The following is a 71,171-nucleotide window of genomic DNA, read 5'->3' as shown; positions in this document are numbered from 1 at the left end:
ACAAATGTTTTGTTACAGTGGTAATGATAATCCCCCTGTCCTAGAGTTGCCAATCTCCAGGTGGGAGCAGGGGATCTCCCGGTTTGGAGTCACTCCCCCCGCTTCAGGGTCATCAGAGAGCAGGGTGGGAGGAGGGAAATGTCTGCTGGGCACTCCATTATTCCCTATGGAGACCAATTCCCACAGTATAATGGAGAATTGACCCACAGGTATCTGGGGCTCTGTGGCTGCTGGTTTTTTTTTTTTTTCAGTAGAGGCACCACATTTTAAGCATAGCATCCAGTGCGTGTCCCCAAAACACCCCCCAGGTTTCAAAAGGATTGGACCAGGGGGTCCAATTCTATGAGCCCCAAAAGAAGGTGTCCCTATCCTTCTGGCCTTTAAATGTGATGGCCAGAACTCCCTTTGGAGTTCAATTATGCATGTCACAGTCTTGCTCCTGGCTCCGCCCCCAGTGTCTCCTGGCTTCACCCTCAAAGTTCCCAGATATTTTCTTGAGTTAGACTTGGCAGCTCTACCCTATCCTGTCAGGATGAATTTTAGCTGAACTGGAAGGGGACCATATTCTTAGGAATTTCTCCTGTGAAGCCTACAGTGGCAGTTGGATTTGGTGGTGGTTGAGCGGGAAACAAAAAGTATAGAAATGCTTGCCAAGTTGTTCTTTTCAACCATGTGTATACTCTTGCAATGTTCTTCTCAGCCATGTGTATACTCTTGCAATGTTCTTCTCAGCCGTGTGTATACTCTTGCAATGTTCTTCTCAGCCATGTGTATACTCTTGCAATGTTCTTCTCAGCCATGTGTATACTCTTGCAATGTTCTTCTCAGCCATGTGTATACTCTTGCAATGTTCTTCTCAACCATGTGTATGCTCTTGCAATGTTCTTCTCAACCGTGTGTATACTCTTGCAATGTTCTTCTCAACCATGTGTATGCTCTTGCAATGTTCTTCTCAGCCGTGTGTATACTCTTGCAATGTTCTTCTCAACCGTGTGTATACTCTTGCAATGTTCTTCTCAGCCATGTGTATACTCTTGCAATGTTCTTCTCAGCCATGTGTATACTCTTGCAATGTTCTTCTCAGCCGTGTGTATACTCTTGCAATGTTCTTCTCAGCCGTGTGTATACTCTTGCAATGTTCTTCTCAGCCGTGTGTATACTCTTGCAATGTTCTTCTCAGCCGTGTGTATACTCTTGCAATGTTCTTCTCAACCGTGTGTATACTCTTGCAATGTTCTTCTCAACCGTGTGTATACTCTTGCAATGTTCTTCTCAGCCGTGTGTATACTCTTGCAATGTTCTTCTCAGCCGTGTGTATACTCTTGCAATGTTCTTCTCAACCGTGTGTATACTCTTGCAATGTTCTTCTCAACCGTGTGTATACTCTTGCAATGTTCTTCTCAACCGTGTGTATACTCTTGCAATGTTCTTCTCAGCCGTGTGTATACTCTTGCAATGTTCTTCTCAGCCATGTGTATACTCTTGCAATGTTCTTCTCAGCCATGTGTATACCCTTGTGATGTCAATTGACAGCCATCTATTTCGCCATCTGCATTTTCCACCAGCAACTTCCATGCAGACAGGGTAATGAATCAGTCTTTTCAAATAATTTAATTGTAGGGTGAAAGGGCAGAAAGGAAAAGGAATGAGATAGGAAGGAATGAGAGGTGCTATGGTAACGGAGGATTTAACAGTCACTGCTGAGTTTACTGTACAACATACTTTACATCTATATTACTCACCTTTGGTTTTGTAAAAATGATGATGTTACTGTTCCACTTATGTTAGTAGTTGTGAATCACTATGTATGGGAGGAACCAAGTGTCTGAGATAAAATTAAGGGAACAACAAACTAAGAACAGGCTAGCATCTAGAGCTGTGAACCAAAAATAAACCATTTACAGTACCATCCTGCGCAGAGTTATTCTGATCTAAACCCATGGATTTAGACAGGAGTAACTCTACCTAGGATTACACTGCTAGTGATGTTAATGAATAGGTTTATTTACTTATTTGTTGTTGTGTTTGGGGGAGTTGTCCTAACGCTACAGCTCAAGCCCAGTAATTATTATTCGGTATCAACTGTATTATTATTCTATATAGTCTGTATAATCTGCATAGTCTCCGTGAGAAAGTCAGACTATAAATAACAAAAATAAAGAATCCCAAACCTAACTCCTGATCAAAACACTCACCCATCCGAAAATGATGCAAGCAAGTGTGTCCGCACCCTGCTCGCATTACTTCCAGGTAGAATGGATGTGCCATGAGCAGGGCCCAAAGCCACCGGAAGTGGCATAAGCACATCAGGGAGCTGACACGCTTGCATTACTTTCAGATGACATGGGCAGTGGGCACACCAGGAGTTCAGTTTGGGTGAGTGTTTTGATTGGGGGTTAGGTCCAGGGTTCAGTCCAAGGCCGCCCAGGTTGTGAGCCCCAGACTGAACTGGGCTTTCCCGGCCCATGCCCTTCCCTATACATTTACAAGCAAGCACTATTGTTTGCCATTTCACATGGCATATAACTTGGGTTGTCAGCTCTGGGTTGGGAAATACCTGGATATTTGGGGGGTGGAGCCTGGGGAGAGTGGGGTGTGGGGAAGGCGGGGACCTCAGCAGGGTATAATGCCATAGAGTCCACCAGGGCTATTTTTGTAGGGAAAGCCCAGCAGGAACTCATTTGCATATTAGGCCACACCTGCTGATGCCACCATTGTTTCACATAGAGCTTTTTTGTAGAAAAAGCCCCAACAGGAACTCATTTGCATATTGGGCCACACCCCCTGATGCCAAGCAGGCTGGAACTGTGTTCCTGTGCATTCCTGCTCAAAAAAAGCCTTGGTGTCCACCCTCCAAAGCAGCCATTTTCTGCAGGGGAACTGATCATCTGGAAATCAAGTGTAACAGTGGGAGTTCTTCAAGTGCCATCTGGGGGTTGGCAATCCTAAATGAGATAAGAGAGATATTGGATTTATATCCCGCCCTCCACTCTGAAGAGTCTCAGAGCAGCTCACAATCTCCTTTCCCTTCCTCCCCCACAACAGACACCCTGTGAGGTAGATGAAGATATTGGATTTATATCCCGCCCTCCACTCCGAAGAGTCTCAGAGCGGCTCACAATCTCCTTTCCCTTCCTCCCCCACAACAGACACCCTGTGAGGTAGATGAAGATACTGGATTTATATCCCGCCCTCCACTCCGAAGAGTCTCAGAGCGGCTCACAATCTCCTTTCCCTTCCTCCCCCACAACAGACGCCCTGTGAGGTAGATGAAGATACTGGATTTCTATCCCGCCCTCCACTCCGAAGAGTCTCAGAGCGGCTCACAATCTCCTTTCCCTTCCTCCCCTACAACAGACACCCTGTGAGGTAGATGAAGATACTGGATTTATATCCCGCCCTCCACTCCAAAGAGTCTCAGAGCGGCTCACAATCTCCTTTCCCTTCCTCCCCCACAACAGACGCCCTGTGAGGTGGGTGGGGCTGAGAGGGCTCTCACAGCAGCTGCCCTTTCAAGGACAACCTCTGCCAGAGCTATGGCTGACCCAAGGTCATTCCAGCAGGTGCAGGTAGAGGAGTGGGGAATCAAACCCGGTTCTCACAGATAAGAGTCCGCACACTTAACCACTACACCAAACTGGCTCTGTTATATTATAAATGAGATAACAAAGTTTTCCAGATTATATATATTTGGGGAACTTGTTGGTCTTTAAGGTGCTACTGGACTCAAACTTTGTTCTATTTCTATAGACAAACATGGCTCCACATCCTGAAATATTTTTACAGTGTGTTTCTCAATATTATACACAACGTGGGCTTGGATCCTGACTGGTATTTTTACTTGTGCAAGGACTTCCATTCAGAGTGTGATTTTCCCATCTCTCCCCCCCCCCCACACACACAGAAAAGTCCCTCAAAAATTCGTGTTTTAGGATCCAATGGGGGAGGAAGGAATCAAGCTCCATGAGCAGAAGCTTGTGTACTCTCAAAATGCTACTATCTGGGATCCAGCCCCTTTTTTAAAAAGTTTCTACACTTCCTTTAAAGTAGGGTTCCAAGTCCAATTCAAGAAATATCTGGGGACTTTGGGGGTGGAGCCAGGAGACTTTGGGGTGGAGCTAGGAGACATTAGGGGTAGAGCCAAGATCAAGGCTGTGACAAGCATCATTGAACTCCAAAGGGAGTTCTGGCCATCACATTTAAAGGGACGGCACACCTTTTCAATGCCTTCCTTCCATAGGAAATAATGAAGGATTGGGGCACCTTCTTTTGGGGCTCATAGAATTGGACCCCCTGGTCCAATCGTTTGGAAACTTGGGGGGTATTTTGGGGAGAGGCACTAGATGCTATACTGAAAATCTGGTGCCTCTACCCCAAAAAACAGCCCCCCCCCAGAGTCCCAGATACCCGTGGATCAATTCTTCATGATTTTCTATGGGAATAAATCTCCATAGGGAATAACAAGGTTCCCAGCAGACATTTCCCTCCCCCCCCCACCGCTTTCTGAGGACTCTGAAGCGGGGAGAGGGTCTCCATACCGGGGGAATCCCCTGCCCCCACCTGGGGATTGGCAACCCTACTTTAAAGTGGCTGTGAGTCTAGTGAAACAATATTTGGGAAACGAAGCCCCTACCAGAGATTCAGCTGGACAGCCAAACTAAATGCAAGCTTGGAGATATTTTATCTCCTTCAGTTTTTTAAACAGCAGCTGGGAGTGGGATTTAGACAGGGCTTTTTTTGTAGCAGGAACTCCTTTGCATATTAAGCCACACACCCCTGATGTAGCCAATCCTCCTGGGACTTACAGTAGGCCCTGAACTAAGAGCCCTGTAAGCTCTTGGAGGATTGGCTACATCAGGGTGTGTGTCCTGATATGCGAAGGAGTTTCTGCTACAAAAAAAAGCCCTGGATTTAGATGTGAGAGATTCAACCTTGCACCACCCCCAATCCAGTCACATGTATATATATACATTCATGAATGTTCCTGTACATTGTCCACTACAGGGCAGCTTGACAGGGTGTTCAACTGAAATCAGGGAAAGAATGCTGCGGGAGAAGTTAAATCTCTCTCTCTCAGTGGTACAGCCCTAACATGAATACAACAGCCTCCACTGGTTTCTAACTTCTTAAAGAACTCCAAGAAAACACAATCATGCATCATCTAAGTGCGGTCTGCTATGTCCCTGATATAGGGTTGCCAATCCCCAGGTGGGGGCAGGGGATCCCCCGGTTTGGAGACCCTCCCCCCACTTCAGGGTCGTCAGAAAGCGGGGGCAGGGGAGGGAAATGTCTGCTGGGAACTCTATTATTCCCTATGGATATTTATTTCCATAGAAAATCATGGAGAATTGATCTGCGGGTATCTGGGGCTCTGGGGGGGCTGTTTTTTGGGGTAGAGGCACCAAATTGTCAGTATAGCATCTAGTGCCTCTCCCCAAAATACCCCCCAAGTTTCAAAAAGATTGGACCACGGGGTCCAATTCTATGAGCCCCAAAAGAAGGTGCCCCTATCCTTCATTATTTCCTATGGAAGGAAGGAATTGAAAAAATGTGCCGTCCCTTTAAATGTGATGGCCAGAACTCCCTTTGGAGTTCAATTATGCTTGTCACAGCCTTGATCTTGGCTCCACCCCTAATGTCTCCTGGCTCCACCCCCAAGTCCCCAGATATTTCTTGAATTGGACTTGGCAACCCTACCCTGATATGAACCGCAGGTGGTTCCCATTATGTCTTGGAACACATTTTAGGGAAACAGCTTGCAAAAGGCATGCCCAAAAATGTGCAAGATTTAACAGATAAGCAGACTGTTGTTTTAATTTAATTTATTGGGGGGAAAAATAAAGGCAACAATAATTTTTCTAAAAAATATTTGGACTCTTTGTACGTGGTCTTTTTTTTTTTTTTTAAATGCTTATTGATCCGAATCTTTTGGGTTACCCTATTTGTCATTGCAGAATTATTTTCTTTGGAGCAAGTGATTTTTTTAAAATCAATCTGAAAAAATAATCAGGCATCAATGAAGATGTTGTGTCTCCTGTCAACTTGCATAATGTGGATTAATGGTTCAAGTATACATACAAAAGAAAAATCTGTTTTTCAGACGCTCGTTCATTTTTACAAACTTACCATAAATGGTGTGACTTTTCTGGTTAGAAATCTTCAAGGACAGGACACTAAATAATCACAAACAGAAGGCTGGTTTTCATTTAGTCTCACTTGGCTATGATGGAACTGCTAAGTAATTGTCACAGATGTAAGAGAAATAATAAACCATGTTGCTAACCAGTTATAATTATTTGATTGCAGTAAAAGAGAGCAAGAGAATTAATGCTGTGTGACCCCAGGTTTTTTTTTACTTCTTTGTATATTGTCTTACCTCTCATTTCTGCTGTGAGTGTCTGACATGCTATAAGAAGCTTAAATGGGAAACTAACCAGCTATCATTTGAAGTGTGTGTGTGTGTGGGGGGGGAGAGCTACACAACTTTTTAACAATTGGCAACTCAGCAAACCCAAAACTAAGAATGTTATAATGGCATAACAGTGCTTCCCAGCAGCATTAACGATGGGCCAAATAGCCCATGTGACAATGTTCTTTGATCCACACTGGATGGGTGACCTTCCCTATAAGAAGCTTAAATGGGAAACTAACCAGCTATCATTTGAAGTGTGTGTGTGTGTGGGGGGGAGCTACTCAACTTTTTAACAATTGGCAACTCAGCAAACCCAATACTAAGAATGTTAGAATGGTATAACAGTGCTTCCCAGCAGCATTAACCATGGACCAAATAGCCCATGTGGCAATGTTCTTTGATCCACACTGGATGGGTGACCTTCCCTATAAGAAGCTTAAATGGGAAACTAACCAGCTACCATTTGAGGTGTGTGTGTGGGGGGGGGGGAGCTACTCAACTTTTTAACAATTGGCAACTCAGCAAACCCAATACTAAGTATGTTAGAATGGCATAACAGTGCTTCCCAGCAGCATTAACCATGGACCAAATAGCCCATGTGGCAATGGTCTTTGATCCACACTGGATGGGTGACCTTCCAGTGGGGAAGCAAAATCAGAACAGCAAGAATGAAGCAAAAACTCATCAATTTTATGCTATTATTTAGAATCCTCACAAATGTTTCTCTTTTGACTATTCAGTTTTTAAAACCCCTAACATCAGGGCTGCATATTTCAAAATTCTCCTGTCAAGTTTGTTTTCGAAAGAATTAAGGAGACATTTTATTTTTTACTGGTAAAAAGTGTCATAATGCTCCACAAGTGAAAACCCTTTGATGTCAAGTTATAGAACCTGACCACTTATGAAGGGCTCCATTTTGTGCAGCAAAATAAACATTTTGCTCTCTAGACTACTGATGAGGGAACAAAGTTGTTCCCAAGAATATGAGAGCTGGCCATTCCAACCTGATATGAATGAAAAATTAAAGGCAGGTACCTTGATTCAAAGCTCTGTGTATACAACAATGCACACTCAGCTTCTTCACATGCAGACTATCCCATCTACTTCACTGGATCTCATTGTTCCAAAGCTAAGTGTTAAGTACTGGGTTCGATAGGAGGACGGACACCAGCCATAATGATCAGCTTTGCTTATTAGTGTTTGCAGCTAACATGCATGCCACACACAGGCCTCAGATGCAATGTTGGGCTGTATCAACAGAAGAATAGTGTCCAGATTATGTGAAGTTATGGTATCGCTTTATTCTGCTCTGGTAAAACCTCACCTGGAGTATTGTGTTCAGTTTGGGGCACCACATTTCAAGAAGGATATATACAAGCTGGAACATGTCCAGAGGAGGGCGACAAAGATGGTGAGGGGTCTGGAGACCAAGTCCTATCAAGAAAGATTGAAAGAGCTGGGCATGTTTAGCCTGGAGAGGAGGAGTCTGAGAGGTGATGTGATCACCATCTTCAAGTACCTGAAGGGCTTTCATATAGAGGATGGTGTGGAATTGACTGATTCTCCACTCTCACTCTCTTCCGCGGGACTTCTGTCGGATTTCACACTATCTGCCCCGGGGCTGCAACTCGCTCCACCACTTTCATGCAGCAAACAAGATCCTCTATAAACCAGTTTCTGTTTGCTGCGGGGGAAAAGGCAAAGTGAGATGCAGCCCTGGGGCAGATAGTGTGAAATCTGACGGAAGCCCCGTGGAGAAGAGCAGCACAAGGCTAGTGGGGAATTGGTTTTCTGTGGCCTAATGAGTTCTTGCTGGGATTTTTCTACAAAAAAGCTCTGGTTTTACAGATACCGTTGATCATCCAAAAGACAAATAAATGGATTCTAGATCAAAACAAGCCTGAACTCTCCCTAGAAGCTAAAATGACTAAACTCTGACTTTCATACTTTGGTCATATTATTAGAAGATAAAAAATAAAGCCAAGGCCAATGGTGCTAAATCAGGTAAAATAATAAAAATATATTTTATTACTTGGATAAATTTCCAAAAATTCCCTACAAGTTTCGCCAATGGGCTTCAACAGTAGTTCTTGCAGTAGTTCTTCAAAAAGAGCCTTGGCCTTATTTTTTAATCTCCTATGACTGGTGTGGCTCTTTATCTTCTTGTTCATATCATTAGAAGGCAAGACTCTGGAACAGACAAAAATAGTAGGAATAGCTGAAGGGAGAAGGAAAAGAGGAAGATCCACATGAGATGTATTGACTCTGTAAAGTAAGCCGTGGCCCCTGGTTTGTGAGAACTGAGCAAGGCTGTTAGCGATCGGGTGCTGTGGAGGTCATTAATTCATAGGCTTGCCATACACCACAACTGACTTGACAGCACTTAACACAGAGACAAAACTGACCACAATGAGAAGTTGTGGCCGGAAACAGAAGCAGGCTGAGCCTCATTTCTTGTAGTCTCAGATCAAAAAAAGAAGTCTGAGTTGGAAAATATTACAGCTGAGAGATCTTGTCACAAGACTTATTTCTAGCCAAAAAGGTTCAGGAGGCTCTTGTAAGTCTGGCTGGTTGCCTTGTACCTTTATCTGAAGGCACAGGCAATGACTGGCATCCTCCATCAGTGAATAGTGAAAACCAATGGGGCCCAATCAATAGTACTAGAAGGTATGACCAGAGCTACTGACAGCAAGCAAGGGCATTTAGAAAAGGATTTCTCCTGTCTGTTTTCCCTCACACCACACTGAGCCAATTCAAACATCATCTAAAAAAAAGCTAACCATATGACTTGCTCAGGTCCATGGGTCCCCAGGGAGACTAGGGCTTTGGGAATTTTGTCCCCAAGTTCCTCTCTATGAGTCTTGCACGTGGTTGGCTGTCAAAATTTTCCCCAATATTCCTTATATTTCGTCTTTAGATTCTTTTCTGTAAATTAGAACTTGTGATGACTTGCCTGAGAGGATACTGAAGAGTGAAGATGGTAAAGCACTGTATACAATAATGGTAACCGCTGTTACCTAATCTATCTTTTAGGTCTTTTAAACAAACTTCTAGTTCTCTAACAGTGTGATCGTAAACTGAGTTCCTCCCTCCTAAACCCACTGACTTCACTGGATTTAGAACGGTATAATTCTGCTTGGGACTGAACCGTAAGTGTCCTCATTCCAGTTTACTTCACAAGCAACAGAAACAGCTGGGCTGCGTAAAATTCCAGAACAGCAAGACTTTCATAGTCGCAGGTAATGTAGTATGTTTTATCGTAGTTCCATTGGGAGCATTTTATCTTATTGCCTCTGCGTGTGGTTTGGGAGCTGCACGGAAGCAGAGAGAAGGGTGCTCCAAAGAGTGACGAGAAGAGCACAAAAGATTTGTGGATGTTCTCTCCCCTCATTGGTGGATCTGTATAATATGGGATGTAAAAGGAAGATACAAATGATCCTAAGGGACCTTTCACATCTGGGCCATTTGCTATTTGAGATCTTACCGTCAGGTAGACGATATAGAGTGTTGAAGGCTAGGGCAAACAGATTTAAGGACAGTTTCTATCCAAGTGCTGTGGTTAGGTTAAATGCAGGGTTATGAATGACTATTTGTTTTAGATGTATTTAAATGGTTTAAATGGTTTTATGAATGATTATCTGTTTTAGATGGATTTAAATGGTTTAAATGGTTTTAGATGTATTTAAATAGTTTATGAATATGTGTGTTTGATGTGTTGGTATGTTTGTGGAAGAGCACCTCATTTCGTTGCTCTCTTTTGTTGAGAACAATGACAATAAATTTATCTATCTATCTATCTATCTATCTATCTATCTATCTATCTATCTATCTATCTATCTATCTATCTATCTATCTATCTATCTATCTATCTATCTATCTATCTATCTATCTATCTATCTATGTTTGCTGGCCAAACAAATGATTCCCAATAACCCGTGTGACATTGGGAATCAGGCTCCTTAAGAATGAAATAAATTATTCTCCCCTTTCCTGGAACTGCAGAAAGATCCTGTATGCATTAACTTGTTGGCAAGCAGCTTTAATTTTTTTTGGGGGGGGGGGCATCATGTCACAGTTGACTTATGGTGAAAACTCTACAGAGGTTTTCAAGGCAAGAAATGTTCAGAGTTGGTTTGACATTGCCTTCCTCTGCATACCAACCTTGGACTTCTTCAGTGGCCTCCCATCCAAGTGGTAAACAGGACTGACCTGTTTAACAGGCAAGTTTTAATGACATTGAGCTAACCAGGTCAAGGCAACTTTAAGTTAGTGACCATAAATATCCAGTAAATTTTCTAAGGAATTGTAGGGTAAAAATAGTCATTATGGGGATGGAAACACACACAACGGGGGCACTGGGCTATCTCTACCTATTCAGGGGGATCCTCAAGCATTTAGGGAAAAAAAAATAGATTTTTGTAAATTAACAGAAAGGGGGAAAAAAACCCCAGAAACCTTTTTAAACTGCCCTGAGGAGAACTGAAAATGCTCTGCAGGGGATGGAATGTTGAGAACAGCTGAGTGTTAGTGAAAAAGGAAAATGGAACAGGGAAAATCAGCCACAGTCTGCTCATGGCCCTAACAGCTTAAAGAATCCTGATGGAAGAAGTTTTTGTGGATGAGGATTTCCATATTGTCCCCTTCACAATTTATCCTGAGCCCTATTGTATCTAAGGCAGGCCCTAGATACAAACTAGGCACCCTAGGCAAGGCTAAATTCTGGGGGCCGCCCACTGATAATGTTACTGAGTCACATGGGCGGTCACATTAAGCACCCTCGGAAGGCTGGTATCCTAGGTAATTGCCTAGTTTGCTTAGTGGTAGGGTCGGCCCTGATTGTATATCTACTATTAGTAAAAAGACTGGCCCTGCTGCCAATCATGGAAAGCACAGATAAGGTAGGGGTTTCTATATATTAGGGACCTCCAATATGTAAATGTATGGTTTTGTAAATTAACAAATGAAAAAGATCTGTCTTGGTGAGGAGAGATCTGGCTTGGTGAGGACAAAATATACTCCATGAGTACAGAACACCGAGAGCAGTTGAGAGATAAGGGTGGATTCACACACTACAAATGCCTCATGTGTTCCCAGTGGTTCCCTTGAGGATTTTTCATCAGATGCGAACTGCTCGAAACTGGGCTCAGTTAGAATCAAGACCACGGCATGCATGGCGAAAGCTCTTAAAGCCATTTGCTTGCACTAGTTTCCTAGGTTTCTCATCTTCCTGGAGAGTCAAAAAATGTCCTGTCCCCTTGAGAAAAGTTAAATTTGGATGTTATTTACCAAGTGATGTTATTCTTTCACACCACGGAAATCTGCAGTTGCTAGGGTTGCCAGATTCAGGCTAGAAAACTCTTGGAGATTTGGAAATGGAACCTGGGGAGGATGGAGACCTTAGTGGGGTACAATGCCATACAGTCCACCCTTCGAAGCATCTATTTTCTCCAGGGGAATTGATCTCTTGTAATCTGGAGATTAGCTATAATTCCGGGGGATCCCCAGGTCCCATCTGGAGATTGGCTTCCCTAGCAGTTGCCCATTTCTACATATTAAGCCCCTAGGGAAAGTAGGGCATTTTTCACCATGCCTACTTATTTTCCTCAGCTGAAATGGCCCCAGGAGTCACTATTTGCCTCACTGGGGGAAAGTATGTATAACCCTCAGTTATGTGAGTTTCCCCAGTGAGGCAAGCAGTGGCTCCCCCAAGACAAGAAATACTGCAGAAAGCGGAGGGAGGGGAGGGAAATGTCTGCTGGGAACTCTGTTATTCCCTATGGAGATTTATTCCCATAGAAAATCATGGAGAATTGATACACGGGTATCTGGGGCGCTGGGGGGGGGCTGTTTTTTGAGGTAGAGGCACCAAATTTTCAGTATTGCATCTAGTGCCTCTCCCCAAAATACCCTCCAAGTTTCAAAAAGATTGGACCAGGGGGTCCAATTCGATGAGCCCCAAAAGAAGGTGCCCCTATCCTTCATTATTTCCTATGGAAGGAAGGCATTGAAAATGTGATGGCCAGAACTCCCTTTGGAGTTCAATTACGCTTGTCATAGCCTTGATCTTGGCTCCACCCCTAATGTCTCCTGGCTCCACCCCCAAAGTCCCCAGATATTTCTTCAATTGGCCTTGGCAACCCTATGGCCTTCTCATTCACTGACTGCATCATACGGAACCAGGGTTGACATCCCTTCCTCCTAGATACTGGCAGAGGGCGGGGATAGAGTTGCTAACTCCAGGTTGGGAAACTGGGAGATTTGGGGGTAGAGCCTGAGGAGGGCAGGGACCCCTGTGGGGTACATTACCACAGAGTCCCCCCTCCAAAGCACACATTTTCTCCAGGGGAAATTGTTTTTGTAGTCTAGAGCTGAACTGTAAATCTGGGAGATCCCCTGGTGTCCCTACATGGAATCTGAGACATGTGGCAGCTGGATCTTAGTAATCTTGACTGCAGTCTCCAACATATATTGGAAGAGTGGCGGTTTTTTTTAGTGTCTGTATGACTTTGCATAGGCACCTATAGAATCAAGACTTTAAGACAGATCTAGCCACACATCAAAAGAACAATCCACAGTACTGAGTCTCATAGGGCGTTTTCGCACTCACCTTCAAGTGGCGCGACCACCCTCTTCACGCCGGAGGATCTGCAGGGATTTCGCATAAGAAGCGCCGGAGCAGCCAAAAGAGCCGGAAAGTTCCGTCGCGAAACCCGCTCAAATGGAAACCGCCAAGAAGCAGGAAAACATTTGAGCGGCTTTTGCGACGGAAGTCGCCGGCTCTTTTGGCTGCTCCGGCGCTTCTTATGCGAAATCCCTGCAGATCCTCCGGCGTGAAGAGGGTGGTCGCGCCACTTGAAGGTGAGTGCGAAAACGCCCATAGTCTGAAACATCATGTATCATGATCATGACCTTGATTATTTTCCTCCTTTTACTTCCCATTACTCCGCCATTGCCTTCCCATTCACAAATTCTTGATACAGAAATTAAGTTTATGTTCCTAAATCCCATTGCCCTCCCCCCAAATTGAATTTCACATCTGCAAATGAGCGGACTGCATAATAATTTCTTAGCTAAAATTTTTTTCCCTGTGAAGCTTGGTTGAAATAGTCGTCTTGGAGCTGTTGTTTGCAATTACATTTTTAACATTATTAATGATGGAAAATTAGCAGTTTATGAGGAAGGCAGCCTGACCACATACATATGTGCTCAGAAGTGAGACCAAGAAACTATTCAAAGGACTTCTTAATTAATCATTTTATTGAAGATTTAATTTTTTTTAAGAACAGCAACAAACCCCAGCAAAACACACAGCAAAACACATAATTCCCAGATGGCCTTCAGGTCATAAAAACCACGAGGGAAGAAGGCTTAACCCCCTCTCCCATACTCTATAACAGGGGTAGCCAAACATGGCTCTTTCACACATATACTGTGGCTCCTCAAGGTCATGGAGGAACAGCAACAAACCCCAGCAAAACACACAGCAAAACACATAATTCCCAGATGGCCTTTTCAGGTCATAAAAACCACGAGGGAAGAAGGCTTAACCCCCTCTCCCATACTCTATAACAGGGGTAGCCAAACATGGCTCTTTCACACATATACTGTGGCTCCTCAAGGTCATGGAGGAACTTAATGCAGGCTTATTCTCAAGTAAGTGTGCATAGCATCGAGCCTTCACTTAGCCTCTGAGTAGGGTTGCCAAGTCCAATTAAAGAAAAATCTGGGGACTTTGGGGGCGGAGCCAGGAGACTTTGGGGGTGGAGCCAGGAACAAGGGTGTGACAAGCATAATTGAACTCCAAGGGAGTTCTGGCCATCACATTTAAAGGGGCAGCACACCTTTTCAAATGCCTTTCTTCCATAGGAAATAATTAAGGATAGGGGCACCATCTTTTGGGGCTCATAGAATTGGACCCTCTGGTCCAAACGTTTTGAAACTTGGGGGGTATTTTGGGGAGAGGCACTAGATGCTATACTAAAAATCTGGTGCCTCTACCTCAAAAAATAGCCCCCCCAGGGCCCCCAATACCCACGGATCAATTCCCTATTATTCCCTATGGGAATCATTCTCCATAGGGAATAATAGAGTGCCCAGTAGACATTTCCCTCCCCCCCCCCACTTTCTAAAGGGAGGGAGGGCCTCCATACCAAGGAATCTCCCTCCCTCTCACACACACACACACACAAATACTTACTTGGTCTTCTTCCGGAGAACTGTGCCTGCTGAGAAAACGAAAGCAAAGAAGGGAGGGGCCGTTCTCCGAAGCCCTTCCTGTTTCCTCCTTCCTGCCCAGCCTTAAAGGGACAGGGATTTTACAAACTGCTCAGGAGCTCTACAATAGGAGCTCTATAGGTATGTTCTCCCCCCCTCCACCCCCCCCCCCGCTTCTCAATTTTTGAAGACCGGGAGATTAAGCTGGGAACCCAGAAGTCTCCCGCTAAAGCGGGGGGATTGGGACCCCTACCTCTGAGCGCTGACTCCATAGGTAGGTGACTATTTCTGCCATGTGTGAAGCAGGGAAGAAGGGGGAAATAGGCAGGCTTGCAAGCTCTTCTCCTCTACCAGAGAGGTTGCCTGGAGACCCAGAGTGGGAAAGAGAGAGCTAGAGCCAAGGGAGAAAAGCAAGCACATAGGGGAGGGAAGCTGCCGGCCCTACCACCAAGTTCTGCTGGACACGCACTCAGGATTCCCACCCTTCCCTGCTGGAGGGACAGAGTGACCCAAACACAGCCACTGCCAAGAAGGGCAACGAGACAGAGAGCAGTGAGTAGGGTTGCCAAGTCCAATTAAAGAAAAATCTGGGGAATTTGGGGGCGGAGCCAGGAGACATTGGGGGTGGAGCCAGGAGCAAGGCTGTGACAAGCATAATTGAACTCCAAGGGAGTTCTGGCCATCACATTTAAAGGGACAGCACACTTTTTAGAATGCTTTTCTTCCATAGGAAATAATTAAGGATAGGAGCACCATCTTTTGGGGCTCATAGAATTGGACCCTCTGGTCCAATCGTTTTGAAACGTGGGGGGTATTTTGGGGAGAGGCGCTAGATGCTATACTAAAATTTTGGCGCCTCTACCTCAAAAAATACCCCCCCCCAGAGCCCCCAATACCCACGGATCAATTCCCTATTATTCCCTATGGGAATCGTCCTCAATAGGGAATAATAGAGTGCCCAGTAGACATTTCCCTCCCCCCCACGCTTTCTAAGGGGGGGAGGGCCTCCAAACCAGGGAATTCCCTGCCTTCTCCCTCTCTCTCACACACACAAATACTTACTAGATCTTCTTCCTGCAGAACTCTACTTGCTGTGAAAACGAAAGCAAAAGAAAGGGAGGGGCCGTTCTCCATGGAAACTGACCCTTTCCAATGAAGCCCTTCCTGTTTCCTGCGCAGCCTTAAAGGCACACATTTTACAAACGGATCAGGAGCTCTACAACTACATGATGCCTACACGCATGTTCTCTCTCCCCCCACCCCGCTTCCGGATTTTTGGAGAGCGAGGGAGGAGGCTGCAAATTCGGGGGTCCCCTGCCAGGGCGGGGGGGTGGGTGGGTTTGGGAAGCCTAGCAGTGAGTGAGGGAAAGATGGGTGTGAGTGGTAGCCCTTGGCTCAACAAGCAACAATAGTGTTGGGACTGGGGGGGAGGATGACAGCTCCCCTCACCCCTCCTCTGTGAGATGCACTGGGATGGCCAATGGCAGGCCCTACAGTCTCGCTGAGTGAGCTGCAGCACTGATAGAAGAGGCCTGCCTCCCTCCCTTGGCTGGCCACTGCATGCCTGGTAGCTGGCAGTTGTGGCTGGGCTGAGTGTCATTTCCCCCTGCCAGGTTTGCGGGCCTGCTGAGCATGGGGAATCTGCTGTATCCCCCTCCTGTGCTGGGCCTTAGATGTAAGTGGTTAACTAGTCTCCCACCAGGTTCCCCCTTGGTTTCACAGCACTTGTAGGAGTCGTATTTACTAACCTTGGTGTCAAGGCAAAGAGAAATGCGCAAGGATGCAAACAGTGGCCAGTGATTTATGTGGTACATCCAGGGGTGGAATTCTAACAAGAGCTTCTTTGCATATTAGGCCACACACCCCTGATGTAGCCAATCCTCCAAAAGCTTACGAAAAAGAACCTTGTAAGCTCTTGGAGGATTGGCTACATCAGGGATGTGTGGCCTAATATGCAAAGGAGCTCCAGCTAGAATTCCATCCCTGGGTACATCCGATGTTTATTTTATGTGGCTCTTACATTAAGCAAGTTTGGCTACCCCACCCCGATCTATAGTCTATAGTCAGCCATGAAGCCCTTGAGGTGATTTTGAGCCGGTCAGCCTCTTCCATTTTAACTTACTTCAGGGATCCTGTGAAGATAAGCTGGAAGAGGGAGATGTTGGCAAACCACCCTGAGCTCCTCAGGAGATGAGCTGGGACCTTTAATGTTTTTAGGAATGGGTGTTTTAGATGTCAAAAAACTAACTTGAAGGAGAAGCTTATTGTACCAGGAAAATATTTCACGAGAAACTGTATTAGATATAACAAGTTATGCTTTTCCAGCAATTAAGTATAACCCTGTAGGTTTGGACCTCCGTAGGAATTTGCTGGGGTGGGGGGAGGAATTTTGTCCTCGAGGGGGAGCCATAGGAAAGGACTGAAGAAAATGACAGCCTTGAGTGGTGGTACATAACTTTATCTTTTGATGAACCAGTTTCCTCAATCCCATTAGTCCTATATTTGATAACAAAGCTTTTCTGGTGAGCAACAAGAGGGGTGAGGAGCAATGTTCTCTCTAACTCTTCCCCCCCCCCCCCCCAACACTGAGTGAAGCAGTTCACATCCTGAGCAGAATATAACTGCTACAATCTTAAAATGGGCAATGGACAGTTCAAGACCCTATAGAAGAAGAAGAAGAAGAAGAAGAAGAAGAAGAAGAAGAAGAAGAAGAAGAAGAAGAAGAAGAAGAAGAAGAAGAAGAAGAAGAAGAAGAAGAAGAAGAAGAAGAAATTGGATTTCTATCCCGCCCTCCACTCCGAAGAGTCTCAGAGCGGCTCACAATCTCCTTTACCTTCCTCCCCCACACAACAGACACCCTGTGAGGTGGGTGGGGCTGGAGAGGGCTCTCCCAGCAGCTGCCCTTTCAAGGACAACCTCTGCCAGAGCCATGGCTGACCCAAGGCCATGCTAGCAGGTGCAAGTGGAGGAGTGGGGAATCAAACCCGGTTCTCCCAGATAAGAGTCCGCACACTTAACCATTACACCAAACTGGCTCTCCAGAACATAAGAGAAGCCATGTTAGATCAGGCCAATGGCCCATCCAGTCCAACACTCTGTGTCACACAGTGGCCAAATTTTATATATATATATATATATATATATATATATATATATATATATATATATATATACACACACATACACACACACACACACTGTGGCTAATAGCCACTGATGGACCTCTGCTCCATATTTTTATCTAAACCCCTCTTGAAGGTGGCTATGCTTGTGGCCGCCACCACCTCCTGTGGCAGTGAATTCCACATGTTAATCACCCTTTGGGTGAAGAAGTACTTCCTTTTATCCATTTTAACCTGTCTGCTCAGCAATTTCATCGAATGCCCACGAGTTTTTGTATTGTGAGAAAGGGAGAAAGGACTTCTTTCTCTACTTTCTCCATCCCGTGCATTATCTTGTAAATATCTTGTAAACCCTGCACAGCTCCAGACAGCAGCGGAATGGAGCTTCCTATGTTAATGTTAATAAGTGGCCGATCACGTCCACAGTTTAGAGGGAACGCTGGTGGGGAGATGCCAGCTTGGCTTCCTTGCTTATATCTGGAGGAATTATGCAGTTGAAAATATGTGTCTGAAACTTTTAAAAATTCACTGAAAAGTAGCACAGTAATCTTCCTCAATGACTTTGATAAATGTAAATATCTTACAGTGTGCTAGCGGTTGGTGTCACGCTATGATGTCAGAGGAAAGGAAAGAAAAGGTCCCCTGTGAAAGCACCCGTCGTTTCTGACTCCGGGGTGACGTTGCTTTCACAACATTTTCACGGCAGACTTTTTACAGGGTGGTTTGCCATTGCCTTCCCCAGTCTTTTACACTTCCCCCCCCAGCAAGCTGGATACTCATTTTACCAACCTCGGAAGGATGGGAGGCTGAGTCAACCTTGGACCGGCTACCTGAACCCAGCTTCCGCCGGAATCGAACTGATGTCAGAGAGCCCAGTTTAAATCCCCACACTGCCATGGAAATTTGTACCGGTCAGTCTCTCTCACCCTAAGCTACTTCACAGGGTTGCTGTGAAAATAAAACAGAGGAGAACAATGCAGTAAGGTGTTCTGAGTGCCCATAAGGGAGAAAAATTATTTAAATAAATAAATATAAAGAATAAAAGAAATCTTTATGGCTTCAGAGACCGATGGGGTCATTTTGTAGAAAACAAGGTGCTGGAGCTCATTAGCAAAACTTATTTGCATATGCCACACACTGCTGACATCACCGGAAGGTGCACTAAATGATATCAGCTCAGCATCTACCTTAAAATGCTCCTTGAATCATAACGGTCATAATAAAACCTTACTGCCATCCTACTTCTAAAATTATTTTCTCCTATGGGACCACAGTTGGCACGATGAAGATTTCCATCTGTTTGCTTTATATATTTTGGTTCTCTTCCCATTTTTTTTGCGAGGAAAAACATTAGAAAGTCTGTCAAATCTTAAAGAGTTCATCAAAATTCTCGCAAGGGGGGCTACTCTCTTGTAGGATTATATGTACGGTAGTTTTCTTTTTTAAGACAATTATTTAAGTGATAAGGTTACCTTTTTAATGAGTATTTTAAGTAATTGACACCGGCGGGTGTCTTGATATGGGAGGGAGGGGAGGATAAAATTGAGTAAAGTATGGGATAGGTATAGAGTGTTTTTTCTTTGTATGTTCTTAGTATTGAAGAAGAAGATGAAGAAGATATTGGATTTATATCCCGCCCTCCACTCCGAAGAGTCTCAGAGCGGCTCACAATCTCCTTTCCCTTCCTCCCCCACAACAGACACCCTGTGAGGTGGGTGGGGCTGGAGAGGGCTCTCCCAGCAGCTGCCCTTTCAAGGACAACCCCTGCCAGAGCTATGGCTGACCCAAGGCCATTCCAGCAGGTGCAAGTGGGGGAGTGGGGAATCAAACCCGGTTCTCCCATATAAGAGTCCTCCCCCACAACAGACACCCTGTGAGGTGGGTGGGGCTGGAGAGGGCTCCCACAGCAGCTGCCCTTTCAAGGACAACCTCTGCCAGAGCTATGGCTGACCCAAGGCCATGCCAGCAGGTGCAAGCGGAGGAGTGGGGAATCCAACCCGGTTCTCCCAGATAAGAGTCCGCACACTTCACCGCTACACCAAACTGGCTCTCCACACCAAATAATATTGGATATTATTACCATATGTTACTAAATAAAAATTTGTTTTAACTCCAAATTCTCACAAAGGGGGGCTGAAGCAAGTCTTTGGGGGTGGGGGGAAGAAAGAAAATAAAACGGAGAGGTTCCAGAGCTCCACTCCTGTGCGCTCCTGCCCCAAAGGAGGCCTGCACACGCCCAAACGAAGACCTGTTTGCATAGTCTCCTCTGTGCTGTCTGTTGAACGGGACTGGTGTTCTCACAGGTAAGTTCACTCCTATTCACAATGTTTCAGAGGATACTCTCATGAGCCATTGGCTTCCAAGTTCCGCTGCTCTGCAGGGATTTGCAAGGGCAGGGAATTCGCTCTTAGGACCGCCCTGCTCCTCGCACGTGACTTTCCGAAAGCGCCCGGTCTTTCGGCCCGTGGAGTTTCCAGCAGCATGGAGGAGTCCCGCACAGCCCCAACGCAACCTCCGGTCGCGGAGCCCGTCTGTCCCGCAGTGCCGGTAAGCGTGTTCCGAAGGGCGAGGAGGTGCTCTCGTGCCCGCCACCCGCTCGCGTTTGCTTTGCGAAACTTCCTGCGGTGCAACTCTTTCTCTTCCCTTCCCCGTCCTTTTAAAAACGAAAGTAAAAGTGGTTCTTTCATTAGGCGGCAGATTTTTTTTTTCCCCCCGGAAGGAAGTTTTCGGCTTTTGCGTTGCAGAGCTCTGCAGCTTCTCTCATAAGTCTGCATTAAAACCGACCCGTCGGTGGTTTTGAAGGGGGGCTGTTGATAAACTCGAATGCCAGTAACGTTGAACATGAACATCTGAAGCTGCCTTATACTGACTCAGACCCTGGGTCCATCAGAGTCAGTATTGGCTTCTCAGACTGGCAGCGGCTCTCCAGGGTCTCAAGCAGAGGTTTTTCACGCCTATTTGCCTGGACCCTTTTTTGGAGATGCCGGGGATTGAACCTGGGACCTTCTGCTTACCAAGCAGATGCTCTGCCACTGAGCCACCATCCCTCCCCTAACATATGAAGCTGCCTTATACTGAATCAGACCCTGGGTCCATCAAAGTCAGTATTGGCTTCTCAGACTGGCAGCGGCTCTCCAGGGTCTCAAGCGGAGGTTTTTCACGCTTATTTGCCTGGACCCTTTTTAGTTGGAGATGCTGGGGATTGAACCTGGGATCTTCTGCTTTCCAGGCAGATGCTCTGCCACTGAGCCATTGTCCCTCCCCTAACATATGAAGCTGCCTTATACTGAATCAGACCCTGGGTCCATCAAAGTCAGTATTGTCTTCTCAGACTGGCAGCGGCTCTCCAGGGTCTCAAGCGGAGGTTTTTCACGCCTATTTGCCTGTACCCTTTTTAGTTGGAGATGCTGGGGATTGAACCTGGGACCTTCTGCTTCCCAGGCAGATGCTCTGCCACTGAGCCATCGTCCCTCCCCTAACATATGAAGCTGCCTTATACTGAATCAGACCCTGGGTCTATCAAAGTCAGTATTGTCTTCTCAGACTGGCAGCGGCTCTCCAGGGTCTCAAGCTGAGGATTTTCACGCCTATTTGCCTGGACCCTTTTAGTTGGAGATGCCAGGGATTGAACCTGGGACCTTCTGCTTCCCAAGCAGCTCTACCACTGAGCCACCGTCCCTCCCCAAACACACATGCAGGCGCATCACTTGGAGAATCAGAACTTGACGGCTCACAGTGGAGGGCAGGAACGATCGCTACAGCTAATTATTGCAAATGATAGTAGAAAGTTTGAACCCAGTGTTTATGTAGGTAATAATTCAAAAAGTGATTGATGCGGTCTGGCCTGTTCACGTAAGTGACACGTGTGTATGTCTTTGCTGTTAGAACAGCAGAAAGGAATCAGTCGCGTTGCACCAGCGGTACAAAGGGATAGGAACGAGTGATTCCAATTGTATAATTTTATTTATTTACTTACTTCATTTCTATCCTGCCTTTCCCCACCGATGGGAATCCAAAGAGGTTTACGTCATTCTCCTCTGTTTTATCTCCACAACGGCCTTGTGAGGTGGATTAGGCTGAGAGTATGTGACTGACCCAAAGTTCCCCGGAGGTTTTCTATGATGCAGTGGGTACTTTGAACCTCAGTCTCTCAGGTCCTGGGCCAACACTTACTATAATTATAATGTTTATCTAAAGGGTAGCATGAGCATCAACACAGGTATTGTTTTTGTGGAAAGCTGTCGTGCAGTGCAGAGGAAAGCCGACAGGAAGAAAGTTGACTAATTTGAAATATGGTGTTGGAGGAGAGTTCTGCAGAACGACAAATAAATGGGTTTTAGATCAAATGAAGCCTGACCTCTCCCTAGAAGCTCCCCTGAGGTTGTGGCGCGTTGGTCCCATGATGAGAAGACAAGAGTCACTGGAAAAGACAATAATGCTAGGAAGAATTGGAGGCAGCACGGAAAGAGAAAGGCCCAACATGATATGGATCAAGTCAGTTAAGAATACCATGACCCTAACTTTGCAAGACCTGAGAAAAGCTGTTAAAGATAGGATGTTTTGGAGGACAGTAATTCATTGGGTCGCCTCAAGTCAGAAGCAACTTGACAGCACTTAAAACACACGCTCATCTTGCAGTATAAAAATGGCAATGGAATGACTGACATATAAAGTGGGGTGCATTTGAAATATCTGCAATCTGCAGTAATTATATATTAGAATACCTGTATGTTCCCTGAACATTCGGAATCTTTAAAACAAAAGGGTTAGCATCCTGCGGATCCTCTGTTTGTGACAGCTGCACATGTTGGGTTGGATGCCAGGACTTCCACTAAGTTGGATATAATGATAGACATTTGCTCATACTTCCTTTAATGTAGAAAGCTTTCCTCTGATGGAGAATGTTTGGGGGGGGGGGGGAGCAGGGTTTCTGATGAAGAAAAGTCTTTTGTCATTGAAGGAAGTCTTTCTCTGTCAGGAAAGCTTGGTAGAAGTTATAGGATCCAATGGTTAAGGTTGCCGAGTGACCTGGAGAAAAATGGTCTGCAATTTTAATAGAGGTTTAACAGGATCTTATTTACTTCCATGTCAAATTTCAAGTGCCCATTTTCATGCATTAAGTCTCAGCTAAAGGGCAGGATGTTTTTCTGCAGATTGCCTGGCAACTCTGAACATGGGGGAAGGGAATCAAAAGCTCCAACCCAAGATCTGTATTACATCTAGACCGATTTCCCACTATCCTTATGCCGCTCTCACTCTCCTCTTTTCCACAAGGCTTCCATTGGATTTCACACTATCTGCCCCCGGGGGGCTGCAACTCACTCCGCCTCTTTTGCACAGCAAACAAGATCCTCTAAAAACCAGTTTTCTGTTTGCCACGCGAAAAAGGTGAAGCCAGTTGCAGCTGTGGGGCAGATGTGAAATCCGACCAAAACCCCACTGAGAAGAGGAGCTCGAGAGCGGCATAAGGCTAGTGGGGAATCGGTCCTAGAGTCAGCAGATTGTAACCTGCTGGGCCTTTATAATGCAGACAGCCATGTGAAACTTTAGCATGGGGTTAGGGGGTCCTAATTTGTCAGTGTGAAGTTGCGGTTTGCCTTGTTGGATGAAGTTAACTGTGCACACAGAAATAATGGGTTGTATCCTAAGGCATCATTCAGCGTAACAGCAGTTATGCTGGCAGAACATTTCAGTTGGTGGAAGAGTTCCTGCTGATTTCCCTGCTCCCTCTGCTGATACCCACTTTGTCCTCATGTATCTCCTGGGGGGTCACATGACCAAAGCAGAACTTCAGCACTGCTGAGGGAGTCTTGCTCGATCACTTTCACTATTCTGGCAGTACTGATAGTCTAAATCAAGGGTAGCCAAACTGTGGCTCAGGAATCACATGTGGCTCTTTCACACATCTTGTGTGGCTCTCAAAGCCCCCATTGCATGTCAACCAGCCTGGAGAAGGCATTTGTCTCTTTAAATCGCTTCTCCAGGCCAAGCCAGCCAGCAGCTTGGAGAATGCATTTAAAGTTAAAGTTGCTTTCTTTCCACCCCTCTCCCCCTTCCTTTGTTTGTGTCTCAAACATCTGGCATTTATTCTATGTGGCTCTTAGTTAAACAAGTTTGGCCACCCCTGGTCTAAATCATTGTCTGTAATGTTGGAGTCTTAAAATATAACAAATAAACAGTGTGATATGTTATAGTCAAACTGTTCATGTTCTAATGGATTTAATGAGCCAGCCGTTCTCCTCAAAGAGTGATTCTGTTGGAAGGAAACCCAGACTATGCCATCATACTTCCTATTTAAACAATTCTATTTTTAGCTGTACACTGTTTTCTCACATCCTTTACATTTATTTTAAAACAAATGTTTGTTGAGGTGACATAATGGTGGAATCCCTATTAATAAAGATATATTTAGAAAAAGATCGGACAGAGTCTTGGAAACTGTTCTGAAAGGGCATATCCAGTACAGGTCAATAGCAATTACCTCATAATTATTCTTCCTGTCTAGGTTTTAATGATTCATATTGAATGAAAATCTGTTACTAAAAATAAAGAATTTTTTTTCTTTACAGATTCATGGCACTAAGTTTTGTTTTACCTCAAGTGGATAAATTTTTCAGTGTGGCTTTAGTGCTTCATTAAAATATTTTTCTGGATTTAGGCTAGTATAAAATATTAATCAAAGATTACTTTAAACCAAGTAAACATTGCATTAAAGAAACAGGCATTTGTGTGGGTCATTCCTTTTGTGAAATTATACTTCGGTTTGGTTTTAATGAAATTTTGTGCATGTTGCCATGGTCACCCAGCGAACTTATGCTTAGCTGGAGATTTGAACCTGGGTTTTCCTGGTCTTAGTCCTGAATTCTAACCATTGTTCTTCATTGATTTCAACATGAAATTTGTCAGGAGTTCAGATATAATCAGGAATTCTATTCTTAGAAAGGCTTTGATATCTTATATTCTAATAGCCACCCAGCAGCAGTAGACCAGAAGTTCTGTGGTGGTGTGGCAGCCTGGGAGCCATTCTGGGCCTGGTGGTGAAGGCATGGAAGCCAAGGGGCTGCGCTGGGTTGTGTCAGCAGCATGGCAGCCTGAGAACTGTGCTGAGTCCAGTGGTGTGTGGCATAGCAGCCCAGGAGATACAGCAGATGAAGGGGATATGATTCCCTCTCCTGCAACATCCACTACCTCCCCCTCCCCTTGCCAGCAGCCCACTGGCCTGTTGGGAGGTATGTGGGGATAATAGCAAAGGGTGTGTGGGGTGAATGGGAAGGGTAAGGAGTACTGGAGTGCCAAGGGTGGAGGGTAGATAGGAAGAGAGCAAGAATGGGGGTGATTGAATGCCAAGGGTTGGGGAGTAGGTGGGAAGAGAGCAAGGGTGGGGGTGAGTGCATACCAAGGATGGAGGGAAGTGGAGTGCCAAGGTAGGTGGCTAGGGTGGAGGGTAGGTGGGAACAGCTATCCTCTCTATGACAGCCCTTCAAGTACTTGAAGATGGTGATCGTGTCACCTCTCAATCATCTCCTCTTCAGGCTAAACATACCCAGCTCATTCAACCTTTCCTCACAGGACTTGGTCTCCAGACCTCTCACCAGCTTTGTTGGCCTCCTCTGGACATGTTCCAGCTTGTCTATATCCTTCTTGAATTTGCCTTTTTAACGTTTGCATCACACTGCTGACTCATGTTCAGTGTATGATCCGCTAAGACCCCCCCCTAGATCCTTTTTGCAGATACTACTGCCAAGGCAAGTCTCCCCCATCCTATAATGATACATTTGGTTTTTCCTATCTAAATGCAGAATTTTACATTTATCCCAGTTAAATTCATTTGATTTGTTTTAGCCTAGTTTTCTAGCCTGGCAAGATCATCCTGTATCCTGTCTCTGTCTTCTACTGTATTTGCGAACCCTCCCAATTTAGTATCATCTGCAAATATAATAAGCATTCCCTCTATTCCTTCATCCAAATCATTAATAAAGATGTTGAACAAAACAGGCCCCAGGACAGATTCTTGAGGCACTTCTCTTGTCATTCCTCTCCAAGAGGATGAGGAACCATTCACAAGCACTCTTTGGGTGCGATGTGTCAATCAGTTACAGATCCACCTAACAGTAACAGGATCCAAACCACATTTTACCAACTTGTCAACAAGAATAATATGTGAAACCTTATCAGAAGCCTTACTGAAATCAATGTCTACAGCATTCTCCTGCTACAGCAAGGTAGAAACTTTTTTCAAAAAAGGAGATCAGGTTAATCTTTATCTACAAGCACTAGTTATTTGTTTTTATTCATAGTTGGTTATAAGGCCCTCCTTCCATTTCCTAAATGAATCTTTTTTATTTCTCAAGTCTTTGGGGCGGTTTATGGAGCTGCCTTGGCTTCTTTAGGCACCTCCCATTTTTCCTTCTCCTAGGAATTGTTTGTGATTGTCCTTCAATATTTCTCTTTTAAGGAATTCCCACCCCTCTTCAACTTCCTTCTCCTTAAGTATTTCTGACCATGGGATTTTATTTGCTTTCTTGAAGTCTCGGCTGTATATTTGACTACGTATAGCCTTTCCCTTCCTTAAGACTGTAAATTCCAAAATCACATGGTCACTACAACCTAGGGTGCCCACTACTTCCACCTCAGCAACCAGTTATTTCCTGTTGTTGAGAATTAAGTCCAAGACAGCAGAGTCCCTTGTTTCCTTCACCACTTTCTGGAAAATGACGTTATCAGCAAGACAAGTCAGGAGTGAAATAACAGGGGTGGGTGGTAGGTGGGGAGAGCAGCAATTATTGGATAAATTGATGGAAAAAAGATGGAGGGGGAAGATTGGGAGTATATTGACAGATGAAGAGGATGGGAGAAAGGAATGAAAGAGGGGCTGGGTTGATAGATAAAGGGAATGGGATGAAGGGGGGAGTAGGGGGGTAGGTTAATCAGAGAAGGGGGTAGACTGTCAGAGAAGGGTTGGGGGCAAAAGAGATAGAGGTAGGTTGACAGATGGGAGGGAGAGAACGAAGCAGAAGCTTGTTAGAGAAGGAGGAAGAAGAAAGGAAGCAAAGCGGGGGAAGAGATGCATTCGTTTTGCAAGTTTCTCATGCGTTCCCACTTGCCCCTCTATAATTTTGTCAGAAAAAAGATTGTTGGCATGTTGAAAAAGACTGCCAGAAATGATAGATCTATTTATGTAATATTCCACCTTTCCCACAGGAAGTTCAAATATGTGTGTGAAATTTAGCAGCTGTCAACATGCATGTGTGCATGTCCAGAAATTTAGAGATAGACCATGACACCTAAATGAGATTGTCAGCATTCACCACTACATGTCTGACAAGCAGTATTATATACTGGTGAAAGCTTGCATCACAAAATCTGTCAGAGATTGGTGCCTTTTGTATGTGTATGGCATGGGTCACTGCATTTCACCATAATCACATTCACAAACAAAATTTAATTGATCTTCCAGTTAAATAAATTAAATTTCGGACAATAAATGGAAAGTAAATAAAACAGATAAATCAAAGCAAGAATTTTGTGTGTGTTTTTTGTGTGTTTTGTTAAAATGTAATGATAGATTTTATATTGGACAAAATATTCAAATAAAGAACACTTTTGATTTTTTAACACTCATGGAAAAAATGGAATTGTGTTCTTCATCTTCTTCTCATTGTTATTTTGAAGAAAGCAGAAGATGAGATTCCAGGCATGCAACAAGATGAAACTGGAAATCTTCTAGAATTGGAAGAGTGGAAGGTAAGCTCTCAAGGTCTTTGTACAGTTCAGAAATGCCAGCATGGACTCTGCTCATAGACTATATGAGGAGAGCAGTTGCTTTGTGTTTAAAATTTTACAAACAACTCAAATTGTATTGATGTTTCTTTCATTACCAAGAGGAAGGTTGCAAAAGCCGAAAAAGAAAAGGCTGACTTGCTTCTTTCAAAACTTACTGCTGATGAGGAGAGTCGGAAATGGAAAGAGGAGCTGAAAAATCTGAGAAGTGCAGAAGATAAGCTTGTTAAGGAAAGAAAGCTAGCTCAGGAGAATTATCAGGTAATGAGAGAACATATTCTAATTGAGAAATACAGGTACAGAGCTCCAAGCCTGCAATGTTCTCTGACTTGGAAGCCCTGTTGCTTTAAATAAGGGAGCTTAAGGCTTTCTGAAAACAAGGACGGAAAAATAGTAGACAGTACTTTTCCTCAAATGGTTGGAATTTTAGTGGGTGGGCATTGAAGTTAAGGCTCTTTTACTATCTTTATCTTGAACATGTGTGAGAAAGCTGTTCCAGCTAATGTAATCATTACCTGCTTCTCATTGAGTTCCTGTTGGTTATGCTAATATCCAGAGGTAGTGCAAGCAGGGCTTTTTTCCCTCGGGGAACATGGCGGAATAGAGTTCTGGAATCTCTTTGTGGAAACAAAAGTCTAAAAAAAAAGGTTAAAAGTTCATGAGGGACACCCATGTGTTTCTCCTTCATTTCCCTCTTGAGAGTTCCAGCATTTTTTCCTAGAAAAAAAGCCCTGTGTGCAAGGCTATTTGTTATAATTCCCCTGAGATATATCAGTGTTCATTAAAACTACCTTGTTGGTTTAACACAGATGTGAGGGTCAGTTACATTGGATATTATTTATGCGGTTCAGGTTCAGAAAAATGTGAGGTTTAAAAAAGTGTTTATACCCCGACGGAGCAGCATGGGGGGGTGGTTTGGAGCAGGAGAATTTCCGTGAGAGGAGATGCATTGTCAAATATTGCCCCTCAGCTGCTGGCCGAAGAACCTTAAATAAGGAGAAAATTATGTTTAATGTTCCTTTCATATTCTGCAGAGGAATCTTGATAGACAAAATGATGAACTGAGAAGAGAGATACAATTCCTTAAAGACAAACTTGCAGCAAAGAAGGCAAAATGTAAAGAACTTGCTCAGACATATAAGGTAATCTGTGTTTTGTCATTTAACTTTGAAAAAGTATGATAGAGCAAGTCTGTGAAATTGCTGAGCAGACAGGTTAAAACGGATAAAAGGAAGTACTTCTTCACCCAAAGGGTGATTAACATGTGGAATTCACTGCCACAGGAGGTGGTGGCGGCCACAAGTATAGCCACCTTCAAGAGGGGTTTAGATAAAAATATGGAGCAGAGGTCCATCAGTGGCTATTAGCCACAGTGTATGTCTGTATATAACATTTTTTGCCACTGTGTGACACAGAGGGTTGGACTTGATGGGCCGTTGGCCTGATCCAACATGGCTTCTCTTATGTTCTTATCAGGATTTCTTGTGGTTTTTTTTTTTTAGTTCAAAACAGTCTCTCTCTAAAATGGATTTTACCTTGCTGTGGTGATGTTTGTTCCCTCTAATGGTTCCTTCCTCAAACACTTTTTATTAGTAAGTGTTCCCACAATAGATAAAATATCTGCTTTGGGAAAGTGGTACAAGGGAAAAAGGTTAAACATCTCCCATAATGCCACAGCTCTTATTTGATCTCCCCCCCCCCACCTTCAGTGGCTGTTTTAAACTAAAAAAAGTGGGATTGTGGATCATCTCTAGTTTGGCCTGCTCCTATGAAGCTCATTGATAGCCCAATTTAGTTGGAATGCTTGGCCTTGAACAAAGTAACTAATCAGGAGTTATACAAAGTTAAATACTGCTGTGAACTCTTATAAAGGAATGGAACAAAATAGGAGTCGATTGCACCTTTAAGACCAACTTAGTTTTATTCAGAACATAAGCTTTCATGTTCTGAATAAAGCTAAGTTGGTCTTAAAGGTGCAATCGACTCCTATTTTATTCTACTACTTCAGACCAACACAGCTGCCTAATTGGATCTTACAAAGGAAGTATGTTTGCATTGCCCTATCCAAATAATAAGCCTGCGCTGGTGGCATAAAGTCATGACTTGATGTTACTAACAGTGAGTGTATCTCCCATTCTATGCATTTATTTGCTAGCCTGCCAGATTTCAGAAAGAAGCAGTCCCTTACTCAATATGAAAATTACTTTTTTTTAAAAAAAATCGGGAGGCTTAAATCATTTATATACTTTCTGTTTTGCTTTTAACGTATTAGCTTAAAAGATTTATACCTGAGACGAAAATGACATTCACACGCCTGGAGAAAGTTGAGAATGAAGAGATGTATAACAACATCTGCTGCTTTTTTGAAGCTTCTGCAAACATCCCATTCAGACTGAGCAAAGGCGAAGCTCTTATCACATTTGAAGAAGAAAAGGGTATGGACATGATCATCACAGGACTAGAAAGAGACCTGGGTTATATAAGGGCTGTCAGTCATATGCAAGGAAAGCTTAAGAACATGGGAACATAGCTGAGCTTGCTGAATCAATTTCCTGGTCCTTCTAGTCCAGTATCCCATTCTACTCAGGCAGCCAGCCAGTGGCCCTGAAGGACCAAATAAACAGGGCATAGAGGCTGCCACTTTCCTCTGATGTTGCCTTCCAGCCTTGGTTTGCTGCCTCTGAATGTGGAGGTTCCCATTAGTCCGCCCTGACCAGCAACAATCGATGGACCTCTCTAAATCTGGCTAACCCTGTTTAAAAGCCACCTGTTCTCATGGTCATTGTGAGGTCCCACTGACTCTGAATTCCAGGTTAATTACTCACTAAGTAAAGAAGTATTTCCTTCTGTCTGTCCTGAATCTATTTCCTGTCAGCTTCATTGGGCACCCCCCAAGTTCTAGTATTAAGGGAGAGGGAGGAAGAAACCTCTCTATTCATTTTATCTACCCAGTACATGCTTTTATAAACCCATCTCTTTCTTATATCTTTCTGTACCTTCTATATCATTTTTGATGAAATTATGTGTATACGGATCAATGAAATGTACATCATATAATTTTCAAGGTTTTATTGAAATTTGTCTTTGAAATTGCATTAGAAGTACCTTGAGCTGCGTGCCTTGAACTGTTTTCTAGTGGTCAGGCGCCAAGGAGGCAACAAGAAGCCTAATGGAAGCTGACCAGCAGAGCTTCTATACTTCTGGAGGCTTATATAAGAGGCTGGGATCCTTGGCCTTTTTAAAATCCTGGTTCAAGTCTTGGCTTCTGCCAAGATCTGATGCACCTCATCTCCATTATGGGAAAAGCTAGAGTGAGGCAGATCCAAGGTTGTACATTGTAGGTTCCTTCATGTGTTCTAGTCCTCCTGTATCTTTGATCCCAAGGTTCTGGAGAAGACTTTCTGATTACAAAACCTTCTCAGGGTTCCTACAGTGGCTCCGCAGGGTGCAGAGCTCCTCATGTGGTTTCTGGTCTGTTGGCTCTCTGAGGATGGAGTTCAGATCTGATTACTGGGGAAGGAGGATAGGTTTGTCAGAAAGAGTGTTCAGAGGGGTCTACTTCTAGGCGTTCCTTATCCTCCAAAGAGTCTGCCTCATTGGGAGTACACCATGACACCGTGTCTTTCATAGGCGGAAAATATAATAGGTTTACAGTTGTTTTCTTAGTGCAAACAGGCAGTGAGAAATAATTTGAGCCCTCTCATTTGTGCAAGACCTTATGCATATGCAGAAATCTTCCATAGGATCCAACCCTGTGATGGCATCTGCTGTGAAAAAGGAGGGTTGGATCCAATCAGCTTTGCTGCTAGTGAAAAAGGAAGGATGGGTCCTATTCGATGACTAAAATGGTAAGCTGGGGATCATGGCATTTGTATGCCGAAAGCCACGTGGGATGGGTTCTGTAGTATTGAAGGAATTGGGCGAGCTGTAGTGTGGTGTGAGCAAGGAGATAACATAAGGTAGGATTCTTAACACAAATTTTTATTCTGTCTGTCTGACAGCCCAATTCTACTTTCTCCTCTTCCTTCTCCCCTTTGCATTTAGTATTTAGGGATCTAGTCTGCCCTGTAACAGACTATGGTATCCTCAATGGGACAAACTTCTAAACATCAAATGGTGCAAGCTATAGCCATTAAAAACAAATGAGAGTGAGTTTTTAAAAAAAAAACAAACTCTAACTGGATCCATCCCTACTGAGTTTTCCTTATCCACAAAAACTGCTGCTTGGTGTTGTGTATATTCCTGCCACAAGCATTCCATCACTCATGAACTGTTTGAAGATATACAGTTTTAAGAACCCGTGAATCCATGCTAATGTCAGTGATGTGCTGTCCTTTCAGTTGCTCAGGAACTGCTTCAAAAGTCTCATCATATTGTGAAACTGGAGAATTCAGACACTGTTATGAGAGCCTGGCCTGTTGAACTGGGGATGGGACTATCGTTAGAGGTAACCGAGAAGTCATTATGAAAGCTTTTCAGAGAACCAAAACTAATTATGTGTCAGTGGTTGTTCTAATACATACTTTTCTAAGAAGCTGCAATCTATTGCATGCTTGCCTGTAAGTAAATCTGATTTACTTTGCTGGGACTAATTTCTGTGTAAACATGCATAGTTCGAGGTGCAATCCCTTTGTCTTGAGTGACACAGCTGAGGATGTTCTCGGAGTCCACTACTACTAAGGAATTGTCTATGTGACTGGGAGGGACCCACATAGTAGTCTGTCTTAGACATTTCACCAAGGATTCTCATTGAATTAATTCTATTTAAGTTTCATCCCCCACAACAGACACCCTGTGAGGTAGATGAAGATATTGGATTTATATCCTGCCCTCCACTTCAAAGAGTCTCAGAGCGGCTCACAAGCTCCTTTACCTTTCTCCCCCACAACAGACACCCTGTGAGGTAGATGAAGATATTGGATTTATATCCCGCCCTCCACTCCAAAGGGTCTCGGAGCGGCTCACAATCTCCTTTCCCTTTCCCACAACACACACCCTGTGAGGTAGATGAAGATATTGGATTTATATCCCGCCCTCCACTCTGAAGAGTCTCAGAGCGGCTCACAATCTCCTTTCCCTTCCTCCCCCACAACAGACACCCTGTGAGGTGGGTGGGGCTGGAGAGGGCTCTCCCAGCAGCTGCCCTTTCAAGGACAACCTCTGCCAGAGCTACGGCTGACCCAAGGCCATGCTAGCAGGTGCAAGTGGAGGAATCAAACCCGGTTCTCCCAGATAAGAGTCCGCGCACTTAACCACTACACCAAACTGGCTCTCCAGAGAGAGCGCACACTGGAAACTGGTGCCTCCTTGGCTAGCTAAAAACATCACCTTTGATAACAGAAGTGAATGTCTTCTCTGCAGCTTTGCTACCCACAATGACAGGACTCTGCATGCTGAGCCCTCCTGACTGCTGTGCAGCTTCCCTGATTGCCCCTGCCCTCTGCAACTGCTGCAGCCGCAGCTCTAGAGGCAGTGGTGAAGAACGAAGGCTGACTGCCATGCAAGTGGCCTGCCCTGGCATTGGGCAGTGAAGTTGAGGCAAGAGGAGCAGGAAGAGGGGGACCTCACAGTGCCCACCCCCTTACCTGCTCACTAAGCTGGCCAGCCCTGGCATGTGCTGTGCGATACCCTTTCTTTGTCCGAGTTGACTGCAGCCTGCGTAGCAGCCATTCGCACAGTTTGTTGCCCGCTCCTGCCAGAGCAAACAGCTCACAAGTGATAAGGTACTTGATGGTGGGAATAAAGAGGGTTGTAGGGGGCATCCTTGACTTTTGCCCAGGGCCTCAGAATCACTAAGGCTATCTCAAGGTCAGTGCTTATTTCTCACAGTCCTTTGCAGAGAGCGGTGAAACAGGTGATCACAGGAGGCTAGGTTAAGAGAAGGGAGTCAGGGCACTGAGTTCTAGCATCTCCACAAAAGTCAGCAGAGGAAGCCAGATAGCAACCTACAAGCATAGAAGAGCTGACGTAGCTCATCTCATGAGGGTGGCAGCACTTTTTAAATGAAGAAAATGTCTACAGTATACACGAGAGTTGTCGTTATGCTACAGATCAGGGGTGGCCAAACTGCAGCTCGGGAGCCACGTGTGGCTCTTTCACACGTATTGTTTGGCTCTTGGAGCCCCTACCGTCCCATCAGCCAGCTTGGAGAAGGCATTTCTCTCTTTAAATCACTTCTCCAACCCAAGCCAGCCGGTGACTTGGAGAATGCATTTTAAAGTTGTTTTCTTTCCACATATCCCTTCCCTATCTACTTCCCTCCCTCCATCCCTGTCTTGCAGCTCTCAAACATCTGACCTCCCTGTCTTGCAGTTCTCAAACATCTCACATTTATTTTATGTGGCTCTTACATTAAGGAACTCTTATATGGTGCCCCCATATGGATCAGTGCCTTCGACTACATCACTGAAGGCCTGCGATCCTTCTTTTTGAGGAAAATACTGGGATTACCCAACTGTGTTCCTTATGCTGCAATTTGCGTGGAAACTGGACTGTTGCTGCTGGAAACTCGCGCCTGGCTTTTGACCTTTAAGTCTTGGCTGCGCCTTTTATTTAACTCTGATCAGAATTCTTTCACCTTTTTGATGCTGATGGACCATCATGCATCCAAATGGTTGACCCTGATCCAAAAGAAAATCACATCCATAGGAATTTCCTTGGATGCATTTTATCTATCCTCTGCTCCTGCGGTATTTCAATCCATCAAACGCAGACTACTAGATATCCAGTTGCAACGTCTAACTGAGGCAGCTCGGAAAACTTGCTCCCCAACCTATCTGGGTTTATCCCAGACTCCTGGGCTTTTAGCTCCCTATTTCCTCTTTTTAACTGATCCTCACCAAAGAAGAGCACTTTTGCTGGCTAGATTTAATGCACTACCATCGGCCATCCTCGCCGGAAGATACCACAGAATCCCCCGCAATCTTAGACAATGCCCTTGTAGCCAAGGAGTCATCGAAACGGTCCCTCATGTTCTTCTGGACTGCCCTTTCTATAGCAGTCCACGAGCAAGATACCTAGATGCACTGCTCTCTGACCATCAAGGCCTTTCTGACAATGCCAAGGTTCGCTTTTCACTCCACGGGAAACATAACTTTGTCACTACTCACGTTGCTTGCTTTTTACAGAGAGGCTTTTGCTCATGCATAGCCCACAGCTATTTTATGCCATTTAACTTTTGCTGGTTTTTTTTAAGGTTTTATTATATTCTATAGTGTTACTGTTGGTTTTAAATTATACTGTATTCTTATATCAATGCCAATAAAGGTCTATGGCATGGTACATTAAGGAAGTTTGGCCACCTCTGCTACAGATTGTGCTACATAAAATTGCCCTACATAAAAATCTTTATACTGCATAGCTCTTAGAATTTATTTCAGGGATTAAAACCTTGTAATAGATATCCTACTAATTCCAGGATAAAATATTATAAAGGCATCCATTAAACATTTGAATGAATTTGCTGAATTTTTTTTTAAAAAGTTATTAGGGAAAGAACTGGGATAAGTTTTCTTCCTCCTCCACTTTTCTAGTTGTTTTGCTTTTATCCAGATTTACAAACATACGTAATCTCTGATTGTTATTGTTAAATTTGTTGATGAATTTCCAGTTCTGCAGCTGCAACGGGCCTTCCTTGTCCAGGGAGTGAGAATTTGGAAGTTACTAGCATGATGGTGGTCATTTTTTGTGCAAACATGGCTATGTTTCTGGATTTTATTTCAGTGTGTGATTTTGATACTGGCTTGAATTTCCCCCCCTCAGCTTCATGTTAAAATTTCCCAAAGGAAGATTAAAGTTTCTGACATCCCTAACCTACCAATCCCTGATGAATGGGTAAGAGACAAGTTGGAACTGAATTTCTGCAAAACTAAAGTGGGAGGTGGAGAAGTGCAAAATGTGACATACGACAGATGTGCCCGAACGGCCCTCATTACATTTGCCCAGCCTGGAGGTAATTTCTGAAACATCCTGTTTATTAACTTTAGAGAATCTAATTCCCTTTTGATGGTGTTTCTTTGGCATTGCCATTTTTTAGCTGTGACTGTATAATTTCAAGTAAGGCTAAGCTAGTTCAAGAAAGGAATTTATGGGGTCTGATTGCATGAGTGAGCATTTCAAGTAAATTTCAATTGTGATAAAGATACAAAGCATAACTCCAAAGAAGGCATTCAGTTCTCAACTGGGAGCAGTGTGCCAGGTACAGTTTCTCCTGTCATTTTTCACTGAGAAGAAATTCTGTCTGCAGCATTATGAAATTCTTTGAAGCAGCGGAACAGTCTTTAAGGCAGTGAGCCCTATGACTGGGTAGGGATAGTGGGGCGTTCAGTACCACAAGGGAGGATAGATTGAGTATAATCATCTCTGCTGGCCAACTTTCTGAATTATTTGCTGCATTCACAAATTGTGGAATCTGTTTGGAAGATTCCCAACAACCGGGATCAATATTGTTGAATGAGGAAGTACCCTTTTTGTTGACTCTCCTACACAAGAAGACTATACAGCGACAAAGAAACTTTAAAAACCTTTTCTGAAATTCATTACCAAGCTGTGATTTGCTTTAACCATGTCTCCTATGGACATTTTCAATATTTCCGAATAATACACTTTCGATCCACTTGCAACTGGATTTTATTGTGTGAAATGGCATTGAAAGTGGATTGATAATGCATTGTTCTATGTGTGCGAAAATGTCAGGAGCTCTCCCGTCCTGTTTGTCAGGCTTCTGCTACAGTCCCTTTAGAGCAGGGGTCCTCAAACTACGGCCCGCGGGCCAGATGCGGCCCGCTGAGGACGTTTATGCGGCCCGCCGGGTTATGGCAAAATCAGACCGGAAGTGACGTTCGACCTAAACTCGCGTTAGCAACGCACACTTCCAGCACTGGGCTGAGGCGGCGGAGACAGAGTGTGAGGTGATACCGAGGTGAGGTGAGTTCCCAGGCCGGGGTGTGTGGTGTGGGGAAGGGAGAGAGATGCAGAAGACGGAGAACTGACGGCCCGCGGCCTTGTACAGTAACGGCAGTCCGGCCCTCCAACAATCTGAGGGACAGTGAACTGGCCCCCTATTTAAAAAGTTTGAGGACCCCTGCTTTAGAGCATAAAGCGACTGCAGAAGACAGCCCGAGGATTAGCTATGCCAGGGGGGAGCAGAGCATTCCTGCTGGCTTGACTTGGGGTTGGCTTCTCATGCAGCCCAGTTTAAAATAGGCTGCGGGAGAAACAAGCCCCCAAAAGCTGCAACCTGCTAGCTGTGGTACAGCAAATCCTGGGGCCAGCTTCTCTTGCAGCGTGGTTTAAGCTGCACTGCAGAAGAAGCCAGCCTAGCCAAGTCTGCATGCTGCAGGAAGAGACCACTACATGGCCTACAGGTATTGAGGCCAGCTTCTCCTGCATTGTGGTTTAAACCACCCTGCAGGAGAAGCTTTGACAGCACGATCTGTGTGTGGTAGAGATAAATCTCCCTGCCGCATGCAGGTCCTAGAGCCAGGTTCTCTTGCAGTGCCGTTTAAACCATGCTACATGAGAAGCCTGTTGTTTTTTTAACCGGTCTTTTTCTTCTCAGATATATTGGACCTCCCAAAATTCAGGATTCCTGAAAAATCTTGGATCCAAATACCATACCAGAATTGGGCTCAGGGATTTTCCAGTAATACTGATTTTTTTTTTTCTGATACAATAGGCCTGAACCAAAAAATACCAATTTTTAAAAAACTGCACAGCCCTACTGGTATCAGCTAGATTTTCTCTTTTCCAGATATACCAATTTCCATGTCTCCCTTTTTATGCACCAACCTATTCAAGCGCAAACTATCTCAAATGATAGCCTTTCGTATGACTTCGAAGCTGCCTGCTGGAATGAGGATCACCAGATGATGGATGCAGAGATTGTGTTGGGGTTTTGCCTGCTAGATACCACTCCAGGCTCCCTGCGTCCTCTGCCCTCTTTCTACACCTGTCAGTAAATACGTGGGTCCTCTTCCCCATAGCTGCTGTTCAGTGGTGATAGGCACTTGTGTTGTAGTGAAATTTGCCTTTCTGAGATGGGAAAGAAGACAGTCATGTTCTGTTTAGTTTTTCCTTCAATTAAATTGTTCTTGGCTATAGTACTATTGATATTAAGTGCTTGGAAGTGGCCCTATGCTGTGGTATTCAATAACTGTTTGTACTGGTAATAACTATTAGTTCCTGTTTTTAAAAACATCCAGATTTACAACAGATGAAGCCATTCTAAACACATAGTTCATGATGTAATCCTGTATGACATTAACAGTGCAATCCTATGCAGAATTGCTCCAGTGTAAATCACTGGGTTTAGACTGGAGTTAACTCTGTGTAGGACTTCTCTCCGTTTCTCTTCAAATAATTGGGTGTACTATGTTTCCTCATGTCTTCATTCTTTTTACATTCTAGTCGCTAAGAACTTTATGAAAAGGACAAAGCACCCTTTCCATACAAGTGCACAGAAATATATAGTTACAGTTTCCCCTGTTGTAGAAAAGTACCTGGGAGGATTTGAGGTAAGTAAATAGTACCAAGATGGCTAAACGGGAGGTAATCAGTCTGACTCCTGTATGTAATACCACATTCTATGCTTATTTACCTGGAAACGCACATCTGCTAAATTCAGTGGGGATTCTTCCTAGATAAGGGTGCATAGATTTCCAGCCTCAAGATGTAAGGATAACTTTTCTTGTCCCCTTTCCAGAAAACACATTTCTTCATATAGAATAGCACAAAAGGGGGCAGTGTTAGGAAGGAAACTAAATATCTCAGGTGTTCCTAAAAAGGGCTGACATTCCTATGTGTACACTGAAGTCAAGTTTGCATGTCATGCACTGTTAAGAAATTAAAGGCAAGTTCATGACTTTGTAGTTGGTGCAGAAAAAAAAGTTTTTATCTGGCTGTAGAATCCAAGAACTCTCTCTCCTACTATGATGTTCTTTGACTTGAGCCTTTTAGTCTGAGAGATGTGAGAATCCCAGAGCAAAATATTTTGTTGCAATATTTTATTTTGTTGTAGCAAAATAAAAAAGTCCAGTGCCTTCTTAAAGTCAAAGAATATTTATTCCTGCGTGAGCTTTTATCATCCAGTGTGTACTTCTTCAGGTGCTATGAGAAAAAAATTATTTTGGAGATTTTAATAACCACAACATTTATGACAGGATTCTCATGAAGCCTCTCTCCGTCCCAGTGCTTTCCCCCCTCCCTCCCCTTCCCTGATTTATGGTTATAAAAACCTCCAAAATGAATTTCTTTCCAGAGCATTTGAAGAACCGAATTTTGACTCATAGCGGAATAAATGTTGTTAGGTGCTACTTCTCTTCTACATAACTTGAGAAATACCAAGATTGGTTTCTAGAGAATGAAGTGGATGGGTTTACAACTCTTAGGACTTTTTGAAAAGTCTACAGGTTTCCCTTTATTCTGCTGGGCAGTAATGAGGGTGTGAGATACTGGGAGGGAGCATGTATACATTTTTTGTTTGTTTCTATATCTCCAAGCAAGAGTTTGGTGCAATCCAGGAATAACAACCTTACCTGGCCAAAGGCATCAGTAGCCAAAAGTTACTTGAGCTGCAGCACTCAGTCGCTTCGAAGAATCATGGTTCTCCCTTTTGTTTTTGCAAAGCAGTAAAGCACCAGCAGTTTGTACATGCCTTCCTCAGTGATCTCCATCTTCTACTCACCACTAAACTTACATCATGGCAGTTAACCCAAGGCCTATACATTTGCTACCTTTAGAATGCCTGGTAAAAAAGCGCTGGCCCATGGGCGCATGGCACCCTAGGCAGGCGCCCCCCCACTGCCCCCCATGCTGTGCCAAGGTGCGGCACCCACCCACCCCCTTCTCCTCCTCCCTCCCCCCTTCCTGTCCCTTCCCATCGCCGTCCACGCGATCCCTGCGCTGGGGCCCTGCCAGCCCGGATGCAACATGCATCTTATCTTCAGAAGAATGGGCTGGAGGCTTCCCCCCCTCATTACCGGAAAGGAGGGGGAGCCAAGCCTTCGCCAGCCCATTCTTCTAAAGATAAGATGAGTGCCGTGTTGGGGCTGGCAGAGCCCCAGCGCAGCGCTGTGATTGCGTGGGTGATGACTGGACGGGAAGGGAACAGAAGGGAGGAGGAAGGGTGGGCAGGCGCTGCGCCTCAGCGCGACACCCGGGGGTGTGTGTGTGGGATGGAGCGCGGTGCTGCAACGCAATGCCCTGGGGCCCTGGCACAGCATGCTGTGATAGCACGGGCAGGTGGCAATGGGAAGGGGGGAGAAGGAGGGGGGGAAGGTGGGCGCCTTGGCACGGGGGGGGTGGGACAGTGCGGCGGGGGAAGGGAAAGGAGGGGCGGCGGTGGGCGCACAGCTGGAAGAGGCAAGCAAACCAGGCTCTTGCCTGGGGCACCAGGAGGGGGAGAGCCCAATTTGGCACCTCCACCCTCCTGGCGCCCTAGACAACCGCCTAGTTTGGGCGAGCCGGCCCTGCTGGTAACTGAAGGGAAGGTTTATAATTTAAAATAATCCCAGTTTCCCCAAAATCATAAGAGGCTATGTAGATCCCCTGGCCTGTCACAAATCGGTGGTAGTGGTTGGATAAAGACATAAGTTTCACAAACTGTTACCCAGAACAGTGAAATATAAAGATATAAATATTTATGAAATTTTGTGAGGTAAGATTTTTGTTAAATGCTTCCTAAGCAAGTTAATAGCACTTGAGAGAGATCTTGAGGCTTCTCTAACACATTTATATCCTTAACTGGGTTGCTGCCGCCACCCTAATCCAAATAATAGTCATGTTCTTACAAGAGGGCTGGATCTTAGAAGGGTGTCAAAGTGGTCGGAGTCTATGAGTATAATGATGTCTAAGGCTGCAGTCCCGAGAGTGTGTTTCACAGCTCAGTAGAATTATTTCTAGGCAGAGGCATTCAGGCTGGACCTGTTCACTTCCATAGTGCTGAAAATTAGTACTGGCAAGGAATTTATGGTCTTTTAAAACACTACAATGAATGGAACTGTGGGGCAGGCTCTCAGTGGTAGCAATGTACTAGCTTTTAGCAGCAGCAGTACACCAGTTTCTTTCGGGAACAAGTATATGCACCATGCTCCTTTTCCCCCTTCCCTTTTGTCAGTTGTTTTCAGGAACATCCAAGAGGACATTATTGTTGACTGACATTGAGGACATGGAGGAAGACGAAGAAAGCATTCAGGATATGATAGCAATCCACTTCCAGAAACCCAGTAATGGTGGTGGGGAAGTTGAATACGTCAGATATATTTCAGAAGGAACCAAAGTTGCTTACTTTGAGACAGATATGGAGAACATTATATGACAGGCTGTAGCTGAAACCTGCCTCATTTTTTTTTTGCCATGGATCTCACAGAATGATTTTAACTATTCTGTAATTTTGACTGTTTGCCCTTGACGTTGTGCCTTTTTGTTTAAACACTGCCAATACAAATGTATGTGATTGCAATTTGTTATGAATAGTTATGAAAGCAGGAGGGCTCATTGGTTATAACGAATTTGTTGGTTTTGGCTACAAAGTGATTGACTTGTGATTAATTCTGATGGCATTGTGGCTGTACGAGTGATTGAGAGATGGAACATGACATGCAATAATGGGGAGAGATGCTTTATGGTCTGCAAGTACCTGAGCTCAGGTGTGGCGCTTTGCACGCAGTAGCCTCAGTCTCTGTTTATTACATCGCTTAATCCAAAGTCCAGTCACATATTGTTGATATAAGTTCACATGTCACTGTACAAAAGATATAAGTTGCACACGTCAGTGTACACAGAAATCATGGGAATTATTACAGGGCTATGAGAAGTGTGTCTGCACATGTAGAGGTGTCCTGGGGAGTCCCTAGAGGCTTCTCAGCCTTCTTTCCATATCTTTCTGTTCCCCCGTGGAACCCATTCCTTGTGGGGATACAAGGAATTGTATTCAAAAGGGAGAACCTAGAGATCTCTGGTTGGTATGAAGAAATACTGGGATTCATGTGTCAGACTTGTTCACTCTCTCTCCAGGTGTGTGCATTGCAGTAGTTTTTATTCTGAACAGTGTCATCCATACACACTCAAGGTTCTTGGATGCTTTAACCATGTTGCAGAAGATAGGATTTGCCCATTCATTTCTGCTGTGTACTGCCTTGGGAGTTGAAAGCAATTCTATTTTTAAGAGGTTAATATCTCAGTCTTTGTTTCCTGTCACGGTTGGAGCAATGACTCTATGCAATTCTTCCTGTTCTGGTTTGGTGGTGATCTCTTAGAGCTTCCCCCACCCAATCACACACATCCTAAATCATAAGTGGCCTTTTGATTGTGTTTTCTGCCCAGAGCTGCTTTAATGGAGTAAATGAGCCAAATCCCACTATTTGCCTTATTCTTCCCAATAAACACTTTATTTAAATATTTATTTATGGCTCTGAAAGATTCGTTTTATTTATCTCCTGCGTTGCCTCCGTATTCCTTAGGGCAGCATGCAGATATTATAGAGTTGCAAGGGGACATACAGGTTATCTAGTCCAACCCCATCCCTCCTCAATGCAGGATCAGCCTGGGGCATCCCCAACAAGTGTTTGTCCAGCCTAAAGACCACCAATGAGGGGAGCTCACCATCTCCTTCGGTAGCTGATTCCACTGTTGAACAACTCTTACGGACTCTGGACTAGAATAGTGTTAGTTTTTAAGGTGCTTCAAGCAGACCTCATTTTGGGCAAGAGTGGAGCTCTGGAACCTCTAAATTTTATTGTGCTTTTTTTCTTACCTCCCCCCCCCCCCGAAAAAAATTGCTTCTGGACTCCATTGTTCAAACCCCCTGTGAGAATTTTGCTGAACTCTTTTAAGATTTGACAAACTCTCTAATATTTCCCCCCCCACACACACACACAAAATGGGAAAATAACCAAAACATATAAAGCAGACAGATGGAAATCTTCATCATGCGCTGTGTCCACATAGGAGAAAGTGATTTAAAAAGTACGATGGGAGTAAGGTTCTGTTATTACAATTATAATCCAAGAAGCATTTTAAGATAGATGCTGAACTTATATAATTTAGTACACCATTCACTGATGTCAGGGGTGTGTGGCATGCGCAAATGAGTTATGCAAATGAGCTCTGGCTCCTCTTTTTTCTATGCAATGATCCCTGGCTTTGACATCTTTTTGATGCAATGAACAAACATGGCTACCATTTGCCATTATATCCTTTTGAAGGTTTTCTAAGCAACTTGACTCAGAAACCACAAACAGATGCATTCTTAGGGTTTGTAGAATCTTTCGGGCTCAAGTGCCGTGTTCTACTGGAGAAAGTTTTTCTTCCAGACGTTTCGTTCTCAGCTGCGGAGAACATCCTCAGTGGCGTTGCAACCGGAGCAGGCGCTCTGACCTTCTTGGCTGCTGTGCATTGAGTGCATCCTCACTCAATGCACAGCAGCCAAGAAGGTCTGAGCGCCTGCTCCAGCTGCAACGCCACTGAGGATGTTCTCCGCAGCTGAGAACGAAACGTCTGGAAGAAAAACTTTCTCCAGTAGAACACGGCACTTGAGCCCGAAAGATTCTACAAACCCTAATGATGTTACCAGCCGTGAAAACCTGAAATCTTTGAGATGCATTCTTCTTAAAATATATATGGTCTTAACAGGTGCTGGTTTACCTACAGGGTGCTGCATGTTGAATTTCTGCATGCAGTTTTTAAGGTACTAGGAATAATACTAGAGATGCCAGCCGCCAAGTGAGACCTGGGGATCTCCTGGACTCACGGCTCATCTCCACAGAGATCACTTCCACTGGAGAAAACGGATGCTTTGGAGGGTGGACTCTGTGGCATTGTATCCCAGAGGTCCTTGTCCTCCCCAGGCCCCATCTCCAAGTCACCCAAGTTTCCCAACTTGGATCTGGCAACTCTCCTCCCTCCCCACCCCACCCCGCTCGCTGGTGGCTGGGGGACTGGCAGCCCTAGTGGGGAGATACAATCGTACATAAGCAAAGACACTCCGGTAATTGAAAAGGTTAGAACTATATATTTCATATCAATGGTTATATCTTACTCCGCTCAATCCCCCACTGGTGGCTAGGGAGAACTTGGCAATGGTAGACTTAATGCATGGGATGGAGAAAGTAGAGAAAGAAGTACTTTTTCTCCCTTTCTCACACTACAAGAACTCGTGGGCATTCGATGAAATTGCTGAGCAGTCGGGTTAGAACGGATAAAAGGAGGTACTTCTTCACCCAAAGGGTGATTAATATGTGGAATTCACTGCCACAGGAGGTGGTGGCGGCTGCAAGCATAGCTTCAAGAGGGGGCTAGATAAATTTATTTATTATTTATTTATCACGTTCAACTTATATCCCGCCCTCTCTGCAAGCGGACTCATAAAAATATGGAGCAGAGGTCCATCAGTGGCTATTAGCCACAGTGTGTATATATATGTGTGTGTGTGTGTGTGTGTGTATATATATATATATATATATATATATATATACACACACAATTTTTTTTTGGACTCATAAAAATATGGAGCAGAGGTCCATCAGTGGCTATTAGCCACAGTGTGTATATATATGTGTGTGTGTGTGTATATATATGTATATATACACATACATACAATTTTTTTTTTGCCACTGTGTGACACAGAGTGTTGGACTGGATGGGCCATTGGCCTGATCCAACATGGCTTCTCTTATGTTCTTATGTTAACTAGCCTGAAGAACAATAATGTGCCATACGGAATATTAAAAGCACACGCCAGGGTGCGCAAGCTGTATTGAGTGATACAACTTCGACCGATTCGGGGAAAAAACACAAAACGTTTTGCATGGCCAGTGCAAAACTTCCCCGGTCTAATCCCAGCTGCACTAAAAGTGGGCGCGGCTTTTGCAAGCATCCGATCTGCCCAGACTCAGAACGAAGCTTTTCCGGTCTCGTAGTTGCTCTTCCCCCTGGGTGGTGTTTCTCATTGCCACCGTGAACTACACTTCCCTGCATGCAATCCGCTGCACGCATTTGTGGGTCCCAGGAAAACAAACGAAACGAAACTTTGCACTTCTCAGGAAAGGTGGGAGCGATCGTGAGGTCATCTCTGCGGAGTTATGGCAAGTGCGAGTGATTCATGTCATGCTATCTTTTCATGCGCCAGCACTGTGGCGAGTTGCGGGAGTTTTCGCCTCTGGATGCGCGTCGTTTGCTTTGCGCTTCGCTTCCCCGTCGCTCTTCTCATTTCGAGCTAAAACAATCGCGGTAGATCTCGACTCCAGAGAAACCTCTAATACTCCGCAGAATCATCTTGCTGTATGTTCTCCCCCCCCCCCCAACCCTCTCATTAATGCAGCTTCGTGGTAAAATCTGACGGTAGGGTTGCCAATCCCCAGGTGGGGGCAGGGGATCCCCCGGTTTGGAGGCCCCCCCCCCTGTTTCAGGGTAATCAGAAAGGGGGGGGGAGGAGAGGGGAGGGAAATGTCTGCTGGGAACTCTGTTATTCCTTGTGGGGATTTATTCCCATAGAAAATCATGGAGAATTGATCCACAGGTCTCTGGGGGGGGGGAACTGTTTTTTGGGGTAGAGGCACCAAATTTTCAGTATAGCATCTAGTGCCTCTCCCCAAAATACCCCCCCCCCCAAGTTTCAAAAAGATTGGACCAGGGGGTTCAATTCTATGAGCCCCCAATGAAGGTGCTCCTATCCATTATTTCCTATGGAAGGAATTGAAAAAGTGTGCCGTCCCTTTAAATGTGGCCAGCACTCCCTTTGGAGTTCGATTATGCTTGTCACAGCCTTGATCTTGGCTCCACCCCTAATGTCTCCCAGCTCCACCCCCCCCCCCCCCCCATAGTCTCAAAGTCCCCAGATATTTCTTGAATTGGACTTGGCAACCCTATCTGACGGTCATCCGTGTTGATTCTGTTTCACTGAGCGCATTTAATTTTTTTAGCCTGGATTGCTGTAGGACTTCTATTGTATACGACTGAGAAACATAGCTTGAGTTTTTAGAACAAAGCTGGGGTCCAGTAGCACCTTTAAGACCTACGGAGTTTTATTTTCAGAATGTAAATGTTCATGTGCTTCAAGCACACTTCATCAGACAATAGTATGGGATGGAATTAGCAGTCGAGTGGGGCAGGGAATTAGTATGCAAAATACTAAAAATGTTTTTGGCATATTAAAAGAATGACAAGTTGGGGGTCTGGTAATCCTGGGTTTGGGTTGACTGGGCAGAAAAAACCCAGCAAAGGCAATAAACGTCAGAATTGGAGATGATGCCGATATCATTAGGTCTCTTAATTGTGACGAGTAATAAATTAGAGTTTGTTGTAATGATCCGTTGGTCTCCTCTAAAGCATGGGTTAAAAGTAACATTTTTCTGTAGAATGAAGCTGCAGTCTACGCTGTTCAAATACTATGCAAAAATATATTAGAATACAGTGGATGTATACCCCTCAAGTATGGGTTAAACTAACAACATCCTTTTCTAAGAAAAGTTCTGTTAGAGAGATTTCTACTCGGCATAATATCACATACATTATACTGATACACTATTTTAAGTGGAATATAGTGGATGTTAGGGTTGCCAATCCCCAGTTGGGGGCAGAGGATTCGCTGGTTTGGAGGCCTTTCCCCTACTTCAGGGTTCTCAGAAAGCGGGGATGAGGGGTGGGGGGAGAGGGAAATGTCTGCTGGACACTCTTATTATTCTCTATGAAGACCGATTGCCATAGGGTATAATGGAGAATTGATCTGTGGGTATCTGGGGCTCTGGGAGGCTGTTTGTTGAGGTAGAGGCACCAAATTTTCAGGGTAGCATCCAGTGCCTCCCCTCAAAACAGTGCCCAAGTTTTAAAAAGATTGGCCCAGGGGGTACAATTCTATGAGTCTCCAAAGAAGGTGCCCCTAACCATTATTATTGTCACGGGCTGGGGCCAGGCCAGGCGAAGTCCAGGGGCAGTCCAAGGTCTGTAGCTGGGTATCAAGGAGGGTCCAAAGCGCCAAAACCGAATCACAGTCCAGGTATCGTAGGTCAGAGGTTCAGAAGCCAAAGTCAGGGGGTCCAGAAGCCGAAGTGGATGCTAGAACGTCCGGTAAGTGACTAGTTGCTTCCACAAAGCCTTCTCTCAAAGCCCACAGCTATATAGCCATCTGCTGGCTGTTGCCCATTTGGGCTAATTGCTGACCCAGAGGGCAGCCAGGATCCTGCTGAGACTCAAGCACCCTCACTCCTAGAAGGGCCAGAATCCTTTCAAAACTCAGGGCTCAGGGAGTGTCTTGCTCGTGAGCGTGCCGCCCTCCTCCGATCCCTGAGGTCCTGACAAAGGCGGTCACGCACACGAGCCACCCGAGAGGGCGAGGCAGGGGGGCTTGGATCTTCTCCAGCAGGAGGCAGGGGCACTGGTGCAGGTGGCAGGGGCACAGTTTCTTCTGCAGGCTCGGCTTCTTCTGCAGCACCCATGACAATTATTTCCAAATGGGGGGGGGGGGGGGAAGGCATTTAAAAGGCGTGCAGTCCCATTAAATGTGATTGCCAGAACTCCCTTTGGAGTTCAGTCGTGCTTGTCACACCCTTGCTCCTGGGTGCACCCTCCCCCCCCCCCCACAAAGTCCCCAGGTATTTATTGAGTTGGATCTGACAGACCTATGTCTGTATGTATGTCTGATGAAGTGTGCTTTTAGCAGATAAAAGCTGACGTTCTCCATAAAACTTTGTTGGTCTTACAGGTGCTACTGTGCTGCAGAATAATAGAACTTTGTTCTATTGCTTCACACCAACACGACTGCTCAGCTGGCTCTATAGCTTTCCTTTATTAAAGAGCCTTATGACGTGTGCTATTTATACCTGGATCCACTCTTCAAAAAATCAGAAATTGTCCAGCGAAGACAATACAGTTCGTAGGGCGTAACTGTTTAGGATTGTAGTTACGGTGAGCTTTCTGGGGAGCAGGGATTTGAATTTGGTAGGGCTACCATGTTTTGAAAAGCAAAAAAGAGGACGTATTTCCCAGCTGACTACTTAAAACAAGCGATCCCAATGGCGAATCTCATTTTAAATACTGTTGCTATTTAAGCTGTGATCGTTGCTAGTAACTAGGAATGTTCCTCTCCTTCCAACCCAAAAAGAACTGCAAAGAGGACACACACACACAAAAGATATGTCTTGTAAGAAGAGGACATCTAGTAAGAAGATATTGGATTTATATCCCGCCCTCCACTCCGAAGAGTCTCAGAGCGGCTCACAATCGCCTTTCCCTTCCTCCCCCCACAACAGACACACTGTGAGGTGGGTGGGGCTGGGGAGGGCTCTCCCAGCAGCTGCCCTTCCAAGGACAACCTCTGCCAGAGCTATGGCTGACCCAAGGCCATGCCAGCAGGTGCAAGTGGAGGAGTGGGGAATCAAACCCGGTTTTCCCAGATAAGAGTCCGCACACTTAACCACTACACCAAACTGGCTCTCTAATTTAGCTTTCCAGGTCCTGGGTCAGTACTCTAACCACTGTGACACAGAGCTGTCTCTTACTGGTTGTTGTTACTGAACAAAATAAGCGAGGGGGGGGGGGGGGAGAAGGAGAGAAAAGTATTTTTTTGGAATATAACGGAAAAGCCCTTCCATATGCTAAATCATATAGTTTTATGGACAAAACCAAAAGGCTTTTTTTGGGGGGGGGGTGTCTTTAGCTCTTTCCTCCTCTGCTGTATACTAGCTGAATTAAGCTACTCTGAGCTTTTTATACTCTCTTAAGAAAACTTCCCCAGTGAGGATAAAAGCAGCTTGGGAATGGCAATGTTCAATGGGGAAAATAGCAGGGAGGAACAGTTTAAGACTTGTTTTGAATGGCTCTTGCTTGTGCTGTTCCTATTTTTCACTTTCTTACACATGTAAATTGACAACACTGGAATGTGATGGGAATTTCCAGCATTGTTGCAGAGAGGTTGCTGGGTCTGTGTAATGTTAGTAAAAAAACAGGCCCCCACCCCGAGAAACAAATAAATGAAAACCGAGGGGAACAATATCAGACTAGTGCAAATAGCACAAGGTCTTCAGGATTCACTTGAGTACACATCGCACGAAAACAGGTGATATAGACGTATCCTTTGTCAGAGAGAAGAACCACACAGCCTCTAGTTTGTAGGCTATGGAGCTTGGGGATAAGGACATACAGGGCGTTTTTTTTTGTAGCAGGAGCTCCTTTGCATACTAGGCCACACGCCCCTGATGTAGCCAATCTTCCTGGAGCTTACAGTAGGCCCTGGACTAAAAGCCCTGTAAGCTCTTGCAAGCCATTCCCACTAGTCCAATAAGACCTGCAGTGCTCTGATATTGGGGTTGTAGGACTAAAACCTGTGTGGGTGAGAATGCCCTAAGTAGGGGGGCACTGGCGGGCACTAACACTTCTGCAGCAGTGGAATTCCTGCTGATGGAAAAGGAAAGGGTTATGTTACCTGGTTCTCCCTCTTCACTAAGGCAGCCCTATAGGTATCCCAGTCCCAAGCTGCATGTAGATGTAGATGTTAAAAACAGCCTCTTGCATTGGGCCAAGCAACAAGCCACACCTGCAGGTTGCAGCTCCCTCCTTTTAAAGGCAGTCACGGGGTAGGGCTGAGAAAGTGGAACAGCTCAGCCTAGATAAATATGCCTTTCATTGTTCTGGACTTAACATCACAACAGCTAGCTCTGCCTAATGACTTGGGAGCCAGATGTGGCTCTTTAACACATCTTGTGTGGCTCTCAAAGCCCCCGCTGCCCCATTGGCCGGCTTGAGGAAGGCATTTCTCTCTCTAAATCACTTTGCCAAGCCAGCCGGCCATTTGGAGAATGCGTTTAAAGTTAAAGTTGCTTTCTTTCCACCTCTCCCCTCAATCTATTTGCTTTCCTTTCTTCCTCCTTTCATGTCTTGGGGCTCTCAGACATCTGATATTCGACGTGGCTCTTACGTTAAGCCAGTGTGGCTACCCCTGTTCTAGTCCGACGGTCTTCATTCTTTACAAACACGGGACTGAACTTAAATCTCCAGAAAGGGAGCATGTGAAGATGTCATGTGGCAAAAGAGGAGGAGCCAAAGTCTCTGAACCTGCCTTTGTAAAAATGAATTCTCTCATCTGCTGGGCAAGCTTGCTTTACTGTCCTGCTTTACTTTTTAGCAGGAGTGGAATGACTGATGGAAAGTACAGTGCATTTGCAAAACAAAAACAATGCAGGGACTTGTTACTTTCCCATGTATAGTTTTACCATACAGTGCTAGTGGTCAGTGATGGGAAATGACAAGCCTATTAATGACCCAGTAAGAGGATCTCTGACTCACCTGATCATCCTAACCTGTCACTCTGAAGTGGATTTTTGGGGTTGTCTAATATACTTTTATTGCAATTTCCCAGTCCTGAACTGGCCTCAATTTGTTCTGCCTCAGAGGTCTGTAGTGATACCTTTCAGACCAACAGTCTCTCTGACAATGTTGTTGGTCTTAAGCACAGGACTTCCATCTCTCTGTATCTGGTCTGTTGGGAGAGGACACCATTTTTCCCCTGCTTTCAAAGGAGGATAGGGAGGAATCCTCAGCCAATCAAGGGAAGCCTTTCTCTGGCTGTCTCCCTCCTTCTCCCTCCCTCAAAGGAAGTTTTTCTTTCTCTCTGTGAACCAGTGCAACAGGCAGCTCAGCCAATGGGAGAGTAGGGAGAGGCAATAACTGCCAGAACTAAGGTTGTTTGCTTTTCACTAACAACCAGCTTTGCTGCGTAGCAACAGCCACTTGGGAGGGAGAGAGGAGCAGACTCAACCAACGGCATGCAAGTACTCTTGATGATAGTTTGATGGGCCAAAAGTTGATGAAGTGCAGTCCCACCCAGTGCCAACCAATCAGGGTGCTTGGACTTGCCAACGTGAAATTGGTTTTATGTCTATAGGATACACACACACACACACACACAAACACTAGTTTTGGGGGTTGTGAAGGGTGATAAAGAAGAATATGGGGAGCCCCATTGCATGGACAGAATTCCATTTGTACTGCTGCTTGTTCTCTCACCCTCTGCTTATTGGCATACAGAGAATTCTAAAAGACACTCAGAGTAAACACTTATCCTTCTTCCTGAACAAACAGCTGGAAAATTATCCTTGTGTCATGATTTCCCCCTCCCTCGACAAGATACTGTGTAATAAGAAAAAAAAATATCCATTTGTGCGTTGTTTAAAAGGAACATCATATACTGGAGAAAATGACAATTACATAAGTGAATGCTTCTAGCAGTTTTTAGAGTCCCTTCAAAATAGGCCTAGTGTCTTCTTAGATTAAAAGTTTGTGGATAAAACCGAGAAGCTGTCTCTTTGGATCTGTTTCTCCCCTCCTGCTAGAAATAATAGACAGTGATAGTTCTGATTTCTTGTCAGGAAAAAAAAAAGTCGCCCGCCTACAGCAGAGTTTTTAGGCGTTCGTCCTGCTGCGCTTGTCTAAACCTTCTTACTATGGCAAAGTTCTGAGGGATCGCCATTAAGTACCTTGCACAGAGATGTGACTTGAAATTGACTTTCGTTGCAAGATGTCAGCGGCTGCTGGCAGTTTTCTTCGCATAAGCTGACATACCGAATTATGTACAAAGCTATCTGCATTTTTCACATCCATGGCAGCTAGTGACATAAGTCACTCAAGAGGGGAGTGTGGTGGAGATTTAGTAATTTCACCCAGCTCCTTTCTCCTCTTCATCCTGCAGTGGCAAGTATGGGGACATATTGGAATGCAAGCCCATTGTGTCATTGTAAGGCTACTAAAAAACCCCAATCTCCGGAGCATTCCAGTGAAATGGAGGTGAACGAAGAATGTGCTTTTCCAAACAGAAATGAGATTGGAAGACAATTTTTGGAAAAAGCTTTGTGGCTGCAAAAGAAGAAAAGTGGAACAGGATTGAAAGCCAGCCCTTTGGAGATGTGCAGAGAAGCTTGGGCCACTTCCAGCCTTTGAAGTCCCTAGCCATAATAAAAAATTAAAAATAGTAACACAAGAAAACAAAGCAAGGGGTCTAAAAAGACTGAGTCAAATTGTAAAATGTGTCAAATGCCAAACAATCAACAATTGTCTACATTTCAGGCTTTCTTGCCTCTTCAGGGCCAGGTCAAATGGCTCTTCCCCCCCCCCCCCCCTGGTTGGACTCGCTGAAAATCTTATGTTTCTATGCATAAAACAAGAGAACTTGGAGGACAAGTGGTGGCGAAAATTAATAGACAATATTATTGTCTATTTCACAAAGGAATGCTTTTTTGCTTTACATTCTTTCGATTTTAAAGCTCAAGAGAAAAGTTAGGCATCGGTACATCAAAAACCTCCCTTGAAAATAAGCCTCGTAGCTTTGAGTTTTGTTTTCTGTTTATTGTCAACGAACGTTGTAATTACTTGAAAGAAAAACATATATTGCAGAAAACAGGAAGTGAGGAATATCAATAATTTTGTCAACAACTTTGCCCACTTGTAGCGTTTAGTTTTATTTTAAATTATTTGTATTCTTTTTTCCCCACACAATGAGGACAACCCCCCCCCCCCCAAGCTAATAAGACCTGTTAAGAACATAAGAGAAGCCATGTTGGATCAGGCCAATGGCCCATCTAGTCCAACACTGTGTCACATAAGAGAAGCCATGTTGGATCAGGCCAATGGCCCATCTAGTCCAACACTGTGTCACATAAGAACATAAGAGAAGCCATGTTGGATCAGGCCAATGGCCCATCCAGTCCAACACTGTGTCACATAAGAACATAAGAGAAGCCATGTTGGATCAGGCCAATGGCCCATCTAGTCCAACACTGTGTCACATAAGAACATAAGAGAAGCCATGTTGGATCAGGCCAATAGCCCATCTAGTCCAACACTGTGTCACATAAGAACATAAGAGAAGCCATGTTGGTTCAGGCCAATGGCCCCTCCAGTCCAGCACTCTGTGTCACAGAAGAACATAAGAGAAGCCATGTTGGATCAGGCCAATGGCCCATCCAGTCCAACACTGTGTCACATAAGAACATAAGAGAAGCCATGTTGGATTAGGCCAATGGCCCATCTAGTCCAACACTGTGTCACATAAGAACTTAAGAGAAGCCATGTTGGATCAGGCCAATGGCCCATCCAGTCCAACACTGTGTCACATAAGAACATAAGAGAAGCCATGTTGGATCAGGCCAATGGCCCATCCAGTCCAACACTCTGTGTCACATAAGAACATAAGGGAAGCCATGTTGGATCAGGCCAATGGCCCATCCAGTCCAACATTCTGTGTCACACAGCGGCCATATATATATATATATATATATATATATATATATATATATATATATATATATATATATATATATATATATACACATACACACACACACACATACACACTGTGGCTAATAGCCACTGATGGACCTGTGCTCCATATTTTTATCTAACCCCCTCTAGAAGCTGTCTATGCTTGTGGCCGCCACCACCTCCTGTGGCAGTGAATTCCACATGTTAATCACCCTTTGGGTGAAGAAGTACTTCCTTTTATCCGTTCTGACCCGACTGCTCAGCAATTTCATCGAATGCCCACGAGTTCTTGCATTGTGAGAAAGGTAAATTGCTTTTTTAAAAACGAAGCATCGCCCTGACCTGAATAGCCCAGGCAAACCCAGGAAGCTAAGCAGGGCTGACCCTGGCAAGTACTTGGATGGAAGACCCCCTTGGAGTACAAGGATCAGGAGGCAGAGGCAGGCTGCATCAAGCACTTCTCCGGACGTCCTCCATGCTCCCAGTAGGGGTTGCCAGAAGTCTGCGTGACTTCCAGGCTTGCACACACAGACACAGAAACACACATACAAAACATGCCCCCTTCCCAGAATGAAGCTTCAAAATCTGCATATGGCTTTTGAACACAGGGAGGTACAAGTTCTTTGAGTCCTATACACCTTTTAAACCAGGGGTCCTCAAACTTTTTAAATAGGGGGCCAGTTCACTGTCCCTCAGACTGTTGGAGGGCCGGACTGCCGTTACTGTACAAGGCCGCGGGCCGTCAGTTCTCCGTCTTCTGCATCTCTCTCCCTTCCCCACACCACACACCCCGGCCTGGGAACTCACCTCACCTCGGTATCACCTCACACTCTGTCTCCGCCGCCTCAGCCCAGTGCCGGAAGTGTGCGTTGCTAACGCGAGTTTAGGTCGAACGTCACTTCCGGTCTGATTTTGCCATAACCCGGCAGGCCGCATAAACGTCCTCAGCGGGCCGCATCTGGCCCGCGGGCCGTAGTTTGAGGACCCCTGTTTTAAACAAAGCAAGGTACAAATTCTTTGAGATGAGCAGACGGATGATAAGCTTTTAGTTTCAGGTTTAGGTAATCCTCCTACCAGGCGAGATAATAGGCTGGTTTCTTTTTTGCATTGTATGATTCTGTTACTGTAGTTGCTATCTGTGTTTGTTTCATATTTATAGTAACACTTTGGGCATTGGCTAGCCTAGTGAAGTGGTTAGAGTGCTGGATATGAGAGACCCCAGTCTGCCACGGAAGCTGGATGACCTTGGTTCAGTTACTTTCTCTCAACCTCACCTACCTTGCAGGGTGTCACAGGCTGGGGCCGGGTCAGGCAAAGTCCAGGGGCAGTCCAAGGTCTGTAGCTGGTGAGTAAAGAGGGTCCAAGGCGCCAAAACCGAATCACAGTCCAGGTATCGCAGGTCAGAGGTTCAGAAGCCAAAGTCGGGGGGGGGGGGGGGGGGGTCCAGAAGCCAAAGTCAAAAGCCAACGTGGATGCTAGAACATCATGTAAGTGACTAGTTGCTTCCACAAAGCCTCCTCCCAAAGCCCACAGCTATATAGCCCTCTGCTGTCTGTTGCCCATTTGGGCTAATTGCTGACCCAGAGGGCAGCCAGGATCCTGCTGAGACTCAAGCACCCTCACTCCTAGAAGGGCCAGAATCCTTTCAAAACTCAGGGCTCAGGGAGCGTCTTGCTCGTGAGCGTGCCGCCCTCCTCCGATCCCTGAGGTCCTGACGAAGGCGGTCACGCACACGAGCCACCCGAGAGGGCGAGGCAGGGGGGCTTGGATCTTCTCCAGCAAGAGGCAGGAGCACTGGTGCAGGTGGCAGGGGCACAGTTTCTTCTGCAGGCTCAGCTTCTTCTGCAGGGTCCCCAGCACCCATGACACACGGTTGTTCTGAGGGTAATGTGGGAGAATCATGCCCTCATGACCTGGGAGGACGAGTAAGATACAATGTGACATTTTTTTTTAAAAAAAATAGCCAGTGTGGGCTGATGGTTAAAGTGCCGGAGACCCGGGTTCAAATGCCCATTCAGTCTTGAAGCTCACTTTGTGACCTTGGGCAATCTTTCTCAGCCTATCTTACCTCACAGGGCTGTTGTGAGGATAAAATGGAGGAGTGAGGAAACAATACGTGCTGTACTGGGCTTCGTCAAAGACGAGAGCGATATTAAAGTTATTTAGAACATTTTAAAGCTTCCTTTCAGGAAGCCACCCAAGGCAGCTTACGAAATAAAAATAATCAAAACAAACCAGTAAAAGGTACCGAAGTTCAACATTAAGTTCAAAAAAAGCCCAGCATTAAAAAAAAAAATCATAGCTTATAAAAACAGACCACAGATGACTTAAAGTAAGTTTCCAGACTAAACCAGTGTATAAAATCAACCCTCAATTACAAGCCTGAGTATCCAGAAATGTTTTTGTCTGGTTACTAAAAGAAAGCAATATAGGCATTAGGGAAGCCCTCAAGAGGCATTCCACAAGTGAGGTGCCACCACTGAAAAAGCCCCGCCTCTGATTTCTGCCTACCTCCCCTCAAGGTTAGGGGCACAGAGAGCAGAGCTTCTGAGGTGAGATGGACAATATGCGAGGAGTAGTCCTTCAGATATGCTGACTCCAAACCATTTAGGGATTTAAAGGTGAGAACCGACCCTCTTAATTGTTCCCAGGAACAAATAGTGGGCAGAGCAGGTCTTTCAACACTAGGGTGATACAGTCCCTGTATTCTGTATCTGACAGTAGCCTGTCTGCTGTACTGTGGACAAGCTGAAGTTCCTAGGCCATTTTCAAAGGCAGCACAATGTAAAAACACATTACAGTAATCTAACCTGGGTATAATCAAAGCATAGATTGCTGTGGCCAGATCATGGTCTTTGAGAAACTGCAGTAGTTGGCACAGCAGGCAAAGTTGATAAAAGGTATTATGCACTTAGGAATCTGCCAGCATCCCCAGGGTACAAACCTGTTCTTTCAAGGGAAGTGTAACCCCCTCCAGGACAGGCTGACTTCTCAGTGCTGAGAAGCTTTAGCAACAGCTTGGTCTCATCTGGATTGAGCTTCAGTTTATAAACCCAGGAAGTTACTGGATCTTTCTGTCCTGGGCTGGACTTGCCCTTTCATCCTCTAGAACATATATTGGTATTTTCTCCATAGTTCTTAAATTAGGAGATGATCTACACCAGTGTTTCTCATTTGCAGGGTCGTGACCTGGTACCGGGCCGAGGAAGCCTCAGTACCGGGTCACAAGAAAAGCCAAAGCTGGCCCTGCCCCCAACAAAGCTAGCCCCGCCCCACCTCTGAGTTGTGCAGAGAGGAGCTGGGCTGCCTCTCCTTCCTTCTCCCCCGCTCCCAGTGTTTGAGAGAAAAGCTAGCATCCACTGGCTTTCATGTGCCTTGCAGTATGTCCTTTTTGGGAGATTTCCTTGGGAGGCCTGGGCAGCAAAGAAGGGTGTGTGTGTTTTTTTCAGCTGAGAGGGGTGAGGAGTGGGCATTCCAATAGCTGTTTTTTTAATCAAATGACCCCTGGGCAGAATTTTTGCTGGCTGGGGTCATCTGATGGTAAGGAAGGCTTTTTTTTCCCTTTGCCCCCCCCCCCCCTCTTTCTTTCTTTCCCTGCAAGTGATGCTCTGTCTGTATTCTTGGTGCTGGGATGGGGGAAGCAACAGTGGGAGGGCTTCTAGTGCCCTGGTCCCACTGGTGGACATTCTGGTGCTTTTTGGGCATTGTATGAGGGAATTTTGGACTGGATAGTCCACTGGCCTGATCCAACATGGGTCCTCTTAAGTTTATGTTCTTTCTTTCTTTCTTTCTTTCTTTCTTTCTTTCTTTCTTTCTTTCTTTCTTTCTTTCTTTCTTTCTTTCTTTCTTTCTTCCTTCCTTCCTTCCTTCCTTCCTTCCTTCCTTCCTTCCTTCCTTCCTTCCTTCCTTCCTTCCTTCCTTCCTTCCCTCCCTCCCTCCCTCCCTTTCTTTCCTTCCATTTTTACTGGATGAAACTTTTCTGTTAATCATACTGTTGTTGCAGACATAGGAGCTCTGCCAATGAAAAGTTGGCACCCCCAGTTGTAGCCAGGTGGCCTTCTATGAGATTTCTGTGTGAGTGAATGAGAGTAAGAGGTGTGGGGCAGAAAGAGATTATTGGAGTTTACTGCGGTATATCTCAACAGCACTGGAAGAGATGGTACTATGAACTTGGCACCATTTTACTGGTCCTGTTTTTAACAGCTGTCTGACATCAGAATTAAGCTCTTCCTGTAGATATTAAAAAGGATGAAAGTAGTTCACTGGCTAAGTATCTGCACAACAGGTTGCTTTTAAAGGCTTGGGAAACACAGCCAGTAAAAAGCTGCAAGCCCCTCATAAATAACCTTTTTGGGATAACTGCAGAAAAACTTGTATGAACTTCATATAACTTGAAATTAATTCCTTCATTGCAGTACAATTCTCTGCTACCTTTCACAGCAATTTCCCAGTGTTTCAACCAAAGAAAAGCATGAAAAATAGCTGTCAAAAGACTTTCTTGAAACCAAGCAAGCTTGGTTGTAGCTTGAGGCAGGGTTCCAGTAGTAGCAGCTGAAGGAAGGGCCTACTAAGTGTGTCAGCATATTTTGAGGTATAGCAGCTGCCAGGGCCCAGTGTGGGTGGTACGCAGTGCTGGCATTCCTGATGGCAATGGCAACAGCACTCCCAATTGCATACACTGGCCATTGCTGTTGAGGAAGTGATGTGTAGGTGGTGCAGGCAATTGAACATGGGCATTAGGAGTGCTTGCAAGCTGGAGAAGAACACACAAACAGATAGGTGCATGCAGGTGTGGGGGTGAAAAGAGAGGAATGCCCACTTTCCAGCCCCATTTTGGTTCAGCATGAGATTTTTTTTCTGAAAATGAATATACTTCCGAAGAAGAGGCAGGTTCGGGGGAGTGCCCTGGAAGTGACATCACAGGAAAAGGTGGAGTTTTGGTTCAGTGTGCCCCGGAAGTGACATTACTTAGTCCGTGACACCACAAGAAATTGCATGATTCCTGTCTCCCGGCTCCATCCCCAAAGTCTCCTGACTCCACCACCAAATTTTAGTGGAGAAGTGTAAAAATAACCGGGCCACGGGAAAGAAAAGTCTGGGAAACCCTGATCTACACCATGTAAATGGAATCCTCTTCTAGAAGGAATCCAAAGTGATCACAAGATGGCTACTCATGGTCTTTGTACAGGCAGCCCCTAGCAGTTGTCAGGTTAAGGGTGAGGACCAGAGACAGGCAGAAGTCCAGAGCTTTTTTGTAGCAGGAACTCCTTTACATATTAGGCCACACACCTCTGATGTAGCCAATCCTCCAAGAGCTTACAGGGCTCTTCTTACAGGGCCTACTGTAAGCTCTTGGAGGATTGGCTACATAAGGGATGTGTGGCCTAATAGGCAAAGGAGGTCCTGCTAGAATTCCTTACAGGGCTCTTCTTACAGGGCCTGTTGTAAGCTCCAGAAGGATTGGCTACATCAGGGGTGTGTGGCCTAATAGGCAAAGGAGGTCCTGCTAGAATTCCTTACAGGGCTCTTCTTACAGGGCCTGTTGTAAGCTCCAGAAGGATTGGCTACATCAGGGGTGTGTGGCCTAATAGGCAAAGGAGGTCCTGCTAGAATTCCTTACAGGGCTCTTCCTACAGGGCCTGTTGTAAGCTCCAGAAGGATTGGCTACATCAGGGATGTGTGGCCTAATATGCAAAGGAGTTCCTGCTACAAAAAAAAAGCCCTGCAGAAGTAAATCACTGTAACTTGTCCCATGTGTTTCTTCACAGGCTACTGCACAAGTGGCCAAGCCACAAAGAACCATTGCAGTCCGTGGCATTCCAGATGGCCTTCTAGAGGATGACGTCTTGGCTGATATACTAACAATCCATTTTCAAAAGGCAAAGAATAAAGGTGGAGACGTGGAAGACATAGTCTATCCTACGCCAACCAAAGGAGTTGCATACATAACATTTGAAGACAGGCAAGGTAATATCAAAGGAAGGAAAGAGAATCTCAGGACCTTGACCAAAAAGCAGAATTTTATAACGGCAGCTATAAAAGAGAATTCGTGTTCTATAAATTCCAGCATTCTAAACATGCTGGCTGATCGTACCTTGGTTTGAAATCTCTAGCCTTTCAGGATTTGCTGCCACTCATCAGACATATAAATGCGAGCAGGCTCTAGAGAGAGTGTTTGTGTGGGTGTTTGAAATACTCATACATGAATCAAGTCTATCCCTTGCCTGCCAGATGAGAGCTTTTTTGCAGCCAAGCCTTGGGGGAGAAAAATTGCTGCCAATTAATCTCGTAAAGAGACAGGCTGCTGTCTCTCTTCTCTGAATAATTTTGCGCAGTGCATAAAATAATCTGGAGACCATACTGAGCAGTGGGGGAATCCCAAAGGAAAAACATCAAGGTGGGAGGAGAAACATCTGAGATACTCCAGCCCTGAGATCAGCAACCAAGCATTGCTATCTTGTATTATCTTTTTTTCCTTCAGGAGACAAAGTAACCTTGAATTTCTTCTCAGTTGCAGAGAATGTTGTTGCAAAAGCTGAACACAGCCTGCAGGACAAGAGACTGCCTGTGGACTATCCTCTGAAAGTATCTTTGTATAGAGAAAATGTAAGAATAAGTTAACCTTTCACTTGAGGACTGTATTATGTAGGATCACATTTGATGATTCTTTCTGAACGGAGGGGGGGTCAGAGGCATCGGAGTCTTGATCCAAAGGGGTCACTTCTGGACCTCTGAAGAAGTGGGTTCTGACTCAGAAAAAACTTGTTTTGGAATAAATGTTGTTAGTCTCTAAGGCAGGGGTCTCCCAGATGCCATGGCACTCACCAACACCTTTTCTGGTGCCCACCAAGTGTTTTTCAAAAAGTGGGTGGGCCCAGGTGGGGCTTTTGCCCAACAAGGCTTCTGAGTGGCCACTGGAGACTTGATTGGTTGTGCAGATTTTTTTTTAAGTTGCTTCAGCAGCAGCTGCCATGCCATCACAGTGCAGGAACCTTCACTTTTTATCTTTTTTAGAATTCCCCGTTAAAATCGGAACCACAGGGCCAAGGAAGGGAAGAGGAGAAGGTAAGTAACCCTTCCAACTCTGTGTGATTTCACCAGTCAAAGCCAACACACCACCCATCCCTCTGATTTCCGATGACTGGCCTCCCCACCCCCACCCCCCTTTGCTAATAACAAATCAGGACAGTGATGGTAGCTTAAGCTGGGAAGTGTTTAAATCCTTCCTGCATGCTGCAGATCTGATTGACTGCTTTTGACTTTAAAAAATGCCAGACGATCCAATCGAACGTCTCTCACCTTCTCATTTGTAGAGTAATCAAAGCTTATGTGAACAAACTCCCGATTTCAAGAGACAGTTCTTTTATGGCTTGTTAAACCATTCAGATGTTCTCTAGAACAGGGGTGGCCGACGGTAGCTCTCCAGATGTCTTTTGCCTACAACTCCCATCAGCCCCAGCCAGCCTGGCCAATGGCTGGGGCTGATGGGAGTTGTAGGCAAAAAACATCTGGAGAGCTACCATCGGCCACCCCTGCTCTAGAACATGAACGTCAGGTCTTCAAATTTTCTCTTATCAGCATCATTCTGAGATTATTATTATTTTTAATAGCAAAGAACCATGTCTCTGTACTCTCTGTTGGGCATAGTGTGACTGACAAATTGTCAGCATTAATTTATTTTCTTATTTATTTATTAATTACATGGCCCCATTAATGTACATCGTGCTTTACAGAAATTTATAACAAGTTCCTTGCCCCATGAAGCTTACAGTTTAAAGTTTAGTATGGAGGAGACAGCTGAGGTGATTGGGATTAACTATTATAGATATATTTGAGCTAAAAAAAATGATACTGACTTTCAGCTGTGAACGGGGTGTATTTTTTGTTCATTTGTTTTTGTTTTATCTTTAGGTTTTTACCAGTGTCTCTTGTCTCCTTGATTTATCTATTTTGCGAGGGAAAAACACCTTAGAAGATCTTGTGGGAGACCTTCAGAAGAATTTTCCAGTTTTGAGCTTTGGAACTTTGCATCCTGATGGACAGATAACTGTCGAGGGACCATTTTCAGCAATAAGATCCCTCCAAAATAAGCTTGTGTCGAAACGACATCATTCTCTTTCAAAACCAGAAGTTAAGTCTGGGAGAAGAGAGGACACAACGGATCCCAGGCCTAATACCAGCCTAGGAAAAACTGATTTATCCTTAAAAGGAAGCAATAATTTTGTTCAGAGCACCAAAAAAGAGCGATTAATTATTGCCCTTGACACTGATGTATATCTCTACATGAAAACATTAAAAAAAAAGCTGTATCAAGAGAGGCTAAAACAATGTGGCGTTATCAGTCATGAGTTCAGAGATGGTGAGGTTACCACAGTCTCTTTTGACCATGACCCTGCTAGTCCAAGTGTTGGCCAGTTAGAAATAGCCAAAAATATAGTTGAAGACTTGGCAGAAAGTTTGCAAAGTTGTTTGCGCAAAGAAAGATTATCCCTAGAAGGATTTAGCAGAGCTGAGAAACGTCAACGTGAACAGGCATGTGAGAACTTGCGCTCACGGTACCCCCGCGTTCTGATTGTTCCATACTCAACTCACATAGATGTTATAGGAATGTCTTCTGACATTTTTGGGTTTATGCAGCAAGTGGATAAAATGGTGGGGCGTTTCCAAAAAGAACCTTGGCGATAGTCGCTCGATGTCTTCGGGCAGGCCTAAATGTTACATTCGACATGTGGTTGCCACTGAAAATGGAAGCCTTGAGTTGTCTTAAGGCGCACCTACCTAAGTTGGAATGTTATCACATCGTGTGGGTCTGTTCCTGCATCACTGCATTGGTTGACAGGGTGGGAGAATGACACAAATAAATGTCCCTGAAAGGGTATACAGATGACGATACAGGACAGTCCCATGCAAGGCTAATATTTTAAGCAGCAGTGCCGTGTTGAATGTAACGGCGAGTTCTGCTCTGCTGATGAAGCATGCTCTGAAACATCTCAAGAGTGACAATGAATGAACAGCAGTTGATCATCAGAAGGAATAAATGCTGCATAGCTTAGCTTTTTTTTTTTTTTAAAGGATGACTTGTTCTTTTGTGTCTGTCCCTTATGACCTCAGCACACTAATTATGGGGCAGTCTTGCTTCATTAAAGGTTTTCCCACAGATATCCGAAGAAGATGATGGTTGGTCAAGCAAAATAATTATTCTCAGCAGCTTCCTGTTTAGCTGGAAGTTTTCTTTTGCTGCAACTGGCATGGATTTGTTATATAATAAGTGATATCACAATGTAATATTTCTGGAAGTCCATACATTCTTTCTCTTGATGTTTATGCACAGTAACAAATGTTCTCATATCCTTGTTCTGTTTATAACTTGATTTCACTGGATTAAAGCTGGTTTTATAGTTTAGTGCTGCAGAAGTGTTTTGGATTAGCCCAAGATGACAACAGTTTTTCACCGTGAGCAAAGAGGAAACAGAATTGGGAGACTGGCCACATACGTGCATCCTTTTCTTCTATCTGAATTTACTTGGAAGAATGGAAGGTGGACAATACAGACATGCAAAGGTCAGATGAGGAATAATAAGCAACAAGAGATAATAAGAGATGAATAAGTTAAAAGCATTTTGCTTGATTGCCTGTTGTGCAATCGGGTCTATCAAACTGTTGCTCCCGACCTTTCTTTTCTCTTCAGTGCCCCATTATGTTCTCCTAGTCTTGGGTCTAAATTTAGATTGAGTCTGTGTACCTGGACACTGACTATGTGCTTTTGTTTAGCTGTGTGGAATGCCTAGGACACTTAGGTTAGTAATTGATGTCTTCTAGGCAAAATTCCAGTTTCTTCCTTCTCTCCCATGAAATGCTGTCTTTTTCTCCCATAACAGTTGGCAAAAGAAGTATGGGACTGTATCAAAGTAACTTCTCAGCAGACCTCTTGGAAGGAGAATGATATATTTCAATAATATATATGTCTCCTCCAGAGACTTGTTTAAGGCAGCTCACAAAATAAAATACGATAAAATCAAAGAAGAGTATTCCTGGAATTGGCCAGTGGTCCATCTAGTCTAGTATCCTGTGATATACAGCATCTTGCCAGTTTTTCTGGAGGATCAGTAAACAGGGCATAGAGGCTAAGGCGTCTACCTGATGTTGCCACCTAGCACTGGTGTTCAGAGCCTTACTGCCTTTGAATATGGAGGTTCCATTTAATCACCAGAGCTAGGTAAAAATAGCATAGTAGTCATTAAAATTCTGGAGAGATAAAATGCCAAAATATGCCATTATGGCCAAATTAACCAATTATATAAAAAGAAGACTAGTCAAAGAATTTGAAAAAAAAATGGGGAAAATACCATGCTTACTAAAAGTAAAAATACTGATAAATGTATTATGGTTTTATATGTTTTATGGAATTGATTGTTTTTATGATACTGTAAGCCGCCCTGAGTCCGCTTGCGGAGAGGGCGGGATATAAATGCAAAGTGATAAATAAATAAATAAATAAATAAATAAAATGAAAAATGAATTATTTGTATTAGCTACTGAAACACTTTTTATTATTTAAGTTATTAGTATAAAATTAACATAAGCATTAATATAGTTCTATTAATATAATTTAGGTTGTTAAAGATAATACAATAGCAAAAATATTGGTATTTTTGAAACAATGTTATTTATGAAATAATGACATACTTGAGATTCCAAACGTTAACTTTGATGTACATATGAACTTACTTTATCATTTTTTTTACATTTTTAAAAATGCTTTAAAAAACACTCTCAGATTTAAATTTATTATAATTGTGATAGTACTATAGAAAGTTCAGATTTCACTTTAAATGAAGAAACCTGTTTGATCAAGAAATAATGAGTGTTAACAATAGTAACATGACAATAAATGTTAGGTTTTAGCAACAAGGGAAGTATGTAGAAATTACTGAATATTAGGTATAATAAATGCTTACGTTTTAATCTTACTCTAATGCTATTTGTTCTTATAATGAACAAATAACAGATAAATACGATATTTATCATTCCCCCCTCCTTTCTTTTCTGTACCTCTGTCTTAATTTATAATAATAATAATTTTGAAAAATCAAGAATAGTCATTAAAATTAAGAAACCACTTGATGTCTCTCTGTCTCAGAGAGAACCGGGGAAGGATACTGGTCTACAATACAGTTAACCAACTTAACAAATTCAGGGTCATGTTACAACAGTGGAGGAAGTCAATCAACTGGTTTTCTGGTTGACCCAAATAATCTTTGGAGAAAGATGGCCAGGCCTGTCAAGTCAGCAGTGCAGGTCTCCAGAAGCAAGATATGGCCATAGCAAGTCCCGTTCTCATTGAATCGTGCAACTAACAATTCTCCCTCCAGCATGTTTTTAAAGAAAGATACTGGCTAGAAAATTGTTGCCAGTATGAACAGGTCTTTTGGAAAAATGTATTAGGTAAAGGAAACACATTATAAAAGAAGTGTATAGGTGGTGTAGTTTTAAAGCCAATCTAAATGTTCCTATTGCTCACTATGGAATAGGATGGCCAACTGGTAAAGAAACACAGGAAAGGAAAATTAGAACAAATGCAAGTGTTATAACGATGGAAAGCACAAGAGGGAGACACATACCGTGCAGATGCATTTTTGGCTCGAGGAAACCCCTACAGTTGTATCCCTGTACAGATGGAATATTGCTTCTGATTAAGAATCAGTATTCTGTAGAATGTCAGAGCAGACAAAACAGTCCAAACCATTTGAAGTGCTTTGTAATATTGTTCGTAACGTTCGATCAAAGGGATTTTTCTGAGGCTACAAGATGTTTAGAACTGAGGCGAAATCTACATTCCTTCGAGGTTGTTTTCATATTTTCTTTTAGATTTGCAATAAAGAATTGTTCTGCTGTGAAGTTCACATTCAGAGATCCAAGTTTTCAGTGAGCACTGTGAGATATCCGAGAAGCTGTGCGGTATTTAGGATTTGTTTTTCTCTTCCAATCAAATAGATTGGGAAGCTGCAAACTTCTCAGCTGGCTGAGTTCATTGAATGTAGGAGAATCGTATTCCAATCCACTGTTACAGTACCAGTCTGTGGTTCTCAGAATATCAGTAAGTTCCAATTTTATGTTCATCATCGAACAAGGAAGGTGGTAGATTTTATTTATCCTGAGCATGTTTGAGCTGGGAGTCACCAACATCTGAAACAGAAGTATTTGGGAAACACCACAGTCTCCAAGAGCTGTCTCATATAGCTATTGTGTGTTTGGAGCAAGCCATTTTTTTCAGTTGAACTACAGTCCACTTGTGTCTAATGTATTTGCTAAACGATATGCCACAGCATGGGCTTTCTTAATGGAACTTCAGTGATGGGATACCAAATCGCAATTTGTGTTCACAATAAAGAGTTGAAGAATAAAGTTAGAGTCCAGTGGCACCTTTAAGACCAACAAAGGTCTTCAAGGTATGAGCTTTCATGTGCATGTATACACACACAGTACTTCAAATACAATGAAATGGAGGAAAACCATTCAAATGTAGAGACAGAGCTGAAAAGCAAATGGTATATAACGTGCATTTGGTGCAAACCATTTGAAGTGCTTTGCAACATTGTTCATAATAACAGTGTTACATTTTGAGACAAAACAGAAACAACCAGCCAAATGTACAAGGTCAACAACTGCATGGATCCAATTAAGGGGGAACAATGGTTGAGGCAATAAATATGTCAAAATAGGAGATATGTGTGTAACAGAATCTTTTCTAATTGTGAATTCCTGAGATTCCTTTACAGTGCCCCATTTGTCTGTTCTCAACTGTGAAGGTAACAAATGGTGTGTTTTTTCCCCTTTTAGTTGGGGTGGGATGCAGTATATTTCAAGTTTCATTGCGTTGCATATTTCAAGTTTCATTGCGTTGCATTGCATTACAGACACCGAATGCACCATGCAATATGGGAGGGAATGGGTAACCCAGTTACGTGTACAGTGATTGAGTAATATTGCTTATGGGATAGGTTGCATATCCCTTTACTCTGAAGTTGACATAAATTTGGTTAGTCATGGCACTAAAAGAAGGGAGCACAGCAGAGGATGTGTACGTTCTGAGGATGCTGCCCGATGTCCCGTTCAGTTACAATTTTATGATTTTTAAAGAAAATATAGTAGCATCAATGTGCATAGCTTTTCAGTCACAGTTGCCAACGAGTATTCAAATGCTTGTCAAAGAAGGACACAAGGCGGGGGGGGGCTTGCCCACTTTTGCTCCCATGTGGCAATAACCATGTCCATATTGGCTAAAATGGCAATGATATCATGAACTCTCTACCACTTGAGAAAGAGGGAGTATCTAAGTATACACAAGAATTACAGCTGCTGTTCAGGAATTCTCCTTGCAAGCTGGTTCCCAGGACAGTTAGCCAAGGTCTTTGTAGAGAGGGGTGAGAGAAGTTCTCCCTGGTAGGTTGTTGCGTCTTGAAATGCGGTCCTGGAATTCACAACACAGTGCGTGTGCGTGTGCATGGAGGTGACCAGTGGGAGACTGCAGGTCACCGGATGTAAGGACAAAATTACACTCCGCCTATGAAGATCGGTGGCAGGAACTTTAACTGGCCAGGATTGGATCTGGCCAGATAGAGGGTTGTTCCGGGAGATGTATATAATCGGGGACCTGGCCCCGCCATCTTCCCTTTGTGATGTACTCGCCAATAAAGCATATTGCCTTCTACAAGTCTCGTAACTCAGTACGTTACACTGGCGACGAAGGTGGGATGCTAGCCAGGTAGTTCCCCATTGGAAATCACCGACCTGGCTGGAGATGAAGAAGGCACGCAGCCAGAGAGGCAGAAGTGCCCGCCGCCGCCATGGCAACCCCAAATGGAACGACAGGCCACATAGCAGAGTCCGACCCCGCCAACTCCGAAAGATGGGAGACCTATGCAGAGCGGGTTGACTGCTACCTACCGGCGAATGTGATTACGGCCGACGGCTGGAAGCGAGATGTGCTCCTGAGTGTCTGTGGGGATGCCACATTTGAGATCACCAAAGGTCTCTTGGCCCCTGCGAAGGTCACCGCGATAACGTACGAGGAGGTAGTCACAATCCTGACCGGGCATTTCTCGCCCCAGCCATCCATCATCGCCCGCCGATTCCTATTCCACAAGAGAGACCAAGGGGTGGGAGAGATGGCCGCCATCTACCTGGCCGCTCTCCACCAAATTGCGGGAAACTGCAGCTTCGACAAGCTGGAGGAAGCCCTGAGGGATCGATTTGTCTGGGGCCTCCTGGATGAAAGGCTATAGCAAAAGCTTTTCGCAAAGGAAGAGCTGACCCTCCAACTCGTCTTCCACGCTGCTAAGGTAGCTCGGGCCATGGGTAGAGACCGCATCCTCTAAAGAGTTTTCAACTGGGTGGGAAGGGGGTGGCCCACGGGCAAGCTGGACGCTGATTTCAGGGCATTTGCATCCCGCCGGGAAGAACAGTCCATACACAAGGGGTGCATTCTCTGGGGTAGCAGGGTGGTGGTTCCTCCCCCACTTTGGAAGCAAATGCTTGAAGCCTTGACTTTGGGTCAAGATGGCGGTGGCGGTAGAAGCCTTGTGCTAGGGCTCCCGCAGACCGATAACAACTTAATCATAACAGCTGTTACAATAGCTGTTATATAACTATAGCAACTACCAACAACAACGAGCGAACAAAACAACAACAAATCACCATAGAACCGAGGTCCAGGCGGCGGCTGTCGGCTGCTGGCAGAGTTGGAGGCGTGAGCGGCGGGCTGCAAACAGGGCCGGGACGCAGCCGCGAGCTAGCGTCCAGTGGAGGCTGGGAGGGACTGAGCCGGCGCCGGGGAGGAGAGCGCGGAGGTGCGAGGAGAGCGGAGGCCGTGGCGGAGCTTTTGCTTGCTTCAACTTGCGGGGCTTTGCTCGGTTTTACTGAGTGCTGGAGTGCTGGAAAGGAGCGCGGCTGTTCCGAGCCGCTGAAACATCGCTGCCGCCGGGCGACGCCGAGACTGGGAAGGAGTGGGTGCGGCCATAGGCGAGTAGCTGGAGCAGCCCTTCGCCAAGAGGACTGGGGCGCGGAACTGGCGTAACGAGGAGGGAGAGGGGTGAGTCGAGTGAGTGGGGTAGCTGTGGAGGGTGACGGAGCTGAGAGGGTGTGAGCGAGCGGAGGAGTGGACTGCCCCCCGGGACGTAGGTCTCGGCGGACACCCCGGTCTCTGTCCTCGCCCCCCCTTTCTTCCTCTTGCTCTTCCTCCTTGCTCCCCTCTTGCCCCCCCCCGCTCCCGTATTCTTCTGCCCCCACCCCCCTCACCCGAGGCAGGGCCATCAGCCAAGAAGCTCTCCCACCCATGCTTCAAAAGATCATACTAAGAACAGCACCCCAAAACTGTCTCTATACCAGAAAACAGCACCTGCACTTTAAAGCCGCCACGAAGCGCCGAAGACGCCTAAAACCTGGACATTCGTTTTTAAAAGACTTCACACCAACTAACAGCACTTTAAGAACTACACCCTACCTCACCTCCTCAATTTATCTCTGTTGTCTAATGAACTACTGATCACCTATTAGAATTATTAGCAATGAACTAATTTAATTTGATTAGAAATTGGACTAGAAATTTTAAATTGATTAGAAATTGGATTATTACTGTGTATTTTATGTATTTAAATGCATATTGGATTAATTAATTTAACTGATTATTTATTCATGTTAGCACTTTAAATTTTAGGAATTAGGTTTTAGTACTGTGCTAAGTAAGAATTATTTATTTACTAATCAATTAGGAAAGATTTTAGTGATCTGGATAATTGGGAACCAAGGACGGGGGTGGGCTGGGGATCTGTGCTGTTTATGTAAATTAGTCAGTTGAACTTAACAATAACCATCAAAGAATAGGCTTGGGATGACCGGTCAGGGGATTTCAGTGCTCCTGGGGAGGGGAAGATATGACGGTGGGAATGGACGGAGATATGAGAGAAGGAGACAGAGACAAAATAGTGCTCGGCCCCCTTCTAGTCTACTTCCCATCCCAACGGTGACAAGTAGGGGGACCAAGAGAATTTGCCCGCGTCCGACACAGGTGCTATGCAACGCCAGGTCTATACATAATAAGACCGAGACCATCAAGGACTTTCTGCTTCGGCAGGATGCAGACCTGGCTTGCGTGACCGAGACCTGGGTTCAAGAGGGAGAGACAACGGCACTCTCCCAGATGACTCCCCCGGGTTACTCGGTCTTCCACCAGTCGCGGATTAGCGGGCGGGGGGGGGCGGGGTGGCGGTATTCATGCGGGAGGCTTACTCCTTCCGGGCCCTCCCGGCCCCAAAGATCGATGGTGTTGAATGTGTCGGCCTTGTGTTGGATGTCGGGGAGAGGTTGGCGATCTGGCTGGTGTACCGTCCGCCTAACGCACCGGCCAGCGCCTTACCATCCCTGATGGAGGCGGTGTCCGGCTGGGCGTTGGAGTACCCAGGGCTTTTGGTCCTGGGTGACTTCAATGTCCACGCCGATGACGCGGCGTCCACTCAGGCGATGGACCTAGTGTCTTCCATGGCGACACTGGGACTCTCCCAATTTGTTACGACTCCCACACATCAGGCTGGGCACACATTAGATCTGATCTTTGCGGCCGGGATTAAAGTGAACGAAATCGCGACGGAGGCGATACCATGGTCGGATCACTTAGCCCTCAAGGCTTGTATGGAGACGCTACCACAACCCTGTAAGGGCGGAGAGCCTATTTTGGCTCGCCCGCGGAGCCTGATGGACCCGGAACGGTTCCAAACAGCTCTTCGGGATCCTTGGCCCCCTTGCGATTCCCTTGATGCCCTGGTTGATGCCTGGCAAGACCGGCTATCTGGGGCAATCAACGAGATCGCACCCCGACGTCCTCTGCGCCCTCGTTCAAGGCTGGCTCCCTGGTATACCCTGGAGCTACGCCGGTTGAAACACGGACTCCGACGACTAGAGAGGCAGTGGCGGCGCACTCGTGGCGAAGCGGCGAGAACATCCTACAGAACGTTTATGAGGTCGTATGAGATGGCAGTCAAGACCGCGAAGAAGAAGTACTTCGCGGCCAAGATTGCGTCTGCAAATTCGCGCCCGGCACAATTGTTTAAAATAATTGGACATTTAACTACACTGCCCCAGGGCAGACCAAACGTCAGAGAATTAGAAATAGGCTGTGAGGCTTTTGCGAAATTTTTTGCAGACAAAATCACGTCGCTCCGCCAGGACCTGCCCATCACCTTAGATACAGCACATGAGCCCGAGGCCCCTTGCCTGTCTTCTGATTTAACTCTGGATCATTTCGACCCGCTCAGCCTGGAGGAAGTTGACGGAATTCTCTCCTCTGCGCGCCCCACAACTTGTGATTTGGACCCATGCCCCTCCTGGCTAATTAAATCCTGCCTGAGGGAGCTTGAATGTCCTCTACGGGACATCATAAATAGATCCCTCTCGGAGGGGCGCTTTCCATCATCCCTGAAAGAGGCTTTGGTCCGACCCCTCTTGAAAAAAAGTACAGCAGACCCGGCCGAATTGGCAAACTACCGACCGGTCTCTAATTTACCGTTTTTAGGTAAAATGATAGAGAGGGCAGTGGCGTCGCAGTTGCAGAGCTTTCTGGATGACGCTTCCATCCTAGACCCTTGCCAGTCTGGCTTTCGCCCGGGTCATGGGACGGAGACAGTACTGGTCGCCCTGGTAGATGATCTCCAACGGCATCTGGATCGGGGCGGTGTGGCGGTGCTGATGCTGTTAGATCTGTCGGCCGCGTTCGACACGGTCGACCATCGGCTACTGACCCGCCGCCTCGCCGACATAGGGGTGAGGGGGTCTGCCTTACAATGGCTCTCCTCCTTCCTCGAGGATCGGGGACAAAGGGTGGCAATTGGTGGCGAGCGGTCCCGGAGGCGCACACTGGATTGTGGAGTGCCTCAAGGGGCAGTCCTCTCACCAATGTTATTCAATATCTATATGCGCCCTCTTGCCCAGATTGCCAGGAGATATGGACTTGGGTGCCACCAATATGCAGATGACACCCAACTCTATCTGCTGATGGACGGCCGGCCTGGCTGCGTCCCTGAAAATTTAGACCGGGCCTTGCAGGATATGGCAATGTGGTTGAGGGGGAGTGGGCTGAAATTGAATCCAGCGAAGACAGAAGTCCTTTGTCTGGGTCGGGGCGCCCGGGAAGGGGAAATACCTCTCCCGGTCTTCGACGGGGCGCCGCTGAAAGCGGCGCACCGGGTTAGGAGTCTGGGAGTTTTACTGGAGCCTTCTTTATCAATGGAGGCCCAGATTGCAGCCACTTCCAAGTCAGCCTTTTTTCACCTGAGGCGGGCAAGGCAGTTGGCTCCCTTCCTAGAGCGCCAAGACCTGGCAACGGTACTTCACGCAACGGTCACCTC

At 45.0% G+C, this 71,171-nt stretch overlaps 2 protein-coding genes across 4 annotated transcripts; both read left to right on the top strand.

The window, feature by feature from the left end:
• Positions 1–20,172: 20,172 nt before the first annotated feature.
• NMI (N-myc and STAT interactor) lies at positions 20,173–41,929 on the top strand. The gene is made up of 9 exons (XM_060256980.1): positions 20,173–20,295; positions 27,421–27,492; positions 27,631–27,789; positions 28,563–28,670; positions 29,801–29,963; positions 31,869–31,975; positions 35,290–35,479; positions 37,936–38,042; positions 40,643–41,929. Exons 1-9 carry the CDS (start codon positions 20,230–20,232, stop codon positions 40,841–40,843), a joined length of 1,173 nt encoding a protein of 390 aa, XP_060112963.1. The 5' UTR covers positions 20,173–20,229; the 3' UTR covers positions 40,844–41,929.
• A 2,471-nt stretch (positions 41,930–44,400) lies between these two features.
• RBM43 (RNA binding motif protein 43) lies at positions 44,401–62,176 on the top strand. Of its 3 annotated transcripts, none has more exons than XM_060256979.1 (5): positions 44,401–44,609; positions 58,542–58,740; positions 59,285–59,379; positions 59,788–59,838; positions 60,685–62,176. In XM_060256979.1, the coding sequence occupies exons 1-5, from the start codon at positions 44,607–44,609 to the stop codon at positions 61,456–61,458; spliced, it is 1,122 nt and encodes a 373-aa protein (XP_060112962.1). In that variant the 5' UTR covers positions 44,401–44,606; the 3' UTR covers positions 61,459–62,176. The 3 variants fall into 3 exon arrangements, with proteins under 3 accessions (XP_060112962.1, XP_060112961.1, XP_060112960.1); XM_060256978.1 differs by having other exon boundaries at positions 44,427–44,572; XM_060256977.1 differs by having other exon boundaries at positions 44,569–44,805.
• The last annotated feature ends 8,995 nt before the right edge of the window (positions 62,177–71,171 follow it).

This window comes from Heteronotia binoei, chromosome 16 (assembly GCF_032191835.1).
Source record: "Heteronotia binoei isolate CCM8104 ecotype False Entrance Well chromosome 16, APGP_CSIRO_Hbin_v1, whole genome shotgun sequence".
NCBI lineage: Eukaryota > Metazoa > Chordata > Lepidosauria > Squamata > Gekkonidae > Heteronotia > Heteronotia binoei.
This window is presented reverse-complemented; position numbering and strand designations above follow the sequence as displayed.

What these genes read in the sequence shown, in the direction of transcription:
- NMI (XM_060256980.1), top strand. Translation starts at nt 20,230, where the DNA reads ATGGAGGAGTCCCGCACAGCCCCAACGCAACCTCCGGTCGCGGAGCCC. An exon ending in GGATGGGACTATCGTTAGAG is followed by an intron (nt 31,976 to 35,289) that starts GTAACCGAGAAG and finishes TCCCCCCCTCAG; the next exon opens with CTTCATGTTAAAATTTCCCA. An exon ending in TACATTTGCCCAGCCTGGAG is followed by an intron (nt 35,480 to 37,935) that starts GTAATTTCTGAA and finishes TTTACATTCTAG; the next exon opens with TCGCTAAGAACTTTATGAAA.
- RBM43 (XM_060256977.1), top strand. Translation starts at nt 44,632, where the DNA reads ATGCTATCTTTTCATGCGCCAGCACTGTGGCGAGTTGCGGGAGTTTTC. An exon ending in CTCCGCAGAATCATCTTGCT is followed by an intron (nt 44,806 to 58,541) that starts GTATGTTCTCCC and finishes GTTTCTTCACAG; the next exon opens with GCTACTGCACAAGTGGCCAA. An exon ending in TATCTTTGTATAGAGAAAAT is followed by an intron (nt 59,380 to 59,787) that starts GTAAGAATAAGT and finishes TATCTTTTTTAG; the next exon opens with AATTCCCCGTTAAAATCGGA.